Below are 61,720 nucleotides of genomic sequence, written 5' to 3'. Positions count from 1 at the left end.
GGGTTGGCGTCAGAAACGCCAACCCGGCCGTTTCCGCCTTCGTGCGGAAACGGCCTGATTCATATGACAAATAATTAACTGCCAGAGGGTGTGGAAATAGCTGCTGAGTTAGATTACTTTATCCCAAGAGGATTTGATGAATTCATTAGGTCTCAGTGGCTGTTAGGCAAAATGGAACTTCCATATTGAGAGGCCACAAGATACTTCTGAATGGAAGCTGCTGAAGGAAAGCAGAGGAGGAGGCCTAAAGACTACAGGAGACATCTGGCTAGCCATTGTGGAAACAGAGACAGAGGCACAGTTTTTGCACGGTCAAAATATCCTGGGGTGAGCACAGAAAATATCCCTGTGCAGCCGGGAATTCCGCATGGTTCCTGAAGCTGCACAGGGTCTGCCCCGGTATTGCCCTACTATTTTTCCTTTGCCCCACAACTTTCAAAAATTGTCAGTTTGGTGGTTCTTTTAAAAGATCCCGGGGTGACTCCGCTGCCATGCAAACACCACAGGAATAGACCCGGTATATTTTTCCCGTTCCCTCTTGCCTTTGGAGCTGGTGAGCCTTGGATCATGCAGGGGAAAGCTAAGTAATTTGTTCACAGTAAATTCCCTTTACCCTATCACTGTGTCATATAATGAAAACCAGGTTTTCCTGTTTCCTGAGTGTCATAATGCTAACTGAGAACTGGCATTGTTGCCCCCAACATTATATTTTGTAGGTTTCTTGTTTTCTTAAAGTCTCCCATGAACTCACATGAAGCTGCCTTGTACCAAGTCCACCACTGGGCCATCTGGCTCAGTATAGTCTCCTGTGACTTGCGGTGGCTCCCCAGGGTATTGTGCACAGATCTTTGTATCACTCTGTATCTTTGTATCACTTACTGCCTGATCCTTTTATCTGGAGATGCCAGGGATTGAACCAAGAACTTTCTGCATCCAAAGCAGATACCCAGAATATCTGGCAAGCTTTGTCATGTATTTGTCATGCTCAAATTATGTATTTATCATGCTCAAATTAGGCAACATGGTGGAAAATAACATGACCTGGCCTACAGTGTGTTATTCTTTGGTATAACTTGACTGGGACTGTGGGGAAAAAAGAGGTAACATTTTCTCCCATGCATTACTTTCCTGACTTCAAATAACCCTCTAGACCTGCTGGTTTCCCCACTAGGGAAAACATATCAGCTTTATTGTACCAAAGCAAAACAGATAGTCCAGCCAGACAGTCATGTTGGATCTTCTGTTTCTCATATCATTTAACCCTTTCATAGGTAACCAGGCAGCCTTTCCTCCAAGCTGCTTATAGACCTTGCTTAGATCTTACAGCCAGTCATCAAAAGATGGGACAGGTCAGTCTGCCTTTTACTTGGTCTGCCCACACTCTGTGTATTGGGCTGGAATGAGCATTACCAGTTCTCCTAGTGGAGCTGTGCTTGGGTTGAAAAGTATCTTTTCTTGACTTCCCATGTTTGCTCTAGGACCATGCACTAGAACTGCACTGATTTTACATTAATATTGTAATTCCCTGGTTTATTACACCTGACCATTCTATAGCCACACTGCCGACTATTGAACTATTGTTGCTCTGCCAAAGACATTCATCTCCTGATTGTCTTGTGCACACTAGGAATCATGGTAGCGCAGTATCCAATGATGTGTGAATTCAGCTTAGCAGACACAAAAATGAAGGTCTGATATCCTCTAAGCAATTTGACATACTTCACTGTGCAGTTCTAGAAGAATTGTGCAAATGACCATTGGAGGCTAGACTGGAAACCAGAGGCATAGCAAGGGGGGGAAACGCCCGGTGCACTGGTGTGACTTCTGCCCCTGCCCCGGAATGCCCATCCTGCCCCAGAACGCCCCCACCATGCCCCAGGAACGCCCTCGCCACACCCCCACAGGGGCACGTGCACTCCCTGCCCCCTTGGAGCTATGCCTCTGCTGGAAACAGGCACCTTTCCACTGAGGAAACCGCTACTGTGTGGTTCCCATCATTTGTTTCTCTTTGAGCAGATGACAGGCATCGTCAGATAAATGAACTCTTGATTGCTTCCTAAACTTTTAATAGGGATCAGTTTTAATTGCTCTTTCAATAGCAGTGGAAGGATTTGATAACTCAGCAGATATTTAAAACGAGCTTGCACCTTCATCGTACTGCTCTGTTTGCTTCACTGTGCTATTTTTATACCCTACTGATGTAGAAGGGAAGAAGATTTTTCACACGATTCTATATTTATTGTTGCCATCTCAGACTGCACTCCTAAACACAGCTACTTGGAAGTAAGGTTTCTGCTGAATAAACAAGTCTGGGATTTAGAGATTATAGGAACAGGTATACTTAGAGGTAAATCCCATTTGTTCAGTAGGGTTTAATCCCAGGCAGCCTAGATTTACCAGACATCATGACCTGATTCAGAGAGTTTGGGGTGTTCTCTTTGTTTTTTCCTGCTAAGGGATTTTAAGGGATATGATGGGAGTTTATCTGCCGAACTCTTGTGTGACACCTAAAAAGCCATGATGGAAAGCAAACAGAACCCAGAAGAGGGCCTTTGTTGGCAAACGTCTACATCAAACTGTCTGTTCCTTGATTTGTGCCTTCTATTTCCAGGTTAAAAGGTTGCTATCTCCAGGTTGCTATCTCCAGAACTTCTGGAGATTTGGGGGTGAGGCCTGAGGCAGACAGGGATCCCAGTGGGCTTCAATGCCATAGAGTCTACCCTCCAAAGCTTCCATTTTCTCCAGGGAAACTGATTTGTGTAGTCTAGAGGTAATCTCCAGGTCCTACCTGGAGGCTGACATCCATAATGCCTTTCCTCAGACTCTTCTTCATGGGTCATCAAGCTCTGGTCTTTCTGGTATGATCTCTTAATATTTTGGGAGGTGGTGGTTAAGAGAGGATGTTTCATCTTCATCTTTTCAGATGGTCTCACTTAGTGGCCAACCAGTTATTCCAGAGGACCAGCAACGGTGCTTAGAAGCTGCAGCTTTCCCCCAATGTTGCCTTCTAGAGCTGATGTTCAGAGGTTTGCTACCTCTGGATATGGAGGTTCTCTTCAGTCACAGTGGGTAGTAGCTCCTTCCATAAATCTGTTTGAAAAAAAACCCTCCTTTTAAGGCTATCTATGGTTGGAGCCATCACTACTTCCACTAGTAATGAATTGCATAATTTAATTGTACAGTGAGTAAAGTTGCATTTCCTTTTGGCTGTCCTGAGCCTATTTCTCAACAACTTCATTGGGTATACCCAAGTTCTGTGGGAAATGAAGAAAACTATCCATTTTCTTCACTCCATGCATACTTTTCTAAACCTTTGTCATGCCTTCTTTTTCTAGACTGAAAAATTCCAGGTTCTCCTCATTGGGAAGGAGCTCCAATCACCTAATCCTCCGGGTTTGCCATCCTTTGTACTTTTCCCAGTTCTGTGATATATTTTTTGAATACAACCATTAGAATTGCAAACAGTACTGCAAATGAGGTTACACCACAGTTAAGTAGAAGGGCATTACAGCACCTGGCCTCTTTTTTCCTTGCCTGCTGAGCTCAAATCACTGGCCTCTAGTCACTCCTCTGTGGTATCAGGTTCTCCTCTGCCAGTTTTGAAAGCTAGCCTCTACTCCCTTTTTAGAAATGGACCTGCCTCCTGGTGCAGTGGTTAAGAGGAGTGGAGAACCGGGTTTGACTTTCTACTGCTCCACATGAGTGGTGGACTCTTATCTGGTGAACTCAGTGATGAAGGGAGGGAAAACTGTGCCTGGGACATGAACTGTCCACACGCCCCCTTCTCTTGTGGGGCACAAATTCAACTCTTCTTCACGATTGGTCCTTTCTCCTACTTCTAGGCTGGCATCTGCAACCAACTAGTACTTGTCAATGATGCCACTTCTGAACTCCCCTAGCTGCCACGGCATGGGTTATGTCCCCTGCAGGATCAAGTCAGGCCACAGGCAAATAAGACCTCTGCTTCTGGCCATAGAAGCCAAAAGAGTTTGGGCAAGGCCAGCAAAATTTTCCAGTGAGGTTTCAGACATTCTTGACTGTTAAGCTATAAATGCTGTTTTAATTGTCAATATAATATCAGTCATATTTACAGTGTACCAGACGCTACAGAAATAGCAGATAGTGTTTTCCAGCAAATTGCTGCCTGGTATCCCACTATGCTGACTGTTTCACAGCAATCAGAAGAATCACATTTTTGCCCATAGAACCTTTTACTGGCACAGCCTGTGGAGCTAAAAATAATGGCAGGATTCATTTTGCAGAAGGTCTGTCACCCACAATGATGGCGAGAATGTATATTGCTTTAGTCACTCTGAAATCTGAATAACCCTAACAAATTGTCTCCATCTTACATGTTTTTTAAAATCCTGTTCTATTTGCAATCTCTTTCTGTTAGATTGACCTCTGTGCAACGAATTGGTTTTGAGTTATGAGAGATTGGAAAAAAAACCCTGAATTTGCTAAAAGCGACAGCAGCCCAAAATAGGCTGTTAAATATAACCTGTTAAATATAACCTGACCAAACCATCTTTTCTATGGACTGACATTAAGCATGAGAAACTTCATATGGACATATAGAATGCCCAAAAATGGTCAACCTCAGTAGTGAATCAAGCAGGGCAGCCTCTAGTTATTTCAGTGGGTTCTGCATGAGAACCACAGGCTGTGCTATCCCCATTTCAATAAATGCAGAAGCAGTGCCTTCTGGGTGACCTCTTTTAAATGGATGTCTTCTAAGGCTCTGGGTTCAGATCACCTCCTTATTGGAAAAATCTTATCCTCTGTGAAACATAGGAGAGGGTTGTTGTTGTTTTTCTTGCCTTGACGATGAGTCAGGAAGTTGGGGCATGCATGAGCACTACTAAAGGTTCTCACAGAGACATCCTAAACAAAGCTACATATTTTTAAGAAGAGTGTGTCTCCATTTAGAATTACACTGTTGAGCAGAGGACCATGGGGCTAAGGGGAAATGGATTTCTTTATTTTAAAAGATGAGCCCATCACAGAACTAAACCTCATACAGTGGACATCAATATGATGTATTTCACAAGATTATGACCCACAGAACTTTGTGTAGTGAACACCTCTGAATAACATACATTTTGATCAGGCATTCCTACCCCCACATTTTGTATGAGGAGCCAAATATGCTTCTGATACACTGGTAGATTAAAGTTAGCCTGAGAGAAAAGTTTTGGCAGCAGCATGCAATGTTTCCATAGCTGCCTCTAGGGATACAGCCAGGTTTTTTCTTTACTTTGTACTGAAGTCTGACAAGCTGTAGACACTTTCTTTCCCACACACATTCTTATACATAACACGCACTATTTTTTAATTAAGATATATCTATTTTAAAAAATCATATATGCAAAATAAAAAAACAACCACCACCACCAGTATACAACATAAATGTATATTATTCTAACACAAGTGTGGGTATTTGTAGCATTTGCATACATAAATGACAAGCTATAGTGAGACAGACCACCATTTCATCTAGCCCACTTTTACCTATTCTGAGATCAACTCTCTGGCGTCTCTTTTCCAGTCAAGCTACCTGAAAACATTTTCAGTGGAGATGTCATAGAATTAACTCCTACGTAAAGCACAGTTGCTTAATGATGCAGTTATTTTCCTTATTCAAAGTCTTGCCCACAGGAGATTCTGTCAATGAAAGTAACTGATTGGACTCTGTTCTTTCTCTACCATATAGTGCAACAAACCTCCCTCCAGTATGATCTTCTCTGCCCTACTATAGATTTTTATCTCCAGGGATAACAGTATCCTATTGATTTTTAACTGTTCCACCAGGTTTCTGATGTGCCCAGTATATCTTGAGTCTCTTTCTTTTCCAGGTTCTTGTCCTAGTTCAGCCTCCTCAGCATTTATTTATTCAAAACATTTACATCCCAAGATTTACTTCTGCAAAGTGTATGCCTCCAAGGTGACTATATAAACCATAAACTTCATCCCTCTTCTTTTCTCTGTAATTTTTCTGAGCACTTTAGGCTTTTCACATTTGTTTTGTTTTTGACTGACTGTTCCAGTTTGGTCATTGTGTACTCTTTATTCCTACTTATAAAGCTAAGAGTGCAGAATGCATGAACAAGAGAAATGACAGAGAGAAAAATATATATTACTGAAAAATGCACATGGAGGTGAAGGGAAGGAGGAAAATCAAGGCTCGGGTTGTCTTTCCTTTGTGCTCTAAGGGTCATTCCGTACGTTCCAACTTGGCTGATAAGTAGAGCAAATGAATCAGAATTAAATTTGGCTCTTTCATATAGCCCCTCCCCTCTAATTTGGAATTTCCTTCCACCTCTATCCCATCGTTTACTGTGGTTCAGTGCTGCATCTAACTGACATTAACCATAGTTGACACAACTCTGGTATTGCTCTGAACCCATCTTTCAAAATGCACAATGTGTACATGAGAAGGAGAAATGGGGTGTGGGGGAGTAAATATTCAGTCAGTTCCTTTTCCCTTAACCCTAATTAACTGCCAAGCTAACATTGCACCCTAGAAGGGCTCTCCAGAACTCAAGGTAATTTATCCTGGCATTTTTGTTGCTATTTATAATTTTATCCAGTGAACTCAGACCCACCATGTGTGCAAACAATGCTTAAGAGAACAAAAAACTGCATAAAGGGACTCAGATTCTTGATAGTTTATAACTGAGATTGTCCACCAGGGTCCTGATTTTCACCAAATGGCCAAGGAGGATGTAGATCTAACATGTAAATATACACAGTCTCACAAAAATATGTTAGTAGATTGTATATTCCTCCACCACCAAATTCAACATGCTGGACCTTCTTTGTTGTAGAATGCTGTACCTGGGTCCTAGTGCCTACCTTGCCCGGCTTCCCACATCCATTTGAAAGTCTGATGATAATCGTTCAATGAACTAGAAATGCTTTTGTATCAAAGGACTATGTTCAATAATGCACAAAATGATGTTTTTGACAATGAATGATAATGCTCATAATTGTTTGGGACTACATTCTAATGTGGAAGCATAGAATTTTTTCAGTTGAAGCACCTTAACTGAGAGTACTAACACCTTTTTCTGAGACAGAGTATAGTTTCTTTAATTCTTCAATTCTGTCTCTTTAAGTTCCATCCATTTTGGCTGAGATACCTGCAAACAATAAAGGCTAGCCGGCTTGGCTATTTCTTTTTCTGCTAATTATTGGGGATGCTTCATCCTTTATGCTTAGATGGTTTGAGAATGTTGATCCTTCATCTTCTGACATTATATTTTTGGGCTAGATGCCTTGATACCTTCTGCATATGTAAGAATGAATTATGTGAATTTATTTAGTTTATTAAGTTCCTTTATGTATAATGAATTTTAATTGGCATTGTAATGTGGTCCCTGCAGAATTGTTGTGGCTGAAGAAGGCTAAGGTTGAAAGCGTTTAACTTACCCGGGTTAACACTACTGATATCTATATGATGTTTATATGTGGCCAGCTTATGAATGGCCAGTTTATCTCTTTACATAATATCGAGGTGAGATCTGACAACTGGAGTACTTCAAGCCTCTTTCATCATTACAACTGAATTGCAAGGATTTCACTGAAGAGAGATTATTTATACAGAGACTTATTATCTTTTGTGCATATTTTGGTATCCTTTTTCTGTCAATTAGTGTTGTTCATGTATTGCATCATTGTTTCCATTGTTGATATTTGGGTTATTGGATATAGTGCTTTTAATAATTTCTATTGAAGTTTATAGTTATATTGCTGTTCTTTTGAGCCAGGCAGAGTAATTTTTCCATACTGTTTCTGGCTCATTCTTTATGTTACAGAGCATAGTTTTCCCCACAATCCCATAATCCTGTTGACATTAATTCAAGAAACCATGGTCCAACCAATAGTACTACTGATGCCTCTATTACTTGATCTATATCTAAACTGGAGTCCAGGTTAGATTGAACTACAGGAACTTTAAACAGAGCTAGAGATCTGTGAAAGAAATTGGGGAAGCTCAAAATGGTTATCCTGAATTAGAAACAGGGCAACTGTTTCTGCAGGACCTAGGAGTCCAACAGGGCAGCTCAGAAATTTTCAGACAAAATCATAGAGTGGGAATGTACCATATAGGCCATCTAGTCCAGCCTCCTGCTGAATGCAGGATAATCCTTGTCAGGAGATACTGGAGATACTGCCACAGGAGGTGGTGATGGCCACTAACCTGGATAGCTTTAAAAAGGGCTTGGACAGATTTATGGAGGAGAAGTCGATCTATGGCTACCAATCTTGATCCTCCTTGATCTCAGATTGCAAATGCCTTAGAAGACCAGGTGCTCAGGAGCAGCAGCAGCAGCAGCAGGCCATTGCTTTCACATCCTGCACGTGAACTCCCAAAGGCACCTGGTGGGCCACTGCGAGTAGCAGAGTGCTGGACTAGTTGGACTCTGGTCTGATCCAGCAGGCTAGTTCTTATGTTCTTATGAGAGGGCCTCCAGGGGCCTTCTCTGCCACTTAAGGCAGAGGCTTAGGGAAGAGTGTGAAGTTCTGGGTTGTTTACAAGGTCATGTAGATATATGCTCAGATTGTGTCAGAGTCTTTTTCTTCAAGGAAGCCCTGTGTATATTCTTCTCAAATTGTATGGTATGTGGGAAAGATCAGAGAACCCATTACAGCCAAGGCAGTATCTACTTCTCCCTCATCAGCAGACATTCCCTCTTCAACTAAGCCCAACATTCATTGCAAAAAGCTTTTGCAAATGAAAGCAAACAGCCTGATACTGTACATGGGATCTAAGACAGAGAACTGGCTAGACATGAACAGGGAATGGGTGTTGATTTGATTTTAAGGGCTGCAGCATAGACAGGGCTTATATGTAAATTGCATTCAAATCTCCTCTCTTCCCCCCGCCCCCTACTTTAACACAGCACAGATTTAAAAAAACAACTGAGGCATCTTAATTATTTTCCATGCAGAGAGGAGTTGGCTTCTGTTACCTAACCGGGGCCCGGACCCTGTCAATGCCACCTGCTTTTACGAACTGCTGATAAACTGATTTAAGTCTCCAGGCATCTTAATGCTGTATTTGACACAGCACTAAGAACTGCTCATTCACTCTCTGTACACAAAGGAAGATTTGTTTTCTCTTTTAATCCCAGTTCAGAATGGTCACTGTCTAAATACACAGCTGGTTAAAACAACACACAGTAAGGGGTTTGCACAGCATTTCACATCCAACAGCAGCTGTTTCGGATGGAAATATCACTCATGGGGAAACATATTTATTGGGAATAAGAATGTTTGCCATTTAGCTAGGAGTACCATTTCTGCATAAACTATTCCCAAGAAACTACTGATTTTCTTGGAGAAAAGTTCTGTAAAGTTTGAAAAGTTGCACACTACATATCTGGTTTTTGATTCTCCAGTTTGTAAATATCTTACATGAGAAATTCACCTGAGAACATCACACAACCACCCAAGAAGGTTTAGACTGTTTCCTCCCCAGTTCTTTTTCTTTGCTAGTGTGACTTAGAACAGTGCCAGGTACATCAGTGGGGTTCTAAACAATAATTATATTTGTACCAAATTCCAGGAGCTCAGATCACTCTGGAGGCCAGGCAAGTTGCCACCACAAGGGATAGCGACACACTAACAGAGCTTTTGGCATTATTTCAAAGACATTATTTCTGGTAGCTCCTCTAGCAGATCATTCCAAATAGATGGGGCAGCCACTAAAAGGGCTGCAGATCCAATACTGATCAGATGAACCTCTTGCAGAGAGAACCTCAAATAGGCCATATTGTGCAAATCTAAGCTGATAAGTAGGTCGGTATAGAGAGAAACAATGCTTCAGGTAAATGGGACCAAGAAGGACTTTAAACAAAACTAGCATGTGGAAACTGATATGAAGCCAAGGCAGTTGATATAAAACCAAATTTGTTACGTAACCATTGTACAAACCTGTTTTCTAAACCCCAAAATGCCACAGCCTCTTACAGTTGGTACTAGCTACAGGTTTCTGAGTTACCTTCAAAAGGCATAGGCACATTGCATTGCACTAATACAGCCTGAGGTTATGGAAGCATGGTTCATAAAGTCAAAGTCAAAGTCAAGGAAAGAGTAGAGCTTTAGAGCCATAGGCAAATGATAGAAAGCTCTCCTGATAACCTCATCCTACTTCTCAAAGAGTAAGCACCCCAGGGCCTTGACTTGATGGGATACAGTCAGCTCAAGCTTGGGTTTGTCTGTCTACTGAAGAACATTTGCTTTCACAATCAATGAGTATTATTATTAGTACTACAGTTCTGCTTCCTTTGAAGAAACTGAGATTTACATTGTATAGATTATTTCGCAGTGGTTTCCAGAGGTTATCAGAATCTGGCAGCAGTGTCCATATTGTCCCTTGAGTATTTTGATTTGTGTCCACACTTCCACTTTTCTAGCCTTGACAGCAAGGTGAACTGACAGTGCACAACCATACCTAAAATCTGTTGAGGCCAGGCTGCAGTTCTTGGCAATGAAATTTTATGACCAAAGTCACATAAATTTTATGACAAATCACATAAATAGAAGATTTTGTGCAAGCAGGATATGTCGGCATCTCGAAATCTTAGTACAGTTTTATTTTCTAATATTATGTAGCTCTTGTGATTGTGAAGAACAACAACAAAAACCTTGCAATCTGTCAAAAATGTAAGTGATATAGGATTGGCATCCCAAGAGTATCTGCAAACAACCTGCAGTACTAACCAACAGATCAGAGTTATCCTATCCATATTGATGAATAAATCTCATTAAGAGATTCTGCCTTATCATTCTGGGAGAAAGAATCCACTTTATTCTGCAGTCATTCCTGCACATACAAAGTCAGTACATCATGGAAAATGCTAGACTAGAACCCTTCTCTCAAACTTTTCTGGTTGCAAGCATAAGTACAAGGGGAGGAACAGAGGCTGAATTCCCACTGAAAATTTAATCTAGATACAACCAAGTTTCAAAAAAAATCAGCACCTTTTCATCCAGGTTCCAACATCCTCACTGCAACATGTTTCTAGGGAAGTCGTCTAAACCTGCCCCTTGGGAGAATGCCTGCTGTCAGGGGTGCAATTGTTAAGCTAGCAGCATCAAAATTTCAGAGTATCTTTAAGCAACCCTTCTGATTATACCACCCAGGTTTGGTGAAGTTTGGTTTATGGGGGCCAAAGTTATGGACTCTCAAATGTGTAGCCCCCATCTATTAGCTCCCACTGGAAACAATGGGGCACCACTTTTGGGAGTCCATAGCATTGGGCCCCCTTGACCAAACTTTACAAAACCTGGGTGGTATCAGTAGGAGCCTCTCCTGATGATATAACCCAGGTTTTGAAACATTTGGTTCATGGGAGCCAAAGTTATGGACCCTCAAATGTGTAGCCCCCATCTCATATTAGTTCCCATTGGAAACAATGGGACTCCCTTTGGGAGTCCATAACTTTGGACCCCCTCAACCAAACCTCACCAAACCTGGGTGATATCATCAGGAGAGTCTCTGAACAAATCCCTGACATTCTGGTGCTGCTAGCCTAAAACCAGTGCCCCCTGCAAGCCAAAAATTGAAAAAACACAAAAAAATACAAAAACCCACAAACGGGGGCGGAGCTTCGGACATGTAAGGCGAGGGGGGTTGATCATCCAGAATTACAACTAGTCACCAGACTGGAGAAAAGGGCTGCTTTTGAGGGTGGACACTATGGCGTTATACCATTCTGGGGTCTTTCCCTTACCCATACCTCACCCTCCCCAAGCTCCACCTCAAGAGCTCCAGGAATGTCCCAACTGAGAGTTGGTAACCCTACATGAGATGAAGCAATAGTTGGCTACTGACTGAAAAGCAGTGCTCTCGTAGAATCATAGAGTTGGAAAAGACCACAAAGGTCATCCAGTTCAACTCCCTGCCATGCAGGAGCACACAGTCTGTTCAAAAACCTCCAAATAAGGAGACTTCATCACCCTCTGAGGTGGCGTATTCCACTGTTGAACAGCCCTTACCATCAGGAAGTTCTTCCTAATGCTTAGGTGCAATCCCAATGCTGAAAACTGTCATAAAGCATACTGTTCAATATTGCAATAACTCACAACACAGCATCTCAGTCAAAGACTGGTTAGGGCTTAAAACTGCCATTAGTCTATTTGGTGGTGCTATAGACTCCCTCTGGGTAAACATGCAGGGAAACGAAGTGGATGCTTGTCTTCATTTGACTAATCCACAAATAATAACTAACCTTGGAATGGATGAGCAGGCAAGCTAATGAAGAGCCAATCCTCTGCAAGGCTGGGCCTGAGAAGCCAGTGTAGAACTTATGTAGAATTGTCAGATATTGTCAGTCTTGCAAGTCCCGTGTAATTCCCCCACCCACACCCACACCCACACACATACACATTTCCCTAAACCTATTGAGTTGATGGTGTATGAGCATCTTGATCAAATACAAAAAATATTGCCCCCTTAGTTACCGTTCCCTTAGAAATGTCAGCTGTTGAGTTTTAAGGAAGTAATATAAAGCAGCACAGGAGACTTATGAAAGGGGGGAGGTGAGATTAAATCCTTCCTCTTCCAACACAGTCTTTCTAGTGGCAAAGTAATTAAATGTTCTTGCTGAACAAACACTGAAGCCATATCCCCCAGGAAAGTGGCACCTGCTGTTGGCATCCAGTATGGAGAATAGAGGCCATCTGTCCAGCCTTTTTATCACTTCTACTGCTCAGAGCTCCTCTGATCTTTTGTTCCCAAAGTCCCTATCCATCCCTTCCCCTTCAGTTGCCCTGCTCTCCCTTTTTTCTATCTCATCATTGCCTCCGGCAGAAAGCTCAGCTTGAATGTGCCTTTGGGTGCTCCCTCTTGTACTTGTTAGAAGTAAGTGGATGAAGAAAAGAGTATATGACCTCTGCTTAAATGCTTCTTTTCCATACCACGGGACTATGTCTACATTGCAGGCGGTTGCGGCCACATGGAGGAGTCACGTTAAGCTATGGCATTTAAATTATGCTGTAGGGATTTGGCTACAGTGGCTCATCATGCAGAATGAAAGATTGTCTTCATAACCAGGAACAATTCCCCCTTGCATGGGGACAATGATGTCTGCATGGTGATTTGCAGCATATAAATTTCAAGGCATGGTGACAGCCACAAGGCAGTTTCCAGCAACTTCCACATTGTCCCCAACAATGTATACTCTATCTCTTGAGTACTATCTTACTCTCCAAAGAAAACAGCCCTTCAGAAGAACCAAAACCCCATGATTTCATGAGGAAAGTCTATGTTTTAAAGGTAAAATGTAAAATGGAGTGAAACACAGCAAAATTAATAAGGGGTGGGCGATGAGCTATCGTTGCTTTTAAAAATGCTCACTATTTCCTTTTGTTTCCCCAGATCCATGGTTTCAGTAGCTTTCTCCATTTTAGCAGGAGTGCCAGCTTTTCATCTGCCAGAGATTAGATTAAATGCATGCAGAACTAGGATTGGGGCAGGAAGGGGGGGTGGAATGGCAGATTAGAGAAAGGCCATTGAAGTGCATGGCAAGTCAAAGATGAGCCAGGATAGAAGCATTTTCTTCTTGGGAACAGACATGTGTAGTTTTTCCTGTAGCTGCTGCGGCTGTCAGGAGGGTGCAGTGGTGACAAATAACATGTGTGAAAACATTCAGAAAGGGCAGAAAGTGGTGAATCCTGTTAGAGTATTTGGCATCCATGTATGTTTAAGTTTTGTAGGAGCAATACCACTTGCGTCCTTGGGTTCATGCTGACTTTTACCAGCTGCTTAATTGGGGCTTGGCTTCTACATTCATCCCCACCTACTGCTATTATTGCTACCTTTCTCTCTCACTATTCATGCATGTAACTGTGTATGATTCTTCTTCGTAATATTGCTGTGTATGTTTTATGCCAGTAATTATGCACTCAAGTTTTTTATTGCTTTCTTTTGCATATGTTTTGTAGCCTGCTTTATCTTTTTTAAACTCTATATTTAAAAGTAGTAACTTTCTTAACAACTCTGCTGCGTGTATTATTCAACTCTGCTATGGATAGGTTATGTGAGCAAACCGTCTCTCAGGTTTTGCACCCAGGTTCTATCAAATCCTAGTACCAGGCAGAGGCATATCTAGGCAAACTGGAGCCCTGGGTAAAACCTGAATTTGATGCCCCCCACCATGGGCAGCCACCCTCCCCCACCATGACCAAACAATGATTTTTTCCATCAGGTCATTTCAAAGTTACCATCACATTATAGAATATGCCCCAACTCACCAATCTGAACAGAGCAATGGGCCATGCCATACAGCAGAAATAATTTTTGGAAAACATTTTCAAAATGCTTTATTACTGCTATGAAAAAAAATTTTGGTGTTGTATCCAGTCCCCCCAATTGGGGGAAACAGCATCACTTTCAATGTTATTTAAACGGGGGACCCCAGATTCTCCCTTTAAGGTGGATTTAAAAGGAGAATCTGGGCTCCCTAGTTTAAACAAGTGATGCTGGAATCCACCCCCAAACAGCATCATTTTCAATGGTGTTTAAACTAGGGAGCCCAGATTCTCCTTTTAAATCCACCTTAAAGGGAGAATCTGGGGTCCCCCGTTTAAACAACATTGAAAGTGATGCTATTTGGGGGTGGATTCTCCCCCACCCTGAAACAGCATCCCTTTTGGGGTGGATTTAATAATAATAATGATAATAATAATAATAACCTTTATTAGTAATTGAAAGAAAGAAAGCTCCCAAAGGCACCTGGGAGCTCCCAAAGGCACCTGGTGAGCTCCCAAAGGCACCTGGTGGGCCACTGCAAGTAGCAGAGAGCTGGACTAGATGGACTTTGGTCTGATCCAGCTGGCTTGTTCTTATGTTCTTACGTTCTGAAAGAAAGAAAGAAAGAAAGAAAGAAAGAAAGAAAGAAAGAAAGAAAGAAAGAAAGAAAGAAAGAAAGAAAGAAAGAAAGAAAGAAAGAAAGAAAGAAAGAAAACAAGAAAACAAGAAAACAAGAAAACAAGAAAACAAGCATTGGCAGGAAGGGCAGGAAGGGAGTGGATTTAAAAAGAGAATCTGGGGAAATTCAGGGGGTGCCTGCTGTCAGGGGTGCAATTATTAAGATAGCAACACCAAAATTTCAGAGTATCTTCGTGAGACTCTACTGATGATACCACCCAGGTTTGGTGAAGTTTGGTTCAGGGGGTCCAAGCTTATGGACCCTCAAAGGTGTAGCCCCCATCTCCTATTAGCCCCCCTTGGAAACAAAGTTATGGACTCCCTAAACCAAACCTCACCAAACCCAGGTCATATCATCAGGAGAGTCTCCCAAAAAATCCCTGAAATTTTGGTGCTGCTAGCCTAAAATTTGCGCCCCCTGCAACCCAAAAACGGAAAAAACACTGAAAATACAAAAGCCCCCCCCCCCCAAACGAACCTGCAATTTTATCGCTCACCACAAGGTGGTGCCCTGGGCAGCTGCCCACTTTGGCCAATGGGAGGAACGTCTCTGGTACTGGGAAACCTGTTACGGACTGCTTCCAAAATAGACTGGTGGGTTGCAGTTAGAGCTTTGCTTAATGGGCCAAATAAGCATTGGGTTGCAAGCCCAGATTCCAGGTAAACCCTAGCCAACTGAGCAAGATTGCAACCCTAAACTTAATCCTACACTGGCATTTTTTGCATGTAGCATATTATGCAACTTCGAATGTTATAACCTTACCCTTCTATCTGCCACCAGTGGCCAGGGAAGACATTTTAATTTGGTGTCACAGGGGACACTGCAGCACAAGTCTACCTTCTAGTGAGTCAGACTATACTGTTGTCTTCTCCGATCATTCAAACTGGAGATGCAAGAGAAGAGACTGAGACCTTCTGCATGCAAAGCAGATATTCTGCCACTGAGCTACAGCCCCTCTGTGGCAAGGAATTCAGTGCCTCGGAGTATGCAGCGTAGCCACTTGGTATGACAGAATGCCTTTGGTCTACCCTGGGTGACCTATTCTAGTACTAAAATGTGCAAATGTACTTAAATGGATGGCAGATCATTTACTCTGAGTTTTTAAAATACTACAGGATTTTTTAAATGTGGGTTGTGTGTCGTTTCCAGAGCCTGTTCTTTACTTTTCTTTATAAGGGCAAAATTTCTTAGAACAGGCTTCTAAATGCATTCCTAATATGTGTTTCTAACTATAATGTCTGTTTAAAGGCTTTTGTTCTTTTAATTCAATACAGTGGGATATTAAGTTGTTAAAAATAGGGCCTAGTATGGTAAGAGAGTTTGACTTTTGTTTGTTTTGTTTCTTTTGGATTGAAAGATTTTTAGAAACTTCATAAATGATTATGCAAAGCAATAAATTACTTGCTGGACACCCCCACCTGCCTTCTCACCCTAAACTCAAGCCATATGTTTGAGTGAACCATTTAAATATTTGGAATGAAGTTGCGTATTGAAACATGGTGAGGGAACGTACTCTAGTGTGACTAGTTGAAATGGGTAACTACACAGGTCCTGATGCTGAAAATTTCTCCAAAAATAAATCACTGCTAAGAATAAAATCCACACACATTAACAAAAGCAAAGAATAGAGCTCATATAAGCAATAACATACAGTCTGCCAGACCACATCTTCCAGTGTAAGTCACAAGAAGTGATATGAGGCTATATTTTATATACCGTAGAGATGCATTCACTTCGTATTCTGATGCTGCATGACAGAAGGAAGAGGCAAATAAAGGAGAAGGGATGGACAAACAGAGTCTTAAAGCCAGAACAGCAGATAAGCAGCCAGTAAGGTCAAAGAATCAGAGAGACAGAGAGACAGAGCTTAGCTTATGAGCAGGCCTCAGTGATGCACAACATGTTTTCTGTGTGGAACAATTGCAACTGTTAAAAGAATCTTAGGTAGAAAGTGATGGGAAAGATCCTTCTCTGACAGAAACACAGAATAGCTGCAGCCAGAAAGACTGGGCAATATTAAGTTACTGGTTGTTGTGGGTTTTCCAGGCTGTGGGGCTGTGGTCTTGTAGTTTCTGCTACTAATGTCTTGCCTGCATCTATGGCAGGTATCTTCAGAGACATCTGACATAGATGTGGGCAAAACTTGAGGATCAGAAACGACCAGACCACAGCCACACAGTCTGGAAAACCCACAACAGCCACCTTCAACAATACAATACAAGGTTAAATGGATGAGTAAGTCTGAGTCAGCATAATGAAGCCAACAAGATAAGGAAAAATTAACAAACCGTAAAAAAAAAAAAGAATTAAGCACCAAAAGGTCAAGAATAGAAAAGGATCACTAAATAAAAAAAACCTGCTGTATGGCAAAAGCACATGTGTGCTTATTACAAATTAAAATAATAGTATCATAGTAGAAGGCCCATGATAGCCCGCTTTATGTGCATAAAATCACAAAGAAATAACACAAAGAAATTCTATGTCACACTTTATGACCTGAAATCAGACACATTTCAGTTCACTGGCCTTCCTCAGTGGTCAAAAGTAATAATACAGTGTATTGGCTACCTCACTACAAATACAAGAAAAAAAATTGAATGATTGAGATCAATATTAGAAAGCTGTATAAAATTGGCACCCAGGTCTTCAACATAAAGCCACTGTCCACTCAAATCATATAATGCAGTGTGCCAATCATGTCAAATTCAGTTATGGCAGCATCCTATAATATCTCAGTCAAAAGGGTTTCTTTAAGTCAGAAGCAAGTAAGGAAACATCAACATGTGTTCATAGAACTGATTATGTTGTAGTCCTGTAGTGGAAACACGTATGAAGATTCTTTACACCAAGACAGACCATTTTGCCTTCCAGCACAATATTGTCTATTCTGACTGGCCATAATTCCGCAGGGAATCTCTCAACATCTTCTGTGATTTTTCAAAAACTGGAGATGGGGGGAGGGGCCAGCTGGGTTTTTCACAAACAGATGTCATTTCTATCAGCCTCCTCCCACCCACTGAAGATCACTGACCCATCTAAATGCTGTTCCTGGGTTACAGGGAATCCTCAAAAACAGGCAAATTGAGAATCTGCAATGAGAGGAATGAATTAGAGAATATGTCCCATTTCACAAAAGACAGACAGCTACATCCCGTCCAAAACTGAATCTGGGACCTTCCACATCCCCAAAACAAAAACTCATCTGCCATTCAGCTATAGTATCCCAATAATAGTTTAGTATTCCAATAATACCTGCCAGTGTATTTGCAAATGCTGGGAGATTTGGAGGGCAGTGCCCTGGAAGGGCAGAGTTTGTGCAGAATGTGATGTCACTTTTGGGTGATGCTCTCTAAGCTGCCTGCCTTTGTCTTTATAATTTTTACCATAAAAACCAGGGGAAATTCCTGGAGTGTCTTTATGAAATTCCTGGAATGTTCATATAGACACTGCAGGAATTTCCCCTGGTTTTTATGGTAAAAATTATAAAGACACTTCAGTCCCTTGGAGGTAGGAAATTGGATATGGGGGCTGGTAGTTGCCTGCCTTAAGCAGATAAATGGCATGCCTAATACCAACGATGCTATGTGTGCTAAGCAGAGTTATATCCTTCTAAGTTCATTACAGTCAGTGGCCTTGGAATACAACTCTGCTTATGTCTGTATACTGCAAGAAGAGATTAAAGCCCATTGCATCTTCTGAATTCTCTGTACACAGCATGTGAGAAGGAAATCTGACCAATGCAAGTACCCCAACCTCACCAGCACCTTCAGTGTGATTCACACTGAGGAGACTGGAGGCTGCTGAAGCTTTCAATAGTAACTACCATGATTCCTTATTTTTTGATTTTGCATGCACTGTCAAGCTCTGTTACAGATGGGTGGGCTGTGTGGGACAAGGTTGTACCCTAGAGCAGGACGGTCTGTGTGGTAAACTGGAGTTTGAGTCTGAAATAGAACATGGACTTTAATGGGAGAAATAATCATCATCAACTGGCAGTTTAAGGAATTATAATGAACAGTAAGCATTGAGCACACATAGAATGACCTTAATATTGACTAACAGCAGCCAGTTTCCACTCGCTTGTGATGACTGGAATAGAATGAAGCCATTGTGGTGTCGTGATTAGAACTGAACTATGACCAGGGTGACCTCTCCAATCCCCACTCTATCCTGAAGCTCCCTAAGTGAACCTGGTCCTGTCAATAGCCTTCAAAGATCATAGATTTGTTGTGACAATAAAAATGGGAGGAGGTAAATTTGTATGACTCCATGAGAAGAAAGCTGGGGAAATAATGAACATGTGTAGCTTGTAGGCCAGAGGATGCGATTTCCCCGCCCTGCCCCCACACCTCAAAAGATTTAATTTCTGATCTCTCTCAGAACCATATGAAGGAACAGCAATTTAAAGAATCACTGTAGGTCCAGTAAAGATAGTTTTTGATACTGCAATAGCCAGAAGGAACCTTTGGCTCATTCCGCACATGCAGAATAATGCACTTTCAAACTGCTTTCAGTGCTCTTTGAAGCTGTGCAGAACGGCAAAATCCACTTGCAAACAGTTGTGAAAGTGGTTTGAAAATGCATTATTTTGCGTGTGCGGAAGGGGCCATAGTGACTTTTTAAAGAACAGTACTAACGAGCATCATTGATTTTCTCATGAAAGACCCATGTTTAAAGAACTCTTAGGTGGACCGAGAAAAATTACCTCTTGCTGGCTTTTAGCTTGAAGATTCACCTGCCTCTAGAGCAATTGTCCCAGGCAGGGAAAAACATGTTATTTCAATACTATATTTACCTACAGTTTCTTCATGATATTCCATGTTATTCCTAAACTGCCTATACTGGAAGAGTAACATAACAAAGTGCCTGAATAGTTCACATTCTACCCCTTTAATAAAGCGGAATTAATAGAATTACCCTGCTTCATTTGGAGATGAAATTCAGCATTTTATGTTGTGAAATGTATTTAGGCATGGGAGAAATGGTACAAGTCTTTAGGCATGGGAGAAATGGTACAAGTCTTCAGGTTGCTCAATCAAAATCGAAAATGAGCCACTCAGGAGTTGGAGTGCTTGGTGCTGTGCCTTGACTGAATATTTATCCATTCTGTTGTTCTGTAGAACAATGTTCCAATAAAAGGAATAAGCTATTAAATTAAGGCTTTAGAATCCCTTCTTTATGATTTAGATGAAGAGACAGTCACTCCCATCGAGCCTAAAACTTGGTCTTTTCATGCAAGAGAAGCAGTAGCATCCAGCCAAGGTCAAAGAACAGTTCACCTCTATCTGCATTCTAGCTAACTCTTTCTTTATAGTCATGTAACATTCTGTCTTCTCGGGTACCATCTAGTGGCTGAGGGATGTTACATCCTTTTCAGTAGACGGATCAAGCAGAAGGAATTTCTGCTCTGAAAGAAAAGCAAAGTTAAGGGTTGTGGAGTGATGAAACGAATGCTACAAGAAAGAATTTAAATTATATCCCTCCTCAGCCATTTTGGGATTGAATTTCTGATAGTCTTTATTTCTCATATGGTCTCTGAGAGAATGTAGTTCACTTTGCTTCCAAATACAGCCAGCGGGAGGGCAAAAGGGAGAAGCAGCAACTGTGAAAACAACAGTCTCTGAAACATATTGATGTTCCCCATGAATTGCTAGAACAAAAATTAATCAGAAATGGAGTGTAGTCGTAGACCAGGATCCCCATATCCTCCCAATCAGAATCACTTCTGCTTGTATGGAAGGGAAATTTCCTCCCCCAACTGAAGCCCATTGTAATTGCCCCTCCCAAAAAACTGTGACCAGAGGGAACACTGAAAACTCCGCCTCCACCACGTGCAAACAGAGCTTCTGCTTCTGCAAGTGAAGGCTTGGATCCAAACCAAAGCAAAGTGAGCAGAGCGGAGATTTTAAAAGATACCCTTCAAAAATAATGCACTCTTAAAATGTTAAAATGCAAATAAAATTGCAACATACTTATTGAATATTAATCCCTACCAAAAACAGACAGTAGCGTGTGTGTGTGTGTATAAATAAAAATAAATAAATCACCTGAAGCTTTACAATACCCCTGCAGGGGTGGCCAACCTATGGCGCTCCAGATGTTCATGGACTACAATTCCCATCAGCCCCTGCCAGCATGGACAACTGTTTTTTTTGTAAATATCTTGAATGGCTGTTGGCATTTGAGATTTGCCTTATGGCATATGTTTGACTGAGTCACAGAAATTCATGCAAATCAGGTACATTCTCATGTAGTTTTTATAACTTCACTGTAAGTTCAGCAGCTGTTCAGGATGAAAATGCAGGATTTCTTTTCTCTACTGACACTTAGAGTAACTAAAGAAATGATACATTTATTGTTGCTTCAGTTGTAAGTAAAAGTTACATTTAGCATTTTAATCTTGCTAAAGTAGACAACAAGCTAGTATTAAGATGTATCAAGATGCGCCTGCAAGATGACTTCGGGCTTCCACAATTTTCTAAGACAGTTAATTGAAACCTGAATTCTATTCAATCTCATATATTCAGTTATATTTGAGAAAGTTTAGGAGATATAATTTTCCATGCATGCAGTTTTTTAGTAGTTAAAAGGTTAACTGGCATTCGTATGCATTTTTAAAATTTCCTCCCTAACAAAAATACTTTCCCCAAAAAGATAATTCACTCACAGAAAGTTTCTGACTGGTTTACCAGTTTAAATATTCAGAACCCCCAATTTTCTTGTACTGTTCAAAATAAGTTCTCTCCCAGAGATTTTATCTGTCACAGACTCTACAAGGTATCTATGGCTACTTAGCTAAAAAAAGGAATTTTCACAAAAAATATTCCTTCATAGGATGAGAGGCAATTATCTCATTACATATCCTTACGGGGTACATTTGTAGCTGCAAGTTTTTCCATTCATCTCGTTACCTCGTGTGGACTTTCTCCAAACTTTTGCCAAAAGGCAGGAATTGGGATTTTGTTGACTCCATACAGCTGTGTGGATGCATTTGCCCTTGTCACAATTAGCTTGCTGACCCCCAGGAGGAATCTACAATGGTGCTGCTTTTTTGCTGCTCAAACTGCCATTGTCAATGTTTTCCTGCTCCAAGCGTGAGGGGCTAAATATTCATCTCCTCTTTAGAGCACATCCATATTCTCATTTGTCACCCAAACATGTTCTTTTACCTAACCATTTTAAAGAAGGAATGACCTAGAAAATTGACATAGTCATTTCTGAATGTAACTCGGCTTTTTTTGTGATGGTACTCCCCAGGAGTAAGTACCAGCACATTGGCGGGGGGGGGGGGAGGGGGAGACTCCCAAGTCCTGAGAGAGGAATTGGTGGAATCAACATAACATTACATATGATTACTGACAGGGGGTTTTTTACACACACAAAAATGAAAAGCCAAAATCTAACATGTTCCCACAGCATCACTGCATCCTGCTATGTCGCCTCCTGAGAAACATGGAGTTCAAGTTTTTTTCCCCATATACCAGTGTACTATAGCCAAGAGGTAATGCTGTGGTAGAAGAGGTATATCTGTTACTTGGCAACAATATGTTTTCCTGCCAGCAGTAGCTTTAATGGTACACTGGTAGTAAATCAATCAATAGAACAAGAAGCAGAGAGTTCAAGTAAGTCCATTCAAATTGTATTTCAAAATTTAGAAGAAAAGTTTGGATTTATAACCTGCTTTTCTCTACTGCAAGGCATCTCAAAGCAGCTTACAAACTCCATCCTTTCCCGTCCCCACAATAGCCACCTTGTGAGGTAGGTGAGGCTGAGAGAGTTCTGAAAGAACTGTGACTTGCCCAAGGTCACCCAGCAGGCTTCATGTGGAGGTGTTGGGGAAAAAATCCAATTCACCAGATTTAAGTGCACCACTCTTAACCACTTACACCATGCTGAATTAAATGTTTTAACCTTGCTGCAGTTTTGTCAACACGCACAAGTAACAGTTTCCTAACCAATTCAAGAGAGGGGCTATGGCTGAGTGGTAGAGAAGGTCTCAGGTTTAGTTGCCAGCATCTCCAATTAAAAAGATCAAGCAGGTGGTGATATGGAAGGCTTTTGCTTGAGACCCTGGAAATCCACTGCCAATCACAATAGCCAGTACTGACCTTAACAGAACAATGGTCTGACTCAGTAGAAGGGAACAAGCTAATTTAACATAACCAGCATGGGAGATTAAAGGAAACATGGGAGATCAAAGGAAAACAGTTACATTTTGCTAAGTTTGTCAGCCACTTCAGGCTATGAATATCTTCTGGAAGCTCCAGTTTTCAAGACAATTCAACCTGGAGATCCTCTCCATACTTTCGGATCAATTTCTCATGATTGTGATCAACAGACCACTGCTTTGGGAGATACTTGGGCTGCATAGTGTCCAAGAAGTGCTGGCGCCAGCGTCTCTCCAGCTGCATGAGGGAGTAGAGACCCGCTCTGGCAAAACACTGCACCACTTTCAGACCATGTGGCATATAGGTCTCATTGCAAATCCTGAAAACGTAAAAACAAAACCTGGATTCAGAAAAGCATGGAAGTTCATGGAAGACCCAAACAACCTACAGGCCCATTACATTTTGGGCCCTTTAAAGGTACGCATAAAATCATTTTGAAGTCATGTCTGCTGTACATACTGACAACAGGCTGTGATGGTGAAGCTATGTAGATTCTTCAGAGGACTCTGATCACCCTCAAATAAAGAAAGCTGAGCAACTGGCAGTTAGGCCCTTTTAAGCCTAAACCAATAGGCTCAGAGGTGTGCAGTTCTGCTCAGGATTCAACTGTAGATCAACGTGAAACCAGATTATTATGCATTTTACTAATAACCCAGGTGTGTGTGGGAGGGGTAAAATTATGTTCTTTGTCAACAGAGAGGGGAAAGGGACACCCTATATATGATGCAACCTTAAATCATGTGGTCTCCCCTCCCCTTTCTGGTATAAACACATTTCCTCTCAATCCACCTTCTCTTGTAATCTACTCACTACAGTGGGATGCCTCTTGAGGTCAGGATCTGTGCTACAGAGAGCTTCCAAATCAGGTCATGCTCATGAAGACACAGGGGGTGGAGCCAAATGAACAAACCTTGAGGTTAATGCAAATAATCAGATCATAATATGAAGCAGTAAGGCCTGGCCTGTTGACATGAATTTAAACCTTGGCACACATCTGACTAATTTGCAGTCTGAACCAGTAGATGTGAAACGTACCTGGTTTCCAGTCCAGCAGCTTCTTGTAGCATTTCTTGGGACACTGTCATAGCGTGGAAGTAGTCCTTGACCACCTGTAACAGTTCTTCTTTCCTAGTATCAGGCAAGCCGTCTGCATTCAGAAGAGCCCTAGCACCTGAACGGACTTGCCTGCGGATGGGATCTTCTAACAGGCGAACACCCTCCTCGCAGCCAATGGGGGCACCAAACTCCTCAGCCAACCTCTGCTTCAAATTGTTATCATAGTAATTGGAAATAGCATGACAGGCAGTGCACAGGAGGAGCACGTCATGAGAATTGTGGTCCTTCATCTGGATGGGGAAGTGTTTCCGGTATTCATGAGGCACTATGTTCTTTCTGTTGAACAAACAGGCCAGTTGTTTTGAACAATAACCATGGTTCTATCCACACAGTGCTAGATATTACGTATTCATTGCACTACAACAATCATTTGCAACAGGACTGGTTTGCCTGCACAGGAACATTCCATTGAGAATTATTGCTATATAGTACGCCAATAAGAAAATATCCAGCACGGGTTTGCTATAGTTCATGTCAAATAACATGGCAAATGTAGGTTGTAGCACTGTGTAAAAAAGTCAGATTTGGCAAGCAATGCTCACATCTTATCAATAATTTCCCATAAGCTGGAAGCCACCACACTAGCAAACTGAAAGGTCCACTCATGTGTTTGCACATATCAGCTGCTTCAACCTACCCCGATTTGTAAAGGAGGCAAAGAGGCAGGGGTCACTGGAACTCCTTCTAAATCAGGTTGGCTTTTAAAGGCTGGAAATAGGCAAGTGTCGGGTAAGGCTGCTTGTGTTTTAAGTATTGTAATAACAGACGCATAACAGTTCAGCACCACTATACACACTGGGCTCTGTAAGAACATATATACATATTTAGAAGTGTGCTGTACTGAAAAGTTTGCCAGTGTGTGACATTTCGGTTGATTGGTGATTGTTTTGTTTCACACAAGTATTAAGAGCCATTTTGACACAGGTTATTTAACTCTGGGCTTGAGGCTGTTGGGAAGCAGGGTTTTTTTCCTGTTTCCCCACACGGCATATTTATGCACCTCACAGGGTTTGCCTGACTTTCCTAAACTTTCTTGGCTTTGGGATAGACTACTGTGCAAGACTACTGTGCAAGTGAGAAAGTTTGGATTTTCCCAGTTCCACCCACACAGCCATCATTTTATCTGCCCTAACCCCACATTGGCCATTTCCTCCCCCACCCACCAGGAGACTTTCTTAAAAATGGCAATTGAACATCATTATAGCAGTCTCTGAATCCCCAGCTGTCATTAAAAAAACATAAAATATCCAACCCTTTTTATTGCAGATCTAAGGAGAAAGACATGTCTCTGCAACAAAAGGGGGCAGAGGCTTACTCTTTCCAGCTTTCATCTTTAAAATTGAAAGAAACGAATACACAGAGTGTTATAACAATAGTCAATGGCCAATTTAAAAAATGGCTGGTAGTCTCTTGGGGGAGGGGTGTGTGTGGAGGGCTGCTGAGGGGGGAGGTACTGGGCCAGGAAAATGGCCAGAACATAAGCTCTGGTATTTTGCTGTATCAGATAAATATACTTTCACTGGCTAAAGAACTCACCGGATATAAGACTCTGTCTTGCCACAAACAACACACATGTTCTCTTTGACTGTTAAATAATAATCCACCTGAGATTCAGGACGTCCAGAAGGTTCAAATAGTAGCTTCACAATAAATGGGTCTGTACTCACTAACTCTAGGACCACCAAACAGAGAAAGAGAGCAAGCAAGATCATAAATGTTTGAAGAATAACCATGGGATGACATTTAATGAGATTACGCAAAATAATAAGTGCATAAAGCTAAAAACTGGGCAGTAGGGGGACAATAGGGTCAATAGTGCCTATTTTGCATGCCAGCTTCTTTCGTATATATGAGCACATGTCTTATATGGAGTCAGACCATTTGTCTTTCAGACTCAGTAGGGCTTAATCTGACTGGCAGGGGCTCTCCAGGGGCTCAGCTGGAGGTCTGATTCTTTTTAACTGGAGATGCCAGGGACTCAACCTGTTACCTAGTTGCTATACCACTGAGACACTGCACCTCCCCAAAGTGTTTATTACCACTTTGGTTGCCATAGCTGTAAGTAGTCAGACCCCTCCTCCCACTAAGGAGTGCCATGAAGATACAGGAGCCAATGACTGGCATAAGAGCATGACATTGCTCTCCACAAAATGGATGCCTCTCAAGAGAGTTTGGGGATCCATCTTGTGTCAAGCTTGCATGTCAAAGAACGAGATTGACAGATGAACTTTTCATAGTATGAGTGTGTCCCAGATCCATGTGCAATCCCCACTTGCCTGTGGGCTCTTTCCTTTGCTCCTGAAGAGGTCATTTTCCTCTTCGGAGCTGCTTTCCCTGGATGTCCCTTCAGGACTGGTAACTATCACCCATCCCTGAAATCCTACTCAACTTCCTCCCTTTTATTAATCAGCTTTTGAATGCTTTGAGAGCGTATGTTCATTACTTGAGATATATTTGTTTTACTGTTTTTATTTTGTAAGAAAACCAATTTTAACTGCACAACTGCCCGCTCATTTGAGAATCTTCACCCAGGACTATCTGGTATACATACGCTACTATTCCCCTCTCGCTCTCTTTCTCCAGCTAATTTCCCCAACTAAAGTGGAAACTGCCTACTTAGGGTAACATAGCACACCTCTCTGCTCAAATCCAGGCCAAGACAAAGAGATCTGACCTCAGGAGGAAAAGAGAGTGGAGGTCATCCAGCCACAATGACGTTACAAAGTAAAAGGGGGTACACTGAAACATGTGCAATAGGTGGCTCAGTGGAGTTTAACTGGACTGGAAGAGTAGGACATCTGTTTTCTACCAGATTGGCTGGCAGATGAAATCCAAATGCTACATCAAGGTTGCCATGTTGATCTGCATTAAATAGCTAAGCCCATCTTCATAAGCCCATGGTGGCGAACCTTTGGCACTCCAGATGTTATGGACTACAATTCCCATCAGCCCCTGCTAGCATGGCCAATTGTAGTCCATAACATCTGGAGTGCCAAAGGTTCACCACCACTGTCATAAGCAATGTTTCTAACTGACCACAATCTTGACCAAAAAAAAAAGGAATAAGAGCTGCATTTCAAGTTTAGTAGGCCCCATTACCCCATCCAGCAACTGTTGCAGAATAATAAAAAAAAGGCTCACATACCCGCAATGCCCTTGTCAAGATACCACTGCGCCTTCTTGCGATCACAAGTGCATAGAGGCTGCCCATCTGGTGCATGTAGGAAGCAATTGTCATACAGGGGAGATTTTCTGTGAAAACAAAGATATCATAAACATGAGCTTTAATAGTCATATATCCAATCATAGCAGTATCTCATCTTATTGCATGCAAATCCACCTATAATAGAAATAAACAATAAATCCTGAAACCTAAATCCTGCAGTTGTGCTTCCAAAGGATTCAGCACATCAGAAACTCAGTGTGATATCTGGGAGATGTCAGTCTTCCTCAAGCACACGAAGCTGGGGAAGGAATTATTCTTGATTTCATGCAGTACCCTGGAGGTAAATCAACTTTCTTTGAAGGTCTATGTGACATCAGACACTCCTCCTCTGAGCAACTGCATCTGTTTCTTCACAAGATGGTAGGACTCTCACCCCACTCATGCAAGTATTGTGGACATGGGGAGAACTCTACAAGAGTTACATCTGCATCTCCAGTGAGGACCTCCAGAGCTAGCTATTGAAGCCAACACCCCCACCCACCAAATCCCCCAGACTTTCTTCAGATTTTCCTACTAAAGATCTACATAAAGAGATATACAATTACCTAGCAGAATATCCTACTCCCAGGGGTTTCCGCTTGTGCTTCCGAGGGTCTTTTGCTGGCTGGTTGACTGCAGATTGCTCGTTAGATAGCGGCCATTGATTTTTTGCTTTTTGCAGCAAGTCTCCATCTTTGGTCTCATCATCACCAAAGCAACTATTGTTTCTCCCTTTGAAAGGTACATCCACCAAGTCCTGACACTTTCTCAGGCCCTTTTCCCAACCAGGAAGAGTTTGCTCACTTCTTTCTACTTGTGGGACAAAGGGAAGTCTCAGTAGATGCAGGAACAGAGCTACTGACACCTGGGCATCCCTGGCAGCGTAAGCAATCTGAGAAGAAAAGAAGAGCCTTTGCATTACATTACATAGTGGCAGTTCTGATCTGCATGAGGACCTGCAATACAAAAAGAACACATCACAATGAATGAGACTGTCACCTCTATCTTTCTTAAGGTAATTCCAACATTAGACTTTATGAAGCTTCAAGGCTGCACCGACAAAGTTGTTCAACTGAGCAATTCCTTTGATTGGTGCCCCCATAGTTAATGATAAACAAGCCAACAGATCTGACAGTGTTTCTGTTAATGTCCCTATCAGATAGAACAGGCTTCCTGAACACATAAAGAAATGCTCTGTCTTCAGTGGCTTCAGAAAATTCTTTAAAGCAGTCCTTTGTGGGAATCTGTGGGGCAAATTCTGGTTTTTAGTACCGGTTATTGCTTTATGTGCTAGGCTGTTTTTTCCTGAGGTATTATATTTGTTCCTCTTTTGGGGCACTGCTAACTGTATAGATATGTTCACTTTTATTGTGAGCAGCTCTGCAGTATTGGAGAGGTGCAAACATTCTCAAATAACATTCTTTTTAAAATGGTTGGGGATAATGTCCTTTTGGAGACTGACCCTATTTGCACCCCCATTATAGCAACTTTTTCCATCCTTGATTTCACCCCTGGATTCACTGAAAAATGGCAGCAAGTCTTGGGCCCCCCCCCCCCCCCATCTTCTGGCTCAGGCCCAGAGTCTCCCCAACATGGCATCAGATGGAGAAGAGAGAGTTTGCACACACCCTGTGCCTCTGCATCCTCTTCTTGCCAGCTCCTCTCCACTAAGCCTGGAGCTGGTAGTCCCTACCATATCAACGTCTGGCCTTCAAAAAGAGGATTCCCCCCACGAGAGGCAGAGAGCCACTCAGCCCACTGGTGTGGCTGGGACCTGCCACCCAAGAACTGCCTTGTTGACCTGCTGTTATGGTGGTGGCTCTTTACAGTAGCTGCCCAAACAGGTTTATCTCAGCCAAAACTGAAGTATCCTCAACCCCACCCCCAACCCTGTACCATGCAGTTCCTTCCTGCAAAGAAAATCATTAACAGGTGCTTCGGTCAATTCATACCCAAAGCCTTTGGAAATCCAAACTCTTGCTTTCTTTTTGCCCACAGGAAAAACTTGAACCACAGAGAAACTGAACAGTCATTGAGAATAAGCTGGAAATTATCCAAAAAGATTATCCTGCTGTGACGAGCCTTGTGAGTCTTAGAAGCCAGAATAAAACTCTTCTTTTCAGCCAGGCTTTTAACTGATGCTTTTTAGCCAAGGCTGTGTGTGTTCTTGTTGTGTTTTTCAATGCATGTTTTTATTCTGCAAGCAACCCTGTTAGGCTGGCAGGGTTGACAATGTGGGATATAATCAATATTCACAGCTCAAACAAACCTGTTCCTCAGTCAGTTGCTCACTCTCCCAGTTGCTGCAACGCAGATGAAGAGATTTGTCAAGTGAGTAGTTCAGGATCCTTTCCGCTAGAGATTTGAGGCTGAGTCCATTTGGTGGGAGGGACTTGCTTAAAATTTTATAATTGGAAAGAAAAGAAAGTTAATTTCATTCATACAGCATCTCTTCAAAAACAAAACAGCTTATAAAGAGAACTGTTTCAGGGAGATTGCAGAGAAGCTGAATGAATTCTTTGCATCTGTCTTCACCCAAGAGGAGGTGAGGAACATTCCTGCACCTGAACCAAGCTTCTTAGGAGGCGAATCCGAGGAACTAGCGAAGATAGTGATAGACAAGGAAGAAGTTCTGGCAGCCATTGATAAACTAAATGTTACCAAATCCCCTGGCCCAGATTGCATTCACCCAAGAGTTCTTAAAGAGCTCAAGCATGAAATTGCTGATGTTCTCACATTAATATGCAACTTATCCCTGAAATCAGGCTCCATCCCTAAAGACTGGAAGATGGCCAATGTCACACCAATCTTTAAAAAAGGGTCTAGGGGGGACCCAGGAAATTACAGTCGCCAGTCAGTTTGACATCACCTGTTCCATGGTAGAATTAGTAGAATCTTATCATTAAAGAATAAAATTATAAAACATGTAGAAAAAAGCAAAGACCTGCTGAGAAAGAGAGTCAGCATGGCTTTTGCAGAGGCAAAATCCTGTCTTACAAGAGCTTACTAGAGTTCTTTTTTTGAGGGGTGTAAAACAAGGCATGTGGGACAGGGGTGAACCGGTGGACATTGTCTACTTGGATTTCCAAAAGGCTTTTTTGACAAAGTTCCACTTCCACCAGGAGACTGTTGAGAAAAACTTCCAGCAATGAAGGAATAAGAGGGGAAGTCCTCCTATGGATTAAAAAAACTGGTTGGAGAAACAGGAAACAAAGAGTGGGTGTAAAATGGGAAGTTCTCACAATGGAGAGATGTCGAGGAGTGGTGTCCCCCCAAGCGATCCGCTTTTGGGACCTCAGTGCTCTTTAACCTATTCATAAATGACCTTGGAAGTAGGGGTGGGTAGCGTGGTGGCTAAGTTTGCAGATGATACCAAATTATGTAGGGATTGATGGTGAGAACCACAAAGGATACTGGCGAAGAGGCTCCAAGCGGACCTTGATAAATTAGGTGAGTGGGGCTCAGAAATGGCAATGTAGTTCAATGTAGCAAAATGTAAAAGTGATGCACATAGGGGCAACAAAATCCAAACTTCACATACCACGGCTACAGGGGTCCAAAGTGCTAACAGTCACAGACCAGGAAAGCGGGATTTGGGTGTCTTAGTTGATAGTTCCATGGGGATCTCAACTCAATGCATGGCAGCTGTGAAAAAGGCAAACTCTATGCTGGGGATCATTAGAAAAGGAATTGGATAATAAAAAAAAAAACTGCAAAGATTGTCATGCCCCTTATATAAAAGCAGTAGGTGCTTAACCAAGCATCTTGGAGTACTGTGTCCAGTTCTTGGTCGCCGCGATCCTCAAAAAAGGATATTGAGGAGATATGTAGAAAAAGTGCAGAGAAGGGCTAACAAAGGATGATTCAGAGGACTGGAGCACCTTCCCTATGAGGGAGAGGCTGCAGCCAGTTTGGGACCTTTTTTCTCTTTGGAGTTTGGAGAGGTAGGCGGCTGAGAGGGGGGGATATGAGTTGGAAGCTCTACAAAGAATTATGCATGGGGTAGAAAATATTGACAGAGAGAAATTTTTCTCTCTTTCTCACAATACTAGAACCAGGGGGCATTCATTGAAAATGCTGGGGGGAAGAATTAGGACTAATAAAAGGAAACACTTCTTCCACGCAACGTGTGATTGGTAAACTTTGGAATATGCTGCCACAGGAGGTGGTGTGATGGCCACTAACCTGGATAGCTTTAAAAGGGGCTTGGACAGATTTATGGAGGAGAAGTCGATTTATGGCTACCAATCTTGATCCTCTTTGATCTGAGATTGCAAATGCCTTAACAGACCAGGTGATCGGGAGCAACAGCCGCAGAAGGCCATTGCGTTCACATCCTACATGTGAGCTCCCAAAGGCACCTGGTGGGCCACTGCGAGTAGCAGAGAGCTGGACTAGATGGACTTTGGTCTGATCCAGCTGGCTTGTTCTTATGTTCTTATGTTCTTATGTTCAGTAACTTATATAAGGAAGTGCCATCTGTGTTGTACTTCTTTGGCAAATGGTTTGTTAGTTTAGGAATCTGAGACCTCAAAATGTTCAGTGCTACTAATTTCTTCCTGAAACTGCTTTACATTTAAAGTCAGTTAGTTAAAAACAGGACAGACTGCACTTGAAACAAAATTATAAATCTAATTCAAATTTTAAAAAATTAATCACAACAAGCAACAATTAACACCATCCAATATCCAACATGTCATACTGACATCATTTTCTGACAATCAGTGTATTCTGACTATTCAGCTACATCCCCTCAACAGCAAAAAAATGTTCTTGGTATTGTACAAACCTTTGTCTCATGGCCAGATACCGGAGGTCAACGCTCCCTCTGACCGTTACCCCGTAGTCATGAAGCAGCTTGCAGCCATCTTCCCAACATCCTACCCCAACTTTCAGGATGCCACCATCTGCTAGGATTTCCAGCAATGCCTTAGGAAGAGTCTTTTCACCACTAGTCAGCCTGGGTAAGCGAAGAAGGACACAAAGACCGCTGGAGGCTGCCATTTGCAGGAGAGAGACAGGCTTGGCCTTCCCTTCAAAAGAGGCCTACCAGAAAAGAAAAAGCACAAGTTTATCTGGCCAGACTCCATGCTACAACAGAATAGAGGATAACAGTTGTGGAAAGAAAAGTTATTTGCCTGACTAGGTTGCACCCCCTGGGGAAATCGTGAATTTTCAGTAAAGGTTATCGTTGTCTAGCCTAAAATCAAACATTGTATTTTGCTAAATTCATTTGCGTGCAGATGGTGAGACCCTTCTCCGGCAAATAATTACACAACCACGACAGGCTTGGAAAATGGATTGGGCTGCAGCCCAATTTATTAATTATTAACATAATTATATATAACTATATACATCAGAAGCTGGGCAGCAAACAAGTCGCAACATCCTGTGATCCCCAATCTCCATTGGGGCCACCGCAGGAAGCCGGGAGCCCCAGGGGCGAACCCCCGGCTCAACCCTTCCTGCAACTGCTGAGGAGGCAGGCACCGGCTAAGCCTACCGGCCACCTACTGGCCCGCCATCCTCCCCAAGCTTGCTGGGGTGTCGGGCAAGGGGCTAAGCCTACCGGCCGCCTACCAACCCAACCCAACCCCACTCCATGGGGTGTTGGGCATCAGCTAAGCCTACCGGCTTGCCTACCGGCCCGCCACACACCCCGGCCCTTCCGCAGGGCACAAGCATGGGAGAAGCCGGCCGGATGGCTCTGCTTCTCCCTGGAAGTTGCAACTCCCGTTGCCACCACCACAAGATGACCCCCTGCAGCTCTCGCCCAAGCTTCTCAAGCCTGAGTTACCTGGAGAAGGGTGTGTCTGATGGACTGCAGCCACAGGTCCATCCCCCACTGGGAAAGGTGAACTCCATCAGACAGATACAGAGCATGAAGCTCATTGGTGAAATCAGGGTGATGCACCACGGCACCTCCCAGAGACAGAACTGGCTAAGCCGCCGCCTTGTCCACTTTACGCCTCGCCCTGTCCACCTTGTTGGGTTTGTCTGCACCTCTCCAGAGGATCCTCTGTAAGAGTCGGGACCACACCAAGATGGTCCCAGGGAGGCGACGGTGAAGATCTCGTAGAGTGCTATCCACCTTCCACATCCAATCAAGGCCAGACATGGCCGGCAGGTCATACCTGCCCAACTGGATCACCAGGACATCAGGGTGACCAACGTGAAACACATAGTTGCAAACAGCATACTGCAGCTCACCCCATCGCATGCCGCTCTGTCCCAGCCAAGCGATGCTCATCACGGGGTCCAAACCAATGTTCTGGCCCCAGCCTGATAAAGAGGCATACCTGCCTGCCCTTTCCACCACGCGGTGCCCCTTGATCCACACCCGTCGGAAGATGGTCTGCTGTGACACTGTGACACTGCAAATAAAGAATCAACAAGTCTGTTGGTCTGCGGTGACACTGCAAATAAAGAATCAACAAGACAATGAGGACGTACATACGCCCGAAAGGCTCCCGAACGCCACCTGCCCAAAGCCTGGATCTTGTTGGGGGCCCTCCTGAGCTACAGAGGTGGCTGCGCCTATACGGAAGGAATGGAGTCCAAATTCGTTAGCCGGCAACCCCAGCTGCGCCAAACACCTTCGAAGGACAGCCACCATCTGGAATCTGGTCATCGGAGAACCATCCCTGTGAACGAAAGCATGCCTCCTTGCTGGGGCCTGTGGTGGAGCCAAGCTGTCAAGGAGGCCAAAGGGCATGTTGTATCGCCCAGAAGGGCTGGCATGGTGACCCAGGTGCCCTGACCCAACTGATCTGTTTTAGAATGGGCCAGCCACACGTGTACACCACCACCTGACAGTACCAAAAGATGCACTGCTCACCAGGCCTGAAGGCCCCGTGGTGAGCTGTGTGAAAAGCTGCCGTGAACAGTAATCTCTTGTAGCCTGTTGAACAGACCCGGTGCAGTGTGCCCGTGATGGCACGGAGCACCTCTCTAGTAATCGGGCGTCCCATGTCCCCCTGGCTGGGCCCGGACCGACGCCAACCTGCCAGCATTCTGTGGACCACAAAGGCCGTTGTCACGTCAGGAAAGCCGGAAATCCTAAAGTAAAAGACGATCCCAGCCAGGTGAACCCCTATGGTACGGGGGTGCAACCCTTGGCCACGAAGGTGCACCAGATACTCCAAAAGCAAGCCCGTGTCCACCCCACTGTGAATGGGGCGTCCCACAGCTGCAGCAAATGCCTGAAAAGCCTGTACTGCCTTATCATACTGCCGGCAAGTGGCCGGAGCTAACGAACTTAAGACACCTGTGATCACGGTCGGCTGCCAAGGTTCCATAGGGCCTCCGGCACGGCCTCCGGGAACTCCTCTGCCCCTGGGGCCAGGCGCCTGAAGCGATCCACCTGCTGGCGAGAGAGAGCATCAGCAATGTCATTGTTCAAGCCGGGTATAAAAGTAGCTCTGAAGGAGATGTTATGCACCAGACAGGTGAGCACCAGGTCCCTCACCAGCCGCATTACCCGTTCAGACTTGCACAACTGGCGGTTAACCACTCGAACTACTGCTTGGTTATCACACCAAAAGAGGACTCATTTGTTTCTCCACCTACCATACCATAAGTGCACAATTGGAAACAGTTCCAGAAAAGTCAGGTCCCTAGTGATGCCCTCCTTGTGCCATGCGGTGGGCCAGAGGCCCCAAGTCCACTTTCCTTGAAAGTAGACACCAAAACTGTGTGCTCCCGAAGCATCGGAATGCACCTGAAGGTCAAGGCCCGGTTCCAGCGGTGACTGCCACAAGGACACACCATTGAATCGGGACAGGAAGTCCTGCCACAACCTCAAATCCTCCTTGATGCCTTTAGTGATCCTGATATAATGATGTGGGGGTTCTGACCCCCAACAGGGACCTGGCCAGCCGGGCACAGAATGCCCTGCCCGGCATCACCACCCTGCAGGCGAAATTAAGGTGACCTAGTAAGGGCTGGGGAATCGGAGCTTGCACTTCATAAGTTACAAGGCTGTGGCTATAATACCACCCAGTGCCAAGAGCTTCTCTTGGGGGGGGGGGTGAAGAGGTGCCCTGCCCGGTGCCTATTTGGATGCCCAAGTAGTTGAGAACGATGGCTGGGCCTTCAGTCTTGTTGGGCGCCAGGGGCACGCCCAGTTCCTCAGCCAGCCTCTGAAAGGCATTCAAAGCTGTTCTACATTCCCCTGTGCCCTGTCGCCCCACAAAGAGAAAATCATCCTAGTAATGAGTGGCTAGCCCAGAGGGGACCATCCGCATAAAGGCCCACTCCAAGAAGGAACTGAACACCTCGAAAGCAGAGCGGGCCACCGTGCAACCCATGGGCATTGCCTTGTCCACGTACCATTGGCTCTGAAAGTGAATGTCCAATAACTCAAAATCCTGAAGAGAAATTGGCAAGAGCCGGAAGGCAGACTGAATGTCACATTTTGCCAGCTCCACCCTGGGGCCAGCCTTTCTAATAAGGCTGATTACTTCATCAAGGCCTAGCGCATTGAGCACCTCTCGGGATCGATAAAGTCATTCACTGAGTCTCCCCAGGGGTAAGAAAGGTGTTGAATTAGACGAAATTCACCAGGGGCTTTGGGGGGGGGGGGACTATGCCTATGGGTGAAACCCGCAAAGTCTCCAGAGGGGAGCGGTCAAATGGGCCTGCTTTCCTACCCACTTCCATCTCCTGTTTCAGCTTTTGAGCTACCACCCCTGGATGCTCTGCACCGATTTTAAAATAGGGGCAAAATAAGCCTTTCTCGGGCCCAAATAAGGAATCCTGAAACCTGATGAAAAACCATTCCACAACATCCGAGCCATGTCCCTTTTTTGGTACCCTGTTTCCCCGAATATAAGACATCCCCAGAAAATAAGTAGTAGAGGTTTTGCTGGAATGCGAAATATAAGGCATCCCCCAAAAGTAAGACGTAGCAAAGTTTTTGTTTGGAAGCATGCCTGTCGAACAGAACACCAGAGCATGCAGCTGTGGAGCGGAAAAATAAGACATCCCCTGAAAATAAGACATACCGCATCTTTGGGAGCAAAAATTAATATAAGACAGTCTTATTGTCGGGGAAACACGATAGCATTCTACCCATCCTTTGAGGGCCGGTAAGCGAACTGGAGATGAGGCCAAAGTTCTTAAGGATGTATGGATCTCAGTGCTTTTTGGGAGGCAGCTGCACTGCCCTGACTGCTGCCATCCCTTTGTGCTTGGCCGGAGCCAGGGTTCCGGCTCTGACGAAAGGGCTGCCGGGAGGGAGCCTTCATGCACTGCACTCTGGTGTGTGCACCTGTGCAGTTGGAGCAGGCATGCTCAGACCTGCACCCAGGGGTGTAACGAGGCAAACTGTAGCCCTGGGCAAAACCTGAGTTGGATGCCCGCCCCCCCCATGGTCGGCCACTTCACCACGACCAAATTTTTTTTGCACCAGGACATTGGTGCATGCAGGGGGTGCATCTTTAGACATATCAGCACTAAAATTTCAGCATATCATCAGGAGACTGTCCTTATGCTACCCCCCAAGTTTGGTGAGGTTTGTTTCAAGGAGTCCAAAGTTATGGACTCCCAAAAGGGGTGCCCCATCCCCCATTGTTTCCAATGGGAGCTAAGCCCCAAATTGCGTGCCCTATGCAGCCCTTTGTCTGGAGTTAGGTCAAAACTCCTTGGAATCAGCCGCTTGGCTGAGGGCTTTAGATTCTGGCTGTGAATTCATTTTTCTCTCGGACTGTAATTCCTGAGTCTCAAGCCTGTCTCCTCTCTGGCACCCATTCCAACCTCCCTGGTTTTCCATAATTGAAGAAAAAAATAGGCCTCCTATTGGACTGTCGAGGTGGATTCACTGCACCCTTTGTCCTATTCCAGAAGCTTATAGAAAATTAAAAGGTCAACTATTGGATTACAGAGTTCTCTACCCCAATCACCGCATGCCCGAGAAAACATGCTCCCCCCCTGTATTTTTCTCTCCCGACTTTCCAACAGAGACCGCCACTTGGCACACTACCTGCAACACTGCTTTAATAAACCCTGCTCAAGAGAAGAGCCATACAATGCTTGCCAGGTTTAATGTTACATGCCCTTCTGCCTTGTTACATGGCTTGAGATTTAATAAGCAAGAAAGAGCTAAAAGATTCAATGCCCATGTAATGATGAAACTCAGTTGGAATCTCTGGCTCCACCAATTACTCCTGGCTCCACCAATGTCTCAAGATTGAAGGAAATCAGATCTAAAAGTAATGTGAGATCTTACTCCTTTACATTTACCAGATCTCCCTGTTTTAATTAGATTACACTACTTGTTGGACATGATCCTGATCCCTTCTCTCTGTACATGATAGTGGCAGACTTTATCTTGGGAATTACTAAACGCTAGTAGATTTCCTTTGACCTAACATTTATTGCATGTATTGTGTATGCTTTTTTATCCATTTTTATTATTGTTGTACGGTTGTCTATGCCAGTAAAGGTTTGCAGTAGAGTTAATAGGAGATGGGGTTGCTACAGTTTTGAGGGTCCATAACTTTGGCCCCTCTGAACCAAACTGCACCAAACCTGGGGGGTATCATCCAGAGGCAGTCTCCTGGTAAGGTCCTAAAGTTTTGAGACTGTACCTTCAAAGTAGAATGTAAGCCTCATTCCTACAACCCCTCATTGACAGGAATTAGAAAACTCAATGCAGAACAAAAATTCTTGGCGGCAAATTTCTGGGATGTTCCTGCAGGCATTTTTTTTGGATACGGCATTATCAGCACCAAAGATGTAAAGTATCATACTGAAACTGTCCTAATGGGACTCCCCTGGACGGTTTGGTGCAGTTTGTGGTTCAGGGAGGGGCCAAAGTTATGGACCCTCAAAGCGGGGTACCCCATCCCACGATTCTTTGCTAAGGAGATAGGGGCTGCCCCTTTGAGGGTCCATAAACTTTGGACCCCTGAACCAAACTTTCTGCACCAAACCTGGGGGGTGCCATCATCGCCGACAGTCTCCAGATGATACCCTGAAAATTTGGTGCTGATATCGTCCAAAAAATGCCCTCTCCTGCAAGAACATCCCGAAATTTGCCCAAGAATCTTTGTTCTGCATTAGAGTTTTTTTTCTGCATTGCTGTCAATAGGGGGGGTTGCAGGCTGGCCGAGAGGCAACATTTATGAAGGCACAGTCCTCAAAAGAGCTTTGAGAGATACTCTGTCAGGAGAACTGCCCTAGTGATACCCGCCAGGTTTGGTGCAGTTTGGTTCAGGGGGGCCAAAGTTATGGACCCTCAAAACTGTAGCCCCCATCTCCTATTAGCTCCCATTGGAAACAATGGGGGATAGGGACACCCCCTTTGGGAGTCCATAACTTTGGACTCCCTGAACCAAACCTCACCAAACTTGGGGGGTAGCATAAGGACAGTCTCCTGATGATATGCTGAAATTTCGGTGCCGCTAGCCTAAAAACTGCGCCCCCTGCAGGCCAAAAAATGGAAAACCACTAAAATACCCCAAAACGAACCCAGCATTTTGATGCCCCCCACAAGGTGATGCCCTGGGCAGCTGCCCACCTTGCCCAATGGGCATTACGCCAGTGCCTGCACCTGAAACGCTGACAGGAACCCTTGTTGAATTCCCAGCAAGTCCCCTTCACTGCATTCCTGTTAACAGCCAACCCTTTCTGTGCTTTCTCGCCCACCCAGCCCTCATTGGGTCCTTTTAGAGCCGGGTGGACCACTACCATCCATGTCTTATCATGGATGAGATCCCATCTGAACCGACTCTTGTGGGAGGCATTCTTCTTTACAGCCTTGTCGTAAGCAATGGCCGCCCCTTCGCCTGCCAGATTGCGTGCCCGAAGAACATGAGTCATGTGGGCTACCAAATGCCAGGCCCTTAAGGGGAATGCGGCCGCAATCCATTCCAGGTACTCACTATAGCCCCTCACCCAATTATCAAACATGCGGTCTGCTGCGGGGTGCTCTTTTTTCTTCTTATCGGCCTTTCCCCCCACCGGACCCTGCTCACCCTCCCGTCTCAAGCATTTGAAAATATCAGTATAATAACCGTCCAGGGCTCGCTCCCTTAATTTCCTAGGCATGTGAGACCCGAGAGGGTTCCCAGAGTCATCAGAAGCTGTACCAGTAGGTGGCGCTTCTGAACTATACAGGAGCCTGCGTTTCATAAGCCAAGAGGGCAGGGAAGGCACCTTCTCGCCCTGATACCAGTATTCCCTGATGCCTGCATCTCTTCGTCCTCCGACGACTCACTGGAAGTGGAGGAGCTGGGTGACCGACGAGACGAACGAGAGCGCCATGCCGATCGCTTCCCCCTGCTGCCCTCGCACTCTATCATCCCCACTGACGCATCGACCGACGTCGATGTGCTCCCAGGCGGAGAGAATCAGGGTGTGGGGACCGGGTGGCCCGACGCAACCCGCTCCCCGGAAAAACTGCAGCTGCCGAAGTGGACGGCACCAGGTCGTCCGCCCTGGCCGGGGTGCCAAGACTCGCCGACAACCCGCCCAGAGCCTGCGACAAATGGAGGAGCGCGTCTGCCAAGCTCCTCATTAAACTAGCACCGGGCCCTGGCTCCGCCGCTTCCGCACCGCCTGCAGCACTGGGCTGCAGGTCAGAAGCCCGGGGCCACTCCACAGCCGCAGAAGCACTCCCTGCAAGGCCAGTTCCAATCCCCCTCCCTATCGGGGACAGCCGCAGACTCTGCACATCTCTTGAGGCTTCGGCCCAGGCCACCGCTCCAAGCCTGCCCACCACCGGCTCCTGTCCGTCCGCTCCAGGGTCTGTCTGGGCCCGCACCCTTTTCACTAGTGCCCTAGCCCAGCCCGAGGGGACTCGTTCGCCTGCCGGCGACTTGCCGGTCTTGCCCTGCTTTGGAGGCATCGTAACTAGCAAAGAACCCACAGCCGCGGGTGTTAATGCAATGCAGAAGGGAAACGAAACTAGAATGGAAGGGGAAGGGGGGGGAGGTAGAATTAAGGGAGGTTGGTGCAGGATAAGCTGAAGGGGGGGGGTTTGTTATATAGCTCTCTCCCTAGTCCGCTACCCTAAACGAAAAGCGGGCTGACTCCCTTCGCAGGGATCCAGCCCAATATCACCAAAACCGCTCCTTCTTGGCCTTATGCTCAGAACTCGAAAACGAAGACACCACGCCGCTCCTGAGTCTCGGCTGCCAAGAAGGCCGAGCTCAGGGTGTGGCGCCCTTTTATACCTTGGCTCCTCCAGCCTTATGGGCCTGTGCATGCTTGGTGCATGCTTGGTCCCAAACTTGTGCATGCTTGGTCCCAAGCAATGCTTTTGCAAGCAACCCTTTTTTCCTCTTTGCTCACCACAGCCGCAATGGCTGCCCCCGGTGATTCGGTTGCTGCTATAAATTGAGATACACTATGCATCCAAAGCATATCAAAAGCTCTAGTTTAGGACCAAAGCCTTTCCCCTAATCCTTTAATGTATGGGTGCTTATATATCTTAGACTATCTCAGAGATGCTTTAATCTCCAGATAGCCTTTAGATAACAATAACATGCATTAGCCAAGATTGCCACATTAATTTATTTAGTAAATTTATTTAGTAAATTTCTACCCTGCCCTTCAAATACATCCCAGGGAGGGTTACATTGGCACATTTCAGGCTTTCATGTTTGCCTGGGGAAAAAGCCTGCCAATGCCCCCTGGCCTTAAACTAAGGTGTTCTGGTGTTATTCTAGTGAAGAACTCACCAAGTGAAATAAAACTTTCTGGAACAAACTACTGTCTTGATAAGATATAATTGCACCATCTAAGCACCTACAGGACAGTTTTTTCCACTGTTTTGTTTTATATTGAGATTTATGTTATTTTATTCGATTTAATATCCTGCTCTCCCCAGCTGAAGCCGGGCTCAGGGGGGCTAACAAACATTATCAAACAACATCTATAAAACAATAACTTAATAATTAAAAACACCCCTTAAAACCCTGCTGGCAAATTAATAATTGATCTATTTGCCCATCTAATTTCAAATTCCACCCACTATCATAGATCTTACGTGGGCAGACCAGGGGGTGTAAGTTTGGGACCAAAACGAATCTCTTAAGATTCCTCAGCAGCCTTACTTGTAGGCATGTTGGAATATTTCTGTTTTACACGCTCTGCGAAAAGGTTGGAGGTCTTGCAGAGCCCTATTTGCTGCTGATAAATTCTACCGCATAGGAGCCGGAGTGTAAAGGCCCTGGCTCTGGTGGATGCCAGTCATATGTTTTGTGGGCTGGGGATCACCAGGTGATTGCTATTAGACGACCGCAAGTTCTCAGTGGACAATACGGGGAAAGGTGGGCCAAGAGTTATGATGCTCTCAGACTCCTGAAAGTTTTAAAGGTCAACTCCAAAAACTTGAAAACAATCCAGAATTTAACTAGTAGCCAGCATAGGCAGTAGAGGACCGGTCTTATGTGTTCTCTTGCTGGAGTCCCGGTAAGGACTCTAGTCACCACATTTTGCACCAGTTGCAGTTTCTAGGTCAGTCTCAGGGGCAGGCCAGTGTACAGTGAATTACGGTAACCAAGCCTGGAGGTGACCGTTGCATGGTTCACTGTGGCAAGGTCAGCGCACAATAGGTAGGGGGCCAACTGCTTAGCCTGGCGTAGGTGGGAAAAGCCACCTTGGCTGTACGTGTGACCTGGGTTTCCAATGACAGGGTGGAGTCCAGGACCATACCCAGGCTTTTGTCAGATGAGGCAGGAGTTAAAACTTTGCCATCCCAATTTGGCAGTTTGAACCCCTGTTCTGACATGCACCACCCCAGCCATGATAGGATCAAAGGACCAATTCCCTTAGAACAGACTTGTCCATGGTTTAAGCCTTACCCACTCACAGTCGATTCCAAGAACTGGACAGTATTCCAACTCCTCCTTCAGCAAGGGTTGCAGTCTATTCCAACCCTCTGCATCAGAAACAATCACTATTTCTCCCCTAAGGATCTTCTCTACCCAGGGGACAGTGGTAGAGAAGAGTGGAAGAAACTTTTCTCCTGGGAGATCTTCCCTTCCTTGTTCTTTGACAGCTCCTCCTCGGTTAAGTGGGATGCAGGCTTTGTCTTTCCGACGTCGGGTAACTTTCCAGAAAAACAGGCCTCCTGCTGTAACACCCAATAGAGTGGCCACAATGACAGCAACTGTTGTTTGTCTAGGCATTGCTCATCTCTCTTACAGCTTCACCTGCTTAAAAAAAAATTTAGACTTAAAATATGCAAAAAACATTAAAGTGGAATAGATAGATTGATAGATAGATATAGATCTATCTCCATGATACTGCTTTATAAATTGACATTACCTGAGTTCAAATTGATTCAAACTATGATATTACTTTATTGACTTATTTAAAATATTTCCCCCACCTTATCTCTTTGGACTCAAGGCAACTAACAATGAAGCTAGCAAAATTATAATATTCCAGTTATCACCATTAGCAGATGTCAAGGCCCCATTCCCCCAGGATCATGCCATATGCTTCCAGGGAAATCCAGGAGATTGTGGCACCAAACAGTCCCTGCTTATACTTGCTTTGTTTGGAGGTTAGTTACAATGGTTACTTTCCCTAGGCAGACAACACCTGGCTCTTATCTGGGTTCTGACCTTGGAGGAACTGCACAGCCTGAGACTGCTTTCTCTTTTGCGAAAAGCATTAGAGGAAAGGGGTGTACAGCAGGGACTATAGGCAGCTGCTTAGTGTAAAACTGTTAGATGCAGGAAAACCCCGTGGAGTGTACCTGTTCATTTATTCTGAGAATAAATTCAATTTCAATGGACCTTAGCCTGATTATTGGGAGGAGGTCGATGGGAACAACATCAGGTTAAAATTTGCAAATTTAAAAGTATTCAAGTATTAAAACGCAAAGGATCAATAAAAACTTACTTCTTAGCCCTGATTCTAGAGTTAATGACTCAGAAGCAGGTCAGCCAGATGTCAGTGGAACTTAGTCAAAGTAAGTGGACATCCAATGGCAACCTTCCAATTTACCCCATGACCATTTGCAATCTAGCAGGTCCCATTATATTCAATAAAGTTATTTCCTGAAACCTAGAAATAGGATTGCAACCATAGGCTTGGAGTAAGTCCAACAGAAATGAGTAAAACTTCCCAGAAAGTAAACTGTCATAAGGACAATCTGTTCAATTCAACCAGTTTAGCCAACCCTGTATTTGGCAGAGATCCAGCAAAGACTCAGTTCTCATTGGGGCATTAGTGTCATTGAGATATTACAGGTGTATAAATATTTTAAATAAATTAAATTGTTCCAGTTATACCACTTTAGATTCCATGTGGGGTTCACATGACTGAGTACTTCTCCATTCACAAAAAAATTATCTGCAGGTAAAAAACTAGCATATCAAAGCTAAGCAAAATCCTTGAAACAGCTCAGCCCGGACACAGGTATATCATCCCAATGAGAATCAGACTGAAGAACTGTTCACAGCTTAGGTTTTTCCTACCTGAACATTTTGGGAAAATAAACAGTTTCAATTATCTGCTACCCAATGTATGCCTAATCCGGGGGAGGGCGGTATAAAAATCCAATAATAAATAGAGAGATAGAGATAGAGATAGAGAGATAGATAGAGAGAGATAACCCATGTTTTCATAATACCATATTTTTAAAAACAGTAAAAACATTCAAAATGTCAATATTGAAAGTAATAATTAGGGCAGGCAATCAAGTAAGATATTTAGTTTATTTGTTCTTTAACTAGATGGATGAAAGTGGCACTTTAAATCACAGTAATGTATAGGGACTGTTTTAATAAATTCAATTATCTGAATGTTAAAACACCCGATATATATTAAGAGTGCATGCTGTGTTGCTTACAGCTTTTTTAAGTGAATTAGGTGGGCAACATCAAGTAAGTGAAAATTTGGGGACCATGCAACATGTACCAACTCTGAATTTTAGTGAGCAGGGGAAACTTACTGCTAACAATGCATCATGTGCTGCCTGATGCCCATTCATTGAGGCTCAGATTAAATATAATACTACCGCAGGATTTACATGAATGAGTTCTCAAGGCTTTTTTTTTAAGCAGTTGTAGCTCTTTGCCCATATACCCTCAAGTAAGCCACACTGAAATCAGTAGGACTTATTTCTGAATAAGCAGGCATAGAATGGGACAGGAATCTCATTCACAATGCTGGTGACTAAGATTGTAGTCCTAGACATTTTCCTAGGAGTTCCATGAAATAATATAGGATGTATTGTCAAAGGCTTTCACGGCCGGAATCACTTGGGTGCTGTGTGCTGCTAGAACACGGCCATACAGCCCGGAAACCACACAGCACCCAAATATAGGATGTACTTCCAACTCGAACTGTTCACCACTGATCCCAATATGAGAACACTCCACATTTTACAGGCATTTTGCTTCCTTGAAAACTCTAGAGGGACCTTGGTTGAAATCTAAAAATACTTTCTGGAGAATTAAGTCTCGCTTAATAAAATGGAGCTTTCTTCCAGGAAGACCTACTTCCCTCATGCCATTTCATGGGTTTATGTAATCTTGGTCCACCTGAACTTTCTCTTGGTTCAAACCTGTATTACAGCAAAGGCTGACTTAGACGCTATTTTTGGAAACCTTTCAACAGTTAGTAACTCAAGGTTCTTGCTCCATATCATGTATAATCCTGACAAGTTTTTCCCTTGCAAATCAAATACATTAAAAAAAGCACAAAGCATCTGACAAGGGAGAACGACTTCGTCCTAATAGTCCAAAGCTGAAACTGAGGGCAAGGTGAGGGAAGAAACTTGATAAAGAAACTAGAGAAGGGATGCGGTAGAGAAAGAGGAAAGGCCAGACATTTATTTGGCAGCATAGGATGCTCCTCGTGGCAGACTCACCTTCCGCGGTATTAGGAAGAGCAGCTCCCTTTCTCTCTTGCAGAATATACAACTGCTCTATCTAAAGCCCGCCTACCCACCAACTCAGCCCTTGCCATTTAACATTAGACGTCGTACAGCTGGCGTTGGAAATGGAATCAAGGAACTGCAAGAGAATGCCAAGAAATAACCAATAGAACAGCCCCTTGCTCCGCGAATCTCTCTCCTTCTTCAACCCACTCACCTCTCTTATCCTCATGGGGCCCTCACCTCTCTCAATAAATCCGTATCTATGAATCAAAAGAGTGTTCGTGAGTATATTTGCCAGTGTTGTTGCATAAGAAAGGAACCTGTCCCTTGCGGCCGCACGCTCGTCGGAGTTGGTTAGCAAAAGGACACTTCCGAGCTCTTGCGGGAGGACGACAGTCCCTGTATTACAGAAATGCTTCCGGTAATTGTGAGTGCCGTCATGCTGTACGGCAGCTTTGCTTTGCCTCTATGTGTTAGGGATCTCTCTGGCTGCCTCTGCTGGTAAGAAAAATGGCGCCCAGAGTAGGGTTCTTTTTAGACTGTGGTTGGATATGGGAATCGCGTTCCTTTTGGGTTCGTCCTCAAATACTTGTAGAGCGTTGCTCGTTGCTGGCTCTGTGACATGGATCGCAGCCATTAGAGCGGTTTGTATCGCTGCGGAAAGGAGCCCAAAACAGCCCCACTGTGTTATCTTTTTAGTAGGATCGTTTACAATTTTTCAAAATGGCAAGTTTTTGAGTTTCCCAGATACTTCCTCAGACTGGATTTTGAGTACTAAAATGAGAGCGTGGGAGAAAAAGAACGTTGTTCAAGAGATTGTGGAGAAGCCTTTAGTAGGTGGGTGGAGTTTTAAAGTTGAACAGAGGAGTGCTGAAAATTGAGGCTGCCGTTGTAAAGGCACTATTCTGGGAGTAAGCCTTTAGGGATGCCAGCCTCTAGGTGGAATCTGAGAATCCCACAGAATTACACCTCACTTCCAGACCACTGAGGTCAGTTCCCCTGGAGCAGGGGTCGGGAACCTTTTCCCCTCAAAGAGCCATTTGGCTCACCCTCCCCCGCTCACCCCCCACTCGCTCGCACGCCCCCCTCTGCTCCCCCGCCCACTTGCTCGCTCGCGGGGCCCCCTCACCCCCCCCCTGCAGGGCAGGCGTAGATGGGTCCAGCAGCTCGGCCTGGCCGGCCGCCGGAAGGGCAGAAGACAAAGCCCGCGGCCAGGCAGAGCCGCCGGGCAACTGATGCGCCCGCCCTGCTCCTTGCAGGGCGGGTTGAAGAAGGACCGGCGTCTCAGCCAGGCCGGCCGCCGGGCAACTGATGCGCCCGCCCTAGAAAGGCCTGGCGGCTCGGCCCGGCCGGCCGCCGGGCAACTGATGCGCCAGGGCGGGTTGAAGAAGGGCTCGGCAGCTCGGCCCGGCCGGCCGCTGGGCAACTGATGCGCCCGCCCTGCTCCTTGCAGGGCGGGTTGAAGAGGGGTTCGGCGGCTCGGCCCGGCCGGCCGCCGGGCAACTGATGCGCCCGCCCTGCTCCTTGCAGGGCGGGTTGAAGAAAGGCCCGGCGGCCTGGCCCAGCCGGCCGCCGGGCAACTGATGCGCCCGCCCTGCTGCTTGCAGGGCGGGTGAAGATGGGCCCCGCGGCTCGGCTCATGGAGCCGCAGAACAAGCCGGAAGATATCGTCATGCTGCTCGCGAGTCAGCTGGGTTCCCGGACCCCTACCGGTCTGGGAGAAAATGAATGCTTTGGCAGGTGGACTCTATGTAGAGCTGTCAGTTCTTGATTGGGAAATATCTGGAGATTTTGACGGGGAGCCTAGAGAGGGCAGGGTTTGGGGAGGGGAGGGACCTCAATGTCTTAAAGTCCTCCTTCCAAAGCAGCCATTTTCGCTTGTTTAGGCTTGGTTGTCTGAAGATCTGATACAATAGTGGGTGATCTTCATGTGCCACCTGGAGGTTGGCAACTCTATGACATTGTATCCCACTGGATACCTGCATCAACCCAACTCCCACTAGTGAACAGGGGGACCTGGCGACCTTAAGTGAGCCCCATCAAATAACATAGGGCTTATTCTATGCAAACCTTTCTAGGACTGTTATCTTAATTAGATTAAAGGATGTTGGCTAAAAGAAAAAAAATACTAAAAATTGCACAAAGGACAGTAAGCCATAAAATTGTCATCTCCATCCCCTCCCCTATTAATATAAAAGCCATTGGTAGTAAAATGTCTCCCCGTTATTCTCCCCGATATTTTAGATCTTTTGTTATTAAAAGAGCAGTAGAAAAATATGACAGCATTATATGAGCAATGATGGAGATCAGTTTTAGTTGATGCGAGTTGCAGTCTCAAAAACATCATCCTGTGAATAAGCCCCATCTCATAAAATGGGAATTTTACATAGAGCCACTTAAGACTGCTCTTGTACTGTCTACAGAGTCAACAGAGGTCAACATCAGTTGGCTTATATTAAATTGTGGTTTAAAGACAAGAAAGCAACCCCCTTTACCAATAAAACCCCATTCAGTTATCTTCTTTCATTTGGAAAAAAACTTCATGAAAGCTGAACCTATGCATTTTTACCTGGAAATAAATACTGCTGAGTTCAATGAAACTGTCATTTTGAATAGCTCCTTAATCTCACACCATTTTCAAGTTAATGTGAAGGCAGGCCCTGCCTCACTCACACTCATGCACTTGACATACATTGCTTGGTTATTATCCCAACAATAAACAGAAGCAGGAAGACATTGAGCTGTTGGGGCCCCTCCTATCACATTTGCACGGTTCAAGTTGCTCCTCTGTAATATTACATGGGCTTAGTACCAGCACTGACGCAGGCCTGTAGTCAGGAGCCACTGACCAAGAGGAGCTAGTTGATATCCTGTGTCTTTCCCTTGGTATAAATAAAGGAAAGGATGGTGTTGGGAATGTAGCTTCTATAACTGTTTCAAAACAATAGCTGGTGAACTGAAACATGTTTGTTATTATGATGTAATTGCTGCAAATATGTTTAGTAATGGCCAGTTCCATTTAGCTGCTGTTTTTATTTCTAAGATAGGTTATTCACTCATAAATGTCAGATAAAAAATAAATGAAGTTTGCATAATCTCACTGTGGTAATTAAAATAAAACAACTCTCAAGAAAACCTGACTAGGGCTGATTCCGCATGGGCCAAAAACAGTGGTGTGAAAATGGTATAAACTCTTTTACACCATTAAACCCTTTTATACCATTTTCACACCGCTGTTTTTGGCCCATATGGAATGAGCCTAGAACATGGATAAGAGATGTTTATGAAGAATCTGTTCAAGCAATAAGCTCAGCCAAGAAAGCTTGCTTGTAGGCAGCTAAGTTGTCTTCTTGGGAAATAAAATGTTTCTTATCTTTCTAAATAATCTTTTCACAGGTCTTATGAAATTGTACCATGAATTAAAAACAGAAAAGACTCTAATGAAGAGCTGCAACATAATATGTGTGTAAAGTGCCATCAAGTTGCAGGTGACTTATGGTGACCCTAGTAAGAAATTGTCAGGGCAAGAGAGAAACAGAGGTGGTTTGCCATTGCCATGGTGGTCTCCCTTCCAAGTTCCAGTCCCGCTTAGCTTCTGAGATCTGGTGAGATCAGACTATACCATGCTGCTTCCCCTTCCACAAAAGGATAATACTGAATGGTATAATCCTCAATGTATTACTGTCATATCAGTTACTAGCTAAGAGTCAAATGTACAGTGGCGAATTTGCCTAGGGACAAGGGGTACCCCGTGTCCCCAGGCGCATCCATTGCAGTCACGTGGGGGGCGCCAAAACATCCCCCCACACAGACTGATTTTGCAAGCCCGACATTGAGGAAGCCGACTGCTGCAAGAATTAAGGAAGCCTGACGTAGCCCTGCCCACTCTCTACAGTGGCCCTGAGTGTCTAGAGGGCGGGGGAGAAATATCACTGTGCCTGCCGTCTCCCCTCCCTCTCATCCAGAGTGCAGTTCCTTATTCTCCATTAAGTCCTTGCCATTGCTCTCAAGCCTTTTCCCCAGCAGACGGGTGCCGGCCAGCACAGGAGAAGTCCATAAACCGGCTAGGGAGACAATCTCTGCCTCACCTGCTGCCCCACAAGGTGTTTGTTGTGGGAAGGGGGCGTGCGTTTGTTAGCTGTCTGGAGACTCCTTAAAGGTAATGTGCAAATCCAAACTGCACTTCTATCCCTAAAATCTTGTTTCCAATTGTGAATGGCCTTGATGGGAAGGGGGGGGCGCATGAAGCACCTGGCTTCTTAACTTTTGCTGTGGGGCTGGGCTGTAATTTGGAGAGCTGAGTTTGATTCCCTACTTTCTCTGCCCCACAAGGAGTTTGTTGTGGGGAGAGGAAAGGGGGGCGTTTGTTAGCTGTTTGGAGACTCCTTAAAGGCAATGTATGAATCCAAACTGTTCTTCTATTCCTAAAATTTTGTTCGCAATTGTGAAAGGCCTTAATGGGGGGGTGGAGCGCCTGGCTTCTTAACTTTTGCTGTGGGGCTGGGCTGTAATCTGGAGAGCTGAGTTTGATTCCCCACTTTCTCTGCCCCACCTGCTGCCCCACAAGGTGTTTGTTGTGGGGAGAGGAAAGGAAGGCATTTGTTAGCTTTCAAACTCCTTTCCCTGCATCTCTCTACAACAGACACCTTGTAAAGTAGCTGTAGCTGAGAGAGTTCAAAGAGAGCTGAGAGAGTTCAAAGATTATGTTTTTTCTCGAACAGACACAAAGGATCATCAAGAATAGACATGATATTAGCAACCCCAAAATTACTACCAAAAACAAAGGACATCACAATCTTGCCAAGATTAATATCAGACCATAATTCCATGAGATGGCAAATCTTACTATATAACAATACATATAGCTGGAAATTGAAAGACTGGTTATTAGAAGACCCCAAAATCATGGAAGAATGCGACCAAAAATTAAAGGAATACTTTCAATTTAATGATAATTCAATAGAAGAGTTAAACATGATATGGGATGCTCATAAAGCATTTGTGAGAGGAATAATCAGGTATGAAGAAGTAAAAAAAGGAAGGAAAAAATAGAGAAACAAAATAAACTGGTAAAAGAACTCATTACATTGGAACAAAAACAGCAAGAACAACCTAAAAATAAAAACAACCTTATTAAGATAAAAATTATTAAGGATATGATTCACGATATATGGCAGACGGAAGCAATAGGAAGATTCAAAAGGAATAAACAAAAGAAAATTATAATGCTTAAAATATAGGGAAATGGGTTACTATACAAATAAAAAACAAAGAGAAAAAAGGACAATTACAAAATTGAAAGAGGGAAACGTATGGATAACATCGAATCAGCAAATACAACAAAAATATATAACTATTACACGGACCTTTATAGGCAAGGGGAGCAGGATGGGGAAAAGATAAGACAATAAATACAAAAGAATATACAGAAAACAGTGAAATCCGCACACTTGGAGAAATTAAATAAACCTATAAATAGTAAAGAAATACAAGAGGTTATAAATAATGTGAAATTAAATAAAGCTCCCGGAACGGATGGATTTACATCAGTTTACTACAAGAAATTTCAAGAAATATTAATTCCAAAATTAGAGATATTATTCAATAATATATTAGATAAGGCAAAAATGCCAGACTCTTGGAATCACACTACAATAACGTTAATTCCCAAAACTATGGAAGATAATTTAACTGTAGAGAATTTCAGACCTATATCACTGATTAATACAGACTATAAACTTTTCACTAGTATCTGGGCAAAAAGAATCCAAGATATTGTGGGGCCAGAAGCGAGTCTCTGGTCCAACACAGTTGAGTTAGTTTTCCCCCCCAATCCTTAATTAAATACAAATTTCATACCTTCAGGTCCATCCCCACAATATAATACAAGAATATATAGAAAGTGATCAGTCTGGGTTTATTAAAGGTAGACATATTACAAATAATATAAGAACAATTATTGATACAATTGAATATCTAGACTGGGACCCCAACGTAAAACATGCACTAACATTAATAGACGCTGAAAAAGCGTTTGACAATATTAGTTGGACATTTATAAAGGAAACAATTTTACAAATGGGGTGGGAAGAAAATCTGACAACAATTATAAATAGTAAATATAACAATCAAACAGCCAGTATAAATATAAATGGACAATTAACGGGAAAATTTAACATTCAGAAAGGAACAAGATAGGGTTATCCATTATCCCCTTTAATTTTCAATCTGATTCTGGAGGTACTGTTAAATAAACTTAGAAAGGAAAATACTTATAATGGGATAAAGGTTATAAAGATACAAAAATAAAATTAAAGGCATACGCGGACAACCTGGTATTATTCATAGACGACCCATCTAGAAATCTAGGCCCAACCATCAAGACAATAGAAGAATATGGGGAATAAGCAGGTTTCAGAATAAATAAAAAGAAGTCAAAATTATTGACATTTAATATGAACCAGAGGGAAAATAATGAATTAATAAACAATAAAGGTATCCAAATAGATAAGAAAATTAAATATTTAGGTATCACCATAGAACAAAACAACAAACTATTATTTAGAAATAATTATGGGAAAGTATGGTCAGAAATTAAGAGAGATTTGAATAAATGGAAGGATATTACATTATCGATTACAGGGAAAATTGAGTTAATAAAAACAATGATCTTACCAAAACTAATATTTTTATTCCAAAATTTGCCAATTATAACAAATAAAAGTATTATAGCGGAATGGAAAAAAGAATTATTAAAATTTATTTGGAACAACAAAAAACATAGAATCAAGTATACCTCTTTAATAGAAAATAAAAATAAGGATGGATTCGCATTCCCTGACTTACAATCTTACCACGACGCTGCAGCATTATGAATATGGGAATGGATTACCCTTAACAATGAAGAAATACTCAATTTAGAAGGCTTCAATAAAATGTCAGGATGGCATGAATATCTTTGGCCTAATACTAAAGGAAAACTAATACAATTCAAGAGTCACATAGTAAGGAAGGCACTAATACAGGTATGGGAGAAATATAAATATAGCTTTTATAAGAATGTATCAATTTGGGTATCAAGAACAGAAAGCTCCCTAAATATTCAAAATGCATATAACCAACCCAGGCTTACCTATAAGAAAAATGGAGAAAGTATGCTTAAAAACAGAGAAAATATAAAAATGGGAGATGTAGAATGCCACTGGTTCTCATATGAGCAAATAAGAAATCAGTTTAAATTAGATAAGGGAAATTTGGGAATATCTAATAAATAATCAGAAATAGATAAGATTTTAGTAAGTGGAGAAGGAAAAGAAATAAATAAATTATACAAAATAATTATAATATTACAAACAGAGAAAGAAGACATAAAAGAAGTGATGATAAAATGGGCAGAAGACATCAATAGAAGTATATCATATCAAGATTGGGATGACTCTTTCAAAATGCACAGCAAATTCTCCTCTAGTATGGAATTGAGAGAAAATTATCTAAAAGTATTACATAGGTGGTATTTAACCCCGCATAAATTAGCAAAAATTTATAGGACCAATCCCCACTATGTTGGAGGTATAAGAAAGAAAGAGGAACATTAATACATATGTGGTAGAATTGTTCTAAAATCAAAGAATTCTGGCAGAAAGTTCATAGTATAACGAAAGAGATTATGAAGTTAAATTTTGATTTAGAAACATGGCTTGTGAGGGCAATGTTTCCGCACAGGGGTAGATACTGATTCCCTGGCAGAATTTAGTTTTACATCAATGTGGCCAATTGATTATCACAGCAGAATTAGCAAAATGTTAACTGTTTATGTACAGGGATACCATATAGATGGTGGCCATAAATGGTATTTTTAGGAGTGGGTTTTTATACTTGGCTTTTCTCTGCCTTAAAGAATCTCAGAGTGGGTTATAATCACATAATCTTCCTTTTCCCACAACAGAAAAAAGTTTGAATCCAATGGCCCCTTTAAGACCAACAAAAATTATTCTTGGTACAAGCTTTTGAGTGCATGCACATTTCTTCAGATGTACTAAAACACCCAGACAACATGATCACCAGATGTAACAGATGTAGCTATACCATCTCAGGTAACAGATGTAATTATACCATCTCAGGCTCATTTTCTAACATTCTATATGTCATTAAATGCTAGCAATGCCCTTCAGTTCTCTACCTAGGGCAAACAGGTCACAGGCTAATATCTCAATCTTCAAAAAAGGGAGGAAAGATAACCCAGGAAACTACAGGCCAGTCAGTCTGACCTCTGTCCTAAGGAAGATATTAGAGCAGTTTTTTAAACTGGTCAATGTGCAAGCATCTGAAGAACAACTTGGTGATCTGGGGAAGTTGGCACAGATTTGTCTATAACAGGTCCTGCCAGACCAACCTCGTTTCTTTCTTTGAGCAAGTGTTGAGCTTACTGGATTGTGGGAACACCATTGATGTTGCTTACTTGGATTCAGAAAATAATCTTTTAAAACTTCTCTGACCCCCAGCTTTCCATTATTTGCTGTCAGTAAATGGGGTGGGCAGAGTCATTCATATTTTTACTAACAGGTGTCTGAGCCAAGAAAATTGTACACCATCAGAAAGCACTCAAGGAACTGGTGCATGTGGCAATTTAAAAGTAATAAAATATTTTTAAATAAATATGTTTTAAATATTGTTCTCAGAAAACATTTTTAAGTTGAAGGTAGTTCAGTCTACTAGTTTTCCTGTCCTGTTTTTCTGAGTTTTGAACACAAAATCTTATTTGCAGAGCTGTGCAGCCCTGCCTGCAGATTCTCCAAAAACCAATGAACTTGATGTGATGGTGGAAAACCTTTAAATTTATCTCCTGCAGGTTACTTGTAAACAGAAGCCATCATAGGAACACTGCATAATTGGGAGCAAGGCTGAAGCACAGGGGATGAGGGATAATCACCACCACTCCCCAGTTACTTTTCTCTGAGCTTAATTCTCTCTCCCAGAGCAACTGCTATAAATCCTGTGACGGCTATTTATTTCTTCTGTGAGGCAAAGAACAGTTCGGAGGGGCAACTTAAGTCAGGAGTAGCGCATGGGAAGAGAAGTTTATTCCCCTTCCTGTCAAACCAGGACACTTGAATTGCTCTCTAAACTGTGGTTTATTTAGTAACAAATCCATTCAAGGGTCACTTGGCCTCATGTCTAGTTTGGTTTAAAAGGCTCTAGTAATGAAGGAGTAAGAGTTTTGACCAGGTATTTAGACTCTTAGACAAAAACCATCACTAGCAATATCTGTTTTTCCCTCCTTTGTTTTTATTTTTGGCAGTTAGATTTAATATTATTAAATTATATACGGACAATTATTATGACATGTGCATATTTGTTAATATTTCGATAAAAGATTTCTAACATTGAAACTTGGGCATTTTTTGTTCATGCCTTGCGGCTCTCAAACATCTAAAGTTTCTTGTGTGGCTCTTGTGTTAAGCAAGTTTGGCCACCCCTGATCTATGAGGTCAACTTTGTGACAGAATCTTGTGATGCCACATTACGTTAGATGTGGAAAGGAACAGCATTGATAAACTACAGGCAGATATCCTGAAACTGAGAGAGAAATGGAATGAAATACTTGAAAAAGCATGGCATGTGTCAATCAAAATTAGTGTGCCAGATAGTTTTGCTACTCACAGGGGACTCAAACGTGTGCTGAAAATTACTTCAGGGTGAAAGCATTCTTCAACATAATTGACTTTGCCTTTCACATCGCTTTTCTGTAGTAAGGAACATTTGTGGACTTATTGATTTTTTGTGACATTTAAAGCACTTAGATGAAAATGAATTGTTAGTTTCAGTTCTGATACCCAAGTCATATTTCAAGTGACATTTAGAGTGAAGTGCTTCTTAAAAGAATTTTTCATGTGAATTTCAGACTTGATGCTGTGTTACTGAAGAAAATTTGTGGACAAATATAGAACTTGAGATTGGATCATGTTTCCCTAAATGTCTTCATAGAATTGCACATTTTTCTGTAATTGCCAGCGACAGTGGCCTCTAATGAGAGGAGCTTCAGTGCCCTAAAATGAATTAAGTCATACTTTCCATTCACAATGTTGCAAGACCATTTGAATGGGCTAGCAATTTTGAACATCAGCAGTGATAAGGCAAAGTTGCTTGATTTTTCTCATGTAATTGATGAATTTGCCCAAAGAAAAGCACATAAAGCATTTCTGAATGTGAAGAAGTGATGACCATTTCTGATCTGAAATTCCAAATACAGAATAAATATGAATATACTATTTATTTACTGCTTCTTATTATGGTATTGTGCTCTATTGTCTTATGTACATCTTGAATAAAATTGCTTGTCATTGCCTTTTTATAAATTGTTCTAGTTCATTTATTTTGTTCTGTTACTTGTACCTAATTTAAATGCATCATATACACATGTATATACACATCATAAATCATATGTATTTAGCACTGATAAAATATTTAATGAGCAGTTTGAAATGGGGCCTACGTGCCCCATCTGGCCTGGGTGTATTATCAGCTTTGTACGGGCCTGGTGAAATAATTCGTGTAATAGGTTCTTCATATTCCCAGCTTTCATTTTATCAAAAAGTCTCTAGCCTTTTTCACTGCAGAGATAAACTTTTCCCCTTACATCCCCTTACATGGAGCTGGATTGTTTTTTTAAATGAAAGCTATGAATTCAGAGAACTTCCTACATGTATTGTTATGTTACATTGTTATGATAGTCAATGTCTGGTTTAAAACAAAGAAAGACTTGGGGGCTTGGCTGCCATGTGGGCAGGACCAGGAAAATCCTAATCCCACACACACATACACAACACCTGACAACCATCCAGGCTTTGCTGCAATCTTTCTCAAAACTTCACAATAAAGCTGGTTTGGGAAAGATCAGAGAAAAGCCAGGGAAATCCCATGATGCTGTGAGAAAGCAGGGAAAAAACCCTACTACCCAAAGCATAGATTCGAGAACAAATAATATGCAAGGAAACAGCCTAACCCAGCCACCACTCTGTGATGGAGTATTATTGTGAATTTGATTTATAATCTTTACCATGGTTATTTGGAAACAAATTAAAGCTATAACAAGGAGATTTACTTCCATGCAAATGTGTTTACATGTTGCAGTACAAGATTTTAAGCCACTTGTGCAGAATTTTACAAAGAAATCGAGATAATCTCATAATGAATCATGACAAGACAGATTCTACAGTATTGTCTAGCAATTGCCATTTTAAGAAAGTGGAAGAATTAATATGTGATGGACATGTAAATAGGCAAAATTGTTTTGGGATATGATTTTAAAAGAAATGAAAAAGATTATGATGAAACAAAAGATTAGATTATGCTAAAGGTAGACCCAGAGAAACAGGATGCAGACAGTTAATGATGGGGCATTTTGACCCAAGTAATTGACACACACCCAGGAAAAGCCAGCAGCAGATGATAGAATTTATGTTAAATAATTTCCTCCTAGTTTGAGGAAAATCACAAAGGAATAGTTTAAATCATCCAGATTTACTAAAAGTATCTCCCAAAGCAGTAGTTTCAGAATAACCCATTAACAGCCAGATACAGGGTGGAGGTGAATATGCATAAGAGCCAGCAGGCAAACATCTGCATTATCACCAGGGCAACTATCCAGACCTGACCTGTTTCCTGACCAAAGATAAGACTCAGATGTCTCAGAAGAAGAAGCTTAACGGATCTTAATGGCCTTTGATGGATCTTGATGGACACGTATTTTATTGTATGACTCAATCTATGTTGTAACCTCTAAAAATTATTATAAGAACTCAGTATTTTTCTATGTTCATTGCGTCTTGCCAGGCTTGGCCTTGCGCCTTGTCTGGTGCCTTGTGCTTGCATGCCAGTGTACCACCATGTCTGCTGCTTCCTTCTCTCCAGAGGCATTCCTCCCATTGGGCAAAGTGGGCAGTTGCCCAGGGCGCCCCCTTGTGGCAGGCACAAAAAATGCAGGTTTGTGGGTTTTGTATTTTCAGTGTTTTTTCCCGTTTTTGGTCTGGAGTCCCAAAGTTATTTATTTATTTATTTATTTATTTATTTATTAAACTTTTATACCGCCCCATCCTCTAGGGGCTCTGGGCGGTGTACAGCATAAAGTATGAGTATTAAAGAACAAAGTCCTGCTAAAATCCTTTTAAACACATTAGGTAACAAAACATTAATAGTAATCCATAAAATAGCTTAAGAAACTCCATGAAAACAACCAAAAACCATAATTACATAATAAAAGGCGTCCAAGGCCCCAATTTCCGAAAACCTACCCCCATGAGGGGGGGGGGGATGTGGAGGACCCCTCAGTATGTGGGGACCCCGTGCCATGTAACTGCCCTAGAGGGCAGGGCAAGGACGTCAGGGGGCACCATGTCAGCAGCTGGACACTCCAAAGGCCCGGTGGAACAACTTGCACGTCTTACAGGCCCTCTGTGGAGACTCACCCAAGGTCCCACATGGGGGGAGCCCTGGACCCAGCTGGAGGAAGGGTGTTCCACCAGGCGGGGAGCCAGTGCAGTAAAGGTGCCTGGCCAGCGTGGAGAGCTCCAGCCGCATCATAGAGGGCAGGGGCCACCAGTAAAGTTGGCCTCTGCAGAGCGCCCACTTGAGGGGCCGAGTTGGGGCCTCGCCATGGGGTGATGCTTTGGTCCCGAGAAGGAATACGAGGGTCCCAGACATATAGCAAAGCCTTAAAGGTCAAAACCCACACCTTGAAGATGATTGAATTCAACCGGGAGCCAATGCAGCTAGCCATGCCTTACAGGCTGGATGTGATTCTCTGAAGCACTGCCTCCTGTGAGGCAAGGCGTGCTGCCGCATGTTGGACCAGTTTTAACTTCAGAATCAAACGCAAGAGGAAGGCCGTACAGCCCGAGTTACAATAGTCCAGCCACTGGAGGTGGCCGTTGCATGGATCCCACCCAGTGGCCAGATCCGCCTGCGGGAGAGGAAGGAAGGGAGCCAACGCCGAGACCGCCTGGCGAAGATGGAAAAATCTTTCACGGCCCGGGGTTGTATGGGCCACCTGGGTCTCCATTAGAGAGAGAGGCGAATCCAGGTGGACCCCCAGACTGCCGGAACAGAGGGTGGCGCCAATGAGACCTCCCCTCCCACACCGGCGGCTGGGAAATCACTAACCTCACCCCTGCGGTCCCTGGCCAGAGGGATCTCCGTCTTGATGGATTCAGTTGCCAACCTGCTCACACCTGCAACCAACCAGCTACATGCTCCAAACAATGCTGGAGAGCCGCAGGCGGCGGCAGCTCCCCCCTCCATCAACAGAATGAGCTGAGTGGTCATCCAGCATATTGATGACAGATCAGCCCAAAGCTCCGCACCAACTGGAGCAAGAGTGATTGCATATATAGATGTTAAAATAATAGCCCGGGGATCGCAGCGCTCCCTGCGGTACTCCGCACTAGGCGGAGCACCTCCGGGAGAGGCTTCATCCCCGCACCACACTTGCTGACTCCGGTCCCGGGCAACTTGGGCAATCCCACTGAAGGACAGAATTGCCCCGATACCCCGGAAGCGGCCGAGGCGGTCGCAGGTCAAAAGGTCATGATCGACCATATCAAACGCTGCGGTAAGATCCTAACAAAACCAACCCAGCGCCCGATCCATGCCCCAGTCGAGTTGCATACGGAGCGTGTCTGTGATGGCGACAAAGGCGGTCTCCGTCCCATGCCCAGCCGCGAGCCGGACTGGAAGGGTCGAGAAAGCCCGATCGTCATCCAGGAAACCCTGAAGCTGCTCCAACACCACTCTCTCAATTACGCCTTCCCCAGAAGCCTTGAAAGATTGAGGCGGAGGCGGTATTGGCCAGATCACCTGGATCTAACAATGAGTCTTTTTCAAGGTGGAAGCGGACCACTGCCTCCCCTTCCAACCCATCCGGAAAAGACCCCTTGCTCAAGGGAGCCATTGATGATGTTCAACAGATGGGAATTACCGTAGCTCCAGCCCGGCAAGCTTTATATAAGCCAGGAGGGACGCACGGATCCAGAGGACAGGTAGTAGGTCTAACAGCGGCCAAAGGCCCTGTCAGCAGCTGACCCGGAGAGCAGGGAGAACTAAGGCCAGACTTGGGTGGCGACGGCAAGGGAGCCTCCAGTTCACTAATTGTAGATAACGTCGCGTGGTGAAGGTCCCAGTGAAGCAACGTGACTTTATCTGCAAAAAAGCTCGCGGTACTCGCAGCTAATATGTCGATGATTTTATAGACCCTTCCGATAAGGAGGTCAAAGGCCGAATTATCACGAAATAATTGCTTAGCGGGCGAGGAGCTGGCAGACGCCTTGAGGAGGAGAAGAAAGCCCTCTTACGCCTCGCCGTTGCCATCTCATGGAGCCTTCATAAACGTCGTATAAGATGTTAAGCGCGATACATGAGATTTCCGCCACTTTCGCTCTAATTAAGATCTGGCATCCGTTTCATATGGCGCAGCTCCTCGGTATACCAAGGAGCCTGCCGAAACGGGGGCGAAGAGGACGCCGGGGAGCAACAATCTCGATGGCATCGGAGAGCCGGGAGTTCCAGTCCTCCACCTGCTCATCGAGTGTGCCGATGGACTCCCAAAGGGAGTGCCCCCATCCCCCATTGTTTCCCATGGGGGCTAATAGGAAATGGGGGCTACACTTTTGAGGGTCCATAACTTTGGACCCCCTGAACCAAACTTCACCAAACCTGGGTGGTATCATCAGTAGGGTCTCATGAAGATACTCTGAAATTTTTGTGCTGCTATCTTAATAACTGCACCCCTGACAGCAGGCACCCTCTAAATTTCTCCAGATTCTCCTTCTAAATCCACCCCCTTCCTGCCAATGCTTGTTTTCTTTCTTTCTTTTATTCTCTCAATGCCTAATGAAGGTTATTATTATCATTATTATTATTATTAAATCCACCCCCTTCGACATGGATTTAAAGGGAGAATCTGAGGTCCCCAGTTTTAACATTGAAAGGGATGCTGTTTCAGGGTGGAGGAAAATCCACCCCAAAATAGCATCACTTTCAATGTTGTTTAAACTGGGGATCCCAGATTCTCCCTTTAAGGTGGGTTTAAAAGGAGAAGCTGGGCTCCCTAGTTTAAACATCATTGAAGATGCTGTTTGGGGGTGGATTCCAGCATCACTTGTTTGTTTGTTTGTTTGTTTGTTTGTTTGTTTGTTTGTTTGTTTATTTTATTTGTTCCACTTTTATACCGCCCTACCCCAAGGGGCTCAGGGAGCCCAGATACTCCTTTTAAATCCACCTTAAAGGGAGAATCTGGGATCCCCAGTTTAAATAACATTGAAAGTGATACTGTTTCCCCTAATTGGGGGGACTGGATACAACACCATAAATGTTTTCATAGCAATAATAAAACATTTTGAAAGCATTTTGAAAATGTTTTCAAAAAATATTTCTGCTGTGTGGCATGGCCCTTGCTGTGTTCAGATTTGTGAGTTGGGTCATGTACTATAATGTGATAGTGACTTTGAAATGACCTGGTGGAAAAAATCATTGTTTGGTCACGGTGGGGGAGGGTGGCCGCCCATGGGGGGGGGGCATCAAACTCAGGTTTTGCCCAGGGCTGCAGTTTCCTTAGGTATGCCACTGCTTCTCTCCCTACTGAACAAAACTCTGTTCGACTGCATTAAAATTTTATTTTATTCACAATTTAAATTTTGTGGCTTCAATTTTATTGCTGCCCACGCTGCGGTAACAATGGCAAGGCTGACATGTTTTTAAGAGACAAGAATATGGACAATTTCCTTAAAGACTGGAAATATTTTGCGACTACTTATTGAAAACATATACAAATAAAGAAATAACAGCAGAATTTGAGATGGATATCACATTCAGATTCATGTTCGGATCCATAGTGAGGTGGCTGGAAGTCACCATATATATGTATAAGGATGCGTGTGTTTTTTTCTTTTTGTTTTATTATTATTACTGGGTGGGGAGAGAGACCAGATTTGGACTTTTTCTTTTTCTGTATATGTTGTCTATATGCGTAAAATAAATAAAACTTTCAAAAGCAAAAGAAAGTGGAAGAATTCCAAGTAGAAACTTCCTGTTTATGAAGACAGTGACATACCATTCACATTAGTTCTACTGTCAAACTTGTCACCAACTTGTGTTGTTTCCAGCTAAATTCTTCAGGGTCTGTTTCCTATGGAACTCCTTTTCAACAAATTTGACACCTTAAAATCATTTTTTAGAACTTGTTTGATGAAACAGCTGGTTTTGAGAAAGCCTCCCCCTCCCCGCAGCCAGCCAGCCAGCCAGCCAGCCCGCCCCTCCTTTTCTTTAGTGATCCAAAACACCCTAGGGCAGTGTTGGCGAACCTATGGCACGGGTGCCAGAGGTGGCACTCAGAGCCCTCTCTGTGGGCACGCACAGAGTTCATCATGTGTGTGGGGGGGGGAATCGCCCCACACAAACA

The 61,720-nt window shown here is 43.6% G+C and overlaps 1 protein-coding gene and 1 long non-coding RNA gene across 10 annotated transcripts; one reads left to right on the top strand and one right to left on the bottom strand.

Annotated features, from left to right (window-relative positions):
* Positions 1–21,178: 21,178 nt before the first annotated feature.
* On the bottom strand, positions 21,179–45,774 carry EXD2 (exonuclease 3'-5' domain containing 2). 9 transcript variants are annotated; one of them, XM_048485478.1, is made up of 10 exons: positions 45,262–45,774; positions 42,239–42,592; positions 33,728–33,802; positions 32,218–32,474; positions 29,698–29,824; positions 27,995–28,320; positions 27,369–27,475; positions 25,760–25,895; positions 24,143–24,499; positions 21,179–23,426 (listed from the first exon to the last, which is right to left on the bottom strand). In XM_048485478.1, exons 2-10 carry the CDS (start codon positions 42,563–42,565, stop codon positions 23,210–23,212), a joined length of 1,929 nt encoding a protein of 642 aa, XP_048341435.1. In that variant the 5' UTR covers positions 42,566–42,592; positions 45,262–45,774; the 3' UTR covers positions 21,179–23,209. The 9 variants fall into 9 exon arrangements, with proteins under 9 accessions (XP_048341435.1, XP_048341433.1, XP_048341437.1 ...); XM_048485476.1 differs by having other exon boundaries at positions 42,239–42,589; XM_048485480.1 differs by having other exon boundaries at positions 45,511–45,774.
* Positions 45,696–55,599, top strand: LOC125426775. The gene is made up of 4 exons (XR_007243574.1): positions 45,696–45,771; positions 48,667–48,758; positions 53,216–53,363; positions 55,172–55,599. It is a non-coding gene; the product is annotated as an uncharacterized LOC125426775 (long non-coding RNA).
* The last annotated feature ends 6,121 nt before the right edge of the window (positions 55,600–61,720 follow it).

The sequence above is a fragment of the Sphaerodactylus townsendi genome, linkage group LG02 (genome assembly GCF_021028975.2).
Source record: "Sphaerodactylus townsendi isolate TG3544 linkage group LG02, MPM_Stown_v2.3, whole genome shotgun sequence".
In the NCBI taxonomy this organism is placed as follows: Eukaryota; Metazoa; Chordata; class Lepidosauria; order Squamata; family Sphaerodactylidae; genus Sphaerodactylus; species Sphaerodactylus townsendi.
Note: the sequence above shows the minus strand (reverse complement) of the source record. Positions and strands in the feature narration are given on the sequence as shown.

Bases quoted from the DNA above. Each gene is read 5' to 3' on its own strand.
- EXD2 (XM_048485478.1), bottom strand. From the start codon at position 42,565: ATGCCTAGACAAACAACAGTTGCTGTCATTGTGGCCACTCTATTGGGT. The intron at 32,475-33,727 runs GTATGCCTCTTT...CTTTTCTGGTAG, and splicing joins GTGGTGGAAAGGGCAGGCAG to GCCTCTTTTGAAGGGAAGGC. The intron at 29,825-32,217 runs GTTTGTACAATA...TAAAATTTTAAG, and splicing joins TATCTGGCCATGAGACAAAG to CAAGTCCCTCCCACCAAATG.